At 42.0% G+C, this 55,535-nt stretch overlaps 2 protein-coding genes across 3 annotated transcripts; one reads left to right on the forward strand and one right to left on the reverse strand.

The window, feature by feature from the left end:
• The first annotated feature begins 1,895 nt into the window (after positions 1-1,895).
• On the forward strand, positions 1,896-43,219 carry PPP3R1 (protein phosphatase 3 regulatory subunit B, alpha). Of its 2 annotated transcripts, XM_028722051.2 has the most exons (7): positions 1,896-2,292; positions 16,778-16,846; positions 30,230-30,269; positions 33,862-34,038; positions 37,784-37,843; positions 39,599-39,783; positions 41,081-43,219. In XM_028722051.2, the coding sequence occupies exons 1-7, from the start codon at positions 2,290-2,292 to the stop codon at positions 41,126-41,128; spliced, it is 582 nt and encodes a 193-aa protein (XP_028577884.1). In that variant the 5' UTR covers positions 1,896-2,289; the 3' UTR covers positions 41,129-43,219. The 2 variants fall into 2 exon arrangements, with proteins under 2 accessions (XP_028577884.1, XP_028577885.1); XM_028722052.2 differs by lacking the exon at positions 16,778-16,846 and having other exon boundaries at positions 1,899-2,292.
• Positions 43,220-44,766: 1,547 nt separating this feature from the next.
• Positions 44,767-53,696, reverse strand: PNO1 (partner of NOB1 homolog). Its single transcript, XM_028722050.2, has 7 exons — positions 53,427-53,696; positions 50,009-50,158; positions 48,792-48,875; positions 47,224-47,284; positions 46,593-46,710; positions 45,889-45,959; positions 44,767-45,047 (listed from the first exon to the last, which is right to left on the reverse strand). The coding sequence occupies exons 1-7, from the start codon at positions 53,679-53,681 to the stop codon at positions 44,980-44,982; spliced, it is 807 nt and encodes a 268-aa protein (XP_028577883.2). The 5' UTR covers positions 53,682-53,696; the 3' UTR covers positions 44,767-44,979.
• Between the last annotated feature and the right edge of the window lie 1,839 nt (positions 53,697-55,535).

Consider the following 55,535-nt stretch of genomic DNA (forward strand, 5'->3'; position numbering starts at 1 on the left):
GCAACATAAAATTGCTGGGATGCTTTTCTGTGTATGTGGCCTTGGTTTGCTGCATTTGTAGCACCGAAGTGACCTCTCCAGGGCGATAGCCTGGGCAGTGTGTATGGAGGACCTTGGCTGCCCAGGCAACAAGACTCTAGTGACCTTGGTGCTCTGTGCCCTTAACAGCATTTTGCGTAGAACAGGCCCATGTCTGGACATACTCCTGATAAAAAGAAAGAGATACTCTAAAAATTAAATTAATCAGGCGACTCTTTTCCTATCAGTTTACCCTATGTAGAAGCCATATTAATGAAGCTTATTCTCTAGGTAAGTTTGGAAACTTCCATGAAATGCAGCAATCTATTTTCTGTGATGGATGTTTTAAAGCAGAGGTTGGGTGGCAATCTGCTCATAGCTGTCAACCTTCCCTTTTTTGGTGGGAAATCCCCTTATTCCAGAACCATTTCCTGCGGCTTCCCAGATTGTTAGATATCCCGTAGACCAGGGGTCTGCAACCCGCGGCTCCGGAGCCGCATGTGGCTCTTTTACATCTTTGCCGCAGCTCTGGGGCGGATACTAGCGAGGGGAGGAGGTGCATTGTGCGCCCCAACACTCCCCACTGTGGCGGGCGCTGTACTGGCTGTGACGTTGCATGGGGGCGGTGCGTGCGTTAGTCACGCACCGTTCCAACGTCACCTTCCCGCCCGCTGTCAGATCGCGGCTCCGGAGATATATTTGTTTTAATTGTCGCAGTGGTTTTGCGGCTCCCAGTTGTTGTTTTTTCTTCGGAAACGGGTCCAAGTGGCTCTTTTTGTCTTAAAGGTTGCAGACCCCTGCCGTAGACTGTCCCCGGGACAGGTGAGGCTGCTGATCCCTTCTTTTCGAGGCTGCTGATCCCTTATTTTCAAATCTGAAAGTTGACAGCTATGAATCTGCTGTGGGTGCTTTAGTTGAGACTCCCCCATTCAGGGGCATACCTATGGGTTGTCCAGGTTGGTGCGGGCCCAGGGAGGCGCAAAAAATGGTCTCTCCACTTTGGCTTGGAGAGGAGGAGGAGGAGTCCCTGGCGGAGCATGAAAGGCGACGAAGAGAAGTCACCGGCACAGCCTGGAAGGTGGTGAAGAGCAGTCCCTGGCAGAGCGTGAAACACAAAGAAAAACAGAATTTTTGGGAGGTGATGCTACACAGCTCCCTGCCAAGGGTGCGAGACACCCTAGGGACACTCCTGCCTGCATTGCAGGGGGCTGGACTGCATCACCCTCGGGGTCCCTTCCAACTTTCACGGCCTTATGGATTCTAATGCTGGTTTACAGGCCACGCCATGCCTGTTTTGGCGTGTTGTTTCTGACAGACGCCCCTATTCCCTCAGGGGCGTTTAATGGCGCAGAGAAGCACCAGAAGCCTGTTTACATCTGCACCTGCCCTCCAGGGGCAAGGCCGTTTAGCTCCAGGCACACCAATTCAGCGGGGTGGCGGCTGCCCTCTCCAGCGCAGCGGCCATTGGGATTTTTATTTTTTGTGATTTTTGTGATTTTTATTTTTGTGTGTGTTTGTGGGGGGAGCTTTTAATTTCAAGACTTATCCTCACGCGGTGAAACCAGAGCACGAGCTGGGGCTAATAATATTTTATTTATATCCCGCCCTGCCCAGCCGAAGCCGGGCTGAGAGCGGCTAACAGCACCTCTCGCTTGCCCCATTTCCAACGCCCCTCACAGCAAAAGCCGCCATTTTACAGCTTCACTCTTCTCCCCCTTCTAACACCTCCCCCCCCACGGCGCGGGTGACGTCACGCGCACGTCCGTCCTCCCTCCCTCCCACGTATGCAAATGAAGCCCGTGGTTGAAGCGGCGGCGGCGGCGGCGTAGTTGCCCGGATGTTGGAAGCTCCTCCCCTTTGCTGTCGACCGTTCGTGCTTCGGTTCCCCTGTCTCTCTCTCTCTCTCTCTCTCTCTCTCTCTCTCTCCCTCCCTATCTCTATCTTTCTCTCTCTCTCTTTCCTCCTCCTCCTCCTCCTCCCCCTCCCCTTCCGCGAGGCTGCGGGTCAGCGCGAGCCCACTGCGGCGAAACCGTCGTCGGCAACCACCACAGTAATAATAATAATAAAAAGGAGGGGCGGCGGCGGCGGCGGCTCTTGAGGCAGCGCTTGCGAAGGGACCGAGGAGCGTGAGGGAAAAGAGGCGGAGGAGGAGGAGGAGGAAGGAGAAGAGGAGAGGAGGAGGAGGAAGACGACGACGAGGAGGAGGAGGAGAAGAAGGCCGGCACTCGGCGGTGGATTCGGCTGCGGGGAGGCTCTCGACGACCCGCCACCATGGTAAGGACCTTCGCCGGCCGCCGCCGCCCCCCGCCACCTGCAGGCCCTGAGGGGAGCCCGTTGTCAACCGACCGCGGAGGGGGGAGGGGAAGGGAGCGAAGGCGGCGGCGGCGGCGAGGAGCTCTTCCTCTCCCCCCCCCCGCCGCGAAAGGAAGGAAATGAAGCGCCCCCCCCGTCCCCGGTGTGTGTGTGTGTGTGTGTGTGTGTGTGTGTGCGCGTATATATATATATATATATATATATATATATATATATATGAGAGAAGAGGCGTAATCCGCTCTCTCGCTTCCTCCATGTCAGGCCTTCTCTGAGCCCCCCCCCCCTTCTGGCAGAAGGCTCACCCGCCCCCTCACCCACCCGCCAGAAGCCCCCGTATTTCCCCACCGGCTTAGCGACCTCCTTTCCGCATCTCATCGAGAGGCGCCTTCGGTGTCGTCCCCCCCAAAAAAAAACAACACCCCACCCCGACACCGCACCCCAAACCCTCCCCGCAAAAGGGAAAAAACGACACCCCCGCACGCAAAAAAAACAACCAGGACCTCGTGTGTGTGTGTTTCTCTCCTATCTCTCTCCCTCTCCCCCCCCCCCCCTTTACTAACAGTGGCTTTCCTGCTTTTCCGGTCGTTGCCTTCACCCAGCAGTGACCTCTCTTTCCCTGCAGTGCCCCACCCCTGGCAAAGAATTCGTCTCCTCAATATGTGCTGTATTGCTTTAACCTCCCCCCCCCCTCCCCACGCACACACTTTTCACGCGTTCGTTTTCTCCCCTCCCCTCCTGCGATTGCTTTCTTGAAAGCGCCCCTCTTTTCTCTTCCGAACTCCTCCTCATCTCCCTGTAAAAGGAAAAAAATCCTGCACATTTTCTTCATCCCACGCAGCTCCTCTTGCGTATTCGCATTGCTTGCTTCGCAGTAGCAGCGGCAACCCCCCCCTCCTCTGCAACCTTTTCTACCTTGTATAGCTAGCTGTCACCTACTAGGCGCCCTTTCTTCTTTCTTCCCACCTCACATGTGTGTATATATGCCTGTATGTATGGTCACACAGCCATAGGAAATCTGGCACACGGCATAGCATGATCCTGCCTCTGTGCCCCGAATAACAGCCACGGTTATGGGTGCTTGGTGAAAACAGATGGCGGGACTCTGTATTTCACCCACAAGCATGCTTTGAAGCAACTGGAAGAATTTGCTTTTGTTTTAAGTGTGCGTGTCTCTTTTTAATCACTCCAACTGGTAGTGAAGAGGGTGGTTAATGGGTAACTAGTTTCAGGTGGTTAGCTATGCTAGTCCGTTGCAGCAAAAATGGTTATTGCAGCATCTCGTAGATTTACATATTTACTATGGCATAAGCTTTCATGGACTAGAGGCCACTTCATCAGATGTGGCTGCAATCCTGTGCATGTTTAGTTGGGGATAAGTCCCGTAGAGCACAGTGAGACTTGCTTCTGAAAAAGATTGCTTTTATAAATCAGTATTAAATCATCTTGACTATGTGTATATTCAGCTTTATGCTATACATGCCTGCTTGTTAGTATCACTGTGTTCCATGAAATTTACAGCCAGGTAAATGTGTCTAGGATCTTGCCTAGGATCCTGCCTTTCTCAGTAGCTGTCTTAACTGTTTTGCCCTGTAGCATTCACAGACTTCACAATATTCCTTTATCCAGTTTTAACTCCATTACTCTGCCTGAACTTCCACATAGTGAAAACTCCTGGATTTGTGTTGTGCTGTAATGAAATGTGTTCATAATTTTTCGTTTCCTGGTCAGATTTATATTAATTTCTTCTTGCAGTTGCCTCTACCTGTCATATTGCTTTCCCTTTACTGTCCACAAGCAACCATAGAGAAAGGTCATTCTAATTTCATTTGAAGCCTTGAATCCATCTCCAAAATAATTACTAAGGTGTCATATTATTCAGTTGCCTTTCAAGCATAACCTGCACAGCAATTTTTATTACACTTTTTATGTAGCCTTCATTAATCTAGACCACACTTTACCTCAGTATCCTCATTATAATTGTCCCAACACCATAATTTCCTCATACAGTATACACCACCACAAAAAATAATCCCCATTCCCTGATCTTTCTCAGTGGTCCCTGAACTATACAGATAAACCCCCTCTTTACTAACCTTCTGCTAGGTGCTAATAAACAGGCATGTTCTCACCATTTAATACATTAGCCACCCTTTCTTCACCATAGGAATGTGTCCTCCACTTGTACACATCCTCTTTCTACAAACAAATTTTTATTTTATTTTTTAAAATTGTGACTTAAATTTTTCCAGGGGTCTTGTGCACCAAAACATAAAGGCAGGATTTTAAAAATTAATCTTTTTCTAGTGTGCTAGTTGGGGTTTTTTGTGCTTTTTTTCTGTGGTACAGCATTGTTTGATCTTCATATTTGAACTGAGATGCTACAGTGCACATAGCCTTTGCACAAAGCATGCCTGATAATATGTATTTCAGATTAATTAAGTAATGTTAACTCCAGAATATAGGAGTTGATACGTCCATGACCATTCAGGTTTCAGTGGATAAGAAAAATGAGGTAGAAAGGAACTGCCTACCTAAAAATCATGGCGATCAAAATTTGCTGTTCACTGCTATAAAATTAATCTAGTAATACTACTGCTGTAGTATTTTATGTCAACACTAGGGGTGTCTCCTGCTTGCTGCCAGTGCCAAGAATCAACGCCCTTTTCTACAAACATTTGTTAGCTTAAATTATCTATTGCCTTTTCTTTTGTAACAAAATATTTTTTTGGGGGGGGGTTAGACTTGGAAAACATTTATGCCATAGCTTGATTTTTGTAATATGTCAGTTGCTTAAAATCTTTCTTATTTGTAACGTGTGTACTATATCTTCAAGGCTGAAATGGTTGTATATTATGAATTAGAAATGTGTGTCAGAAAAACGCAGTATTAAGGTTAACTGTTTTAAAAAGTGACTTAAAATGTGAGCCATTTGTGAGCCATTCAAAATAGTTGCAAGCTACACTCTTTAACAAGGTTCAGCAACATGTACTATTTTTTATTACCTAAACAAACAAACAAAAACCCAAGGCTTCAATCCTCAGTATGTATGCTTGAAAGTGTTTGCAATAAGTGATTTCAACTAAGTGGTACTCATAATAGATCCATTGACATCAATAGACATGTTACTTTAATACATTGATTTCAGTAGGTCTACTTTGAGTATGGCTAATTTTGGATACCATCCAATTAAAGTTAATCAGATTTTGTTGTTAGTAAACCTGGTTTGGATAGGTTGTTAAAAAGAACTCCTTAAGAATAAATAGTTTTGAGGGGTTTCATTATAACAGTTGCATTTCATCTTCAAGTAAACTCAGAGCAGTTCATAATCATTTTAAGAATATTCTGGTGTGCAGATTTCTCTATGTTATGAAATCTGCATCATTATGTTACAAGATTGTTTTGGAATGTTAATTGCTATTCATAGTTAGCTAAGTTTCAGGTATTTCTAGACAAGTAGTGATAAATCTGGTTAAGAGATGAATAGATGAAGCCTTTAGTTTTCATGGGGTCTACCAGAAGAATTCCACTTTTAAATCCTGATTGTTGCCTGTTAGATTATTCAAGCATATGAGTCTTAATCCAGGGATTAAGCACACCCAGGAGTTGTGCATGCCCAACAGGTTTTTGGTCTTAAAACAGCAGACTTCCTTGCCCTATCGCAAACTTATTGTCCCTTGAAAAGTGCTGCACTACATTTATACATAATTTTATTTGTATGCTGACTTTTCAGAGTTGAAACCTGCTCAAGGCAGTTTACAACATGTAAAAATTACATAATTGCAAACATAAAAATAAGTAATAATAAGCAATAAATAAAACAGCAAAAAGTATACAACCAAATTGAACAATTTCCACCTAAATAATAAGAACAAAAATAAAGACCCCAAAATTTTTACCAATAGAATTCTCTAAATAATATCCCAGCTCAAGAGTCTGTTTAGCTGCTTCTGCAACTAGAGTGAGGTGGAAAAAGACCTACAAGGCAGGGAGCAGATCTTCAGATCTCACAGCCATGATGATACAAAAATTACAAAGCATTTTCTTTATATATTTTGTAGGCGTATATACTGTACACTTGCTAATTTTGGGCCTCTATGCACTTTTGCTGCATTCATTTTTTATTTGTAGAGAAAATGTGCATTTATTATGCAATCTTCTCTTACTAAGTTTCTGTTGCTAGGATACCATATGTTACCATCGTTCAGGTTGCAATATTTTGTATTTCGCCAAACTTTTGTCTGAGATTAAAATCTGTGACCGAGATTATGACTCCCATATTCATGTGCTGGATGTGGAGGGGATTCTCTCCAAGGACTGTGAACAAGAACATCTCCCTGCAGAGGACTTGTCTCGACAGGCATTTCCCAGCCTGAGCCTCACCAAAATGTCCCCGGGACCAAGATGAGAGTGACTCTGAGGCCCACAACACATTGCTCAGGATGGACAGTCAGGCCCACAAGATGGCTGCTGAATTTATTGAAACTGACACTGACTTCCTCAGGCCTTGCCAAAGCTTTGACTTGGCTGAGAACAGGAACTCCGTCTTCCTTCTGGAAGGTAGAGAGGAGGCATAGTCAATCCTGTGCAATGCTTTCCCCACAGGTCAATCAAAGACCCTGTTCTGTAGTAGCCTCTATAGTATAATCAGTTCGTCCTCAGTATTTGAGATTGTGGCCTGCATCCACCTTCTTTGAAGAGAGCATTGACTATGAACCCTTGACCAGAGTAGAGTTTAGAAGTAATGTAATACCAATTAAATAAGGCTTAGTCCTTGATAGTACTAAATAGCCTCAGAGTTCATGGTTTGGAGGAGGAGAGTACTCCTAGAAAACCACCACTACCAGTCAGAGTGGACAATAATGAGCTAGATTGACCAAGAGTGACTCATAAGATAGCTTTTTGTGCTTCTCCTTGATAGCAGACTTTGCTAGTGCATTGTGTGGCTGGAGTGTTGCCTTCTGGATCTTTTGTGCGATGTCACCAACAACGAGGGACAAGCTCTTCCCTTGTTCCCCTTCTCTGGAGCTTTTGAATTCCATCTTTTAATCAAGCAAGCAATACTCAAGAGACTCTGTACAGTACTGCTTCATTTCAGTATGGATAATTTTAAGCACCTAACTTTTAGAGCAAGCATCCTGGAGAGGGAAGTGGTGGAGATAATGTGCTGTGAAGCTACTACAGGCACACATCCACACCCTGGCCCTGCAATACAGAGATGTTTTCGGAGAAGAAGAAGAAAATATTGAAGGGGATTGTGAACTTCCACGTTTGGATTAACCACAGTTTAGTGTTGCATCTGACCCTAAACTACTGTATTTTTTCTTGTATAAGACAATGTTTTTTGCTAAAAAAAAATTATCAAAAATTCAGGGTTGTCTCATGCATGGATGGTGAATGCACAGGTGTCTTCTTTTTTTTAAAAAAACTACTTACCTTCCCACGGCTGCTGTGAAAAAGCTGCTGGGACTGCCATCCCTTTCACTTACCACTTCTGCCAACCAGGCGCTGGTGGGGGTTGCTAAGCTGGGCTTTGAATATTTAATAAAATATCAAAGTATTTCTGTTTGACATTTAGAATACTGATTTCTTAATTTGGGGTTCAAAAAAATAGAGGTCACCTTATACATGTGGGCATCTTATACACATAAAAATATGGTAGCTAATGTTGATTGTAGTTAGTCAAAACCAGCCAGCTTTGTAAATTGTGGTTTGTTTTTCCTACCCAGCGTTAAGCATTATTTGCAGTTTATCCTTATTCAAACATTATCATAAATAACAATAATAAATAATAAACAACAAATTTATTTACCCCACCTTTTCCCCTGATGGGACTCAAGGCGGCTTACTGGTTAAAGCAAAAACTGCTTAAAACATAGCAAAATCAATAATAAAAATGCAATTAAACAAAATCATTAAAATACAATTAAGCATCACAACAATTTGAGTTTAGTAAAAATGAAATCAAACAATTCAGAGCTTCTCATGGCTACACCAGAGGAGAAAACAAACTGTGCAAGAGCCAGAGTCCTACTGCAGTTTGTCCTCATTTACCCTGAAGCACCACATTAGTCCATGTGTGCAATTAAGCACAAAATATGTGTAAAGTAAAACCTTGCACAAATTTACTGGCATATGCCAGTTGTCAGCTTATTTAGCCCCCCCCCCCCAATGTTATTACTTCATATTTTAATCAATATATTTCTAATCAAGAAGCTTCCAAGAAATATTAATTGGACAGCTGTAAGGGCAGTTCAAATACCTTTAGATAAAGAAATACAGTGGTACCTCAGGTTACATATGCTTCAGGTTACAGACTCTGCTAACCCAGAAATAATACCTTGGGTTAACTTTGCTTCAGGATGAGAACAGAAATTGTGTGGCGGCAGCGCAGCAGCAGCAGGAAGCCCCATTAGATAAAGTGGTGCTTCAGGTTAAGAACGGACCTCTGGAACGAATAAAGTATGTAACCAGAGGTACCACTGTAATTAAGAACAGGAGAATAAGCTGTATCTTTCATAGTGTTTCCTATGGCCTATCATTTTGAATTTCAGTTTATCAGTAAACGTTAAAAACCTCAAAGATGCATATCTTTTAGAATGTGAGCAACGTGGGATTAGTGTTTCTAAGCTGAGTTGTTGTTTGGATCAGATGTACATGCATAAATAACTTTAATAGGGGTATATGTTCACTTTTCTGTTACTTCCCTTGTTGGCAGATTTGCAAGTAAGTAATCAGTACTGACCGGCTTTTGAAATTCCTCCATTTCAAGTATGCCGCGAGGCATCGTGGATTGAATTAAATCAAGGCAATTTAAATCAACAGGGGGAAAATGCCAATTTAAATAAGTGATTTTAATCATGTTTCCTGTTGATTACTTCATATATTTCCTAAACAGTGGTGCAAATTGAATATTAAGCCATACTAATTTACAGTTAAATAGGGTATTACTTATATTGTTTCTTTCACCAGAGTCTTGTGTGTCACACTATATATATTTTGCAGGTTTTCCTCCCCCCCCCCTTTTTTTTTTTTACAATAGAAGGAATGGGCAGAAACAAGTGTGTGAATAGACTTCTGTTTGCACAACAGGAATTCACTTCTTCTCCCCAAAATCTGTTAGAGTAGATGTTTAGGGTTTACAGAGGACTGTGGGAGAGACGGGGGACTGCAAAGTTCCATTGAGCAAACAGAAGTCTGTTAAGCTCACTTGTAGACAGTGTTGTATGCAACCCAGTGTCTTTAATATATTTATTTTATAAAACTTTCTTAACACGAGTAGCCTTGACAGTTTGAAAGATGGGAAGTATGGGAATATAGGAACCTGAATCCTGGATGATGCTACATTCTTTTCAATATTTTTCATTTCTGCTTCACTTTGCCTTAGCCTAGCCTCATAAAAAGAGATAAAATGCCCATGACTGATAGTTCTTTGGCAGACAGGTTCATTTCATCTGGTGGAAATGAAATTCTTACGTTTAGTAAGTACGAGCATAAATATGCATATCTGAGAAATTGACAGACTGATTCAGCTTTTGCACACAAAAGCTTTCTGTGTAAGAGGCTAACATGCTTTTATAGATATGATTTGATAATTAAACAAATTATTATTTAAGATAAACTTGGTATTTATTTTTTATAAACTGATTTTTTATATAGAGAAAGTCTTGCTTCTTGTTCAATTTGTTTTGACGCAACAAGGGGATTTCTGGACAGGCAAAAGAAACCTAAAATCCATTTGGACTCTTGGAAGTAGTTTCATGCTTTTTTGGATCCGGATCTGTGTTCTATACTCTGTGTATAACTTTTTACTAATAGTCAGCAGTAGTAATTGTATATATGAACGAGCTGTTATTGTTCCTTAATTCTGACTGCATGTGATTATTCATAAATCTTATCCAAAGTCATTTTTGACAGTTTTTATAATACTAGAGGTTTACTACTAGTGACACTTAGGTTTGGGGGAAAATAAATGCTCAATAAAGTTCCCTAGTTAGTCAGTGGGCATCAATTTTAACTGCTATGGCTTCATGGAACACTGTTTCATGAACAAAGGCATAATAGGTGTGTAGCAAGTTATCACTAGTAATCTCTCTGGTTTTTCCAAGGTCTGGTTAACTAGTGACCAGAGGTAGATCAGATTTTGCTTCCTTTCTTCTCCCTTCTATATGATTTAGGTTTTCTTAATTGTCTGCTGAAGTGTATAGGTAAAGGGACCCCTGACCATTAGGTCCAGTCGTGGATGAATCTGGGGTTGCGGCGCTTATCTTGCTTTATTGGCTGAGGGAGCCGGCGTACAGCTTCCAGGTCATGTGGCCAGCATGGCGAACCAGAGCAGCACACGGAAAAACTGTTTACGCTCTCACTGGAGTGGTACCTATTTATCTATTTGTGCTTTCAAACTGCTAGGTTGGCAGGGCTGAAGTGAATACTGTACTGCTAAATAGGTCCATTTCTGCGCTGTACCTTTTCCTTTGGCATGCTGTTATCTGGATAGTGCACCTGAGTTGGATAGCTCTTGTGGAACAGAGATGACATTTGGATGATTCCAATTTATAAGCAAATATTTGTGCTCATTGCTTCCAATTTAATATTAGAGACACAACATCAGTAGCAAACCTACTACTTTATAGCAGTGTTAGTGGTCCCCTGATTTACCTACATGTTCATATATATATATATATATATATGCAGGTTTTGGTGTCCTCGGGACACCAACAGAGCTCTGTTCCAGTAACAAGAAGCCGAAAACACCAGCCTGAAGATGACGAGTGAGACCTCGTCGAAACGTCGCCTAGACACCCCAACTTTTACACGGGAAGACACCCGAGGACACCAAAACCTGCATTCCTGTACCCGTGAAAATCTACGAAAGCAAATATATATATATATATATACACAGAAGATTTTTTTAAAAAAAATTAGCCATTCCCCCCACATGACATCCAAAGCAATTTTAATAAAGAACAAGCACTACAGATCCTGAAGAGAAAATACTGTTGCTACATAACTTTAGTCTTTTGACTGGAAATGCTCGGAATCTATACTCTTCTTTATAGAAAATTATAAATTCTGCTTATGGCTGTGGTTTTGAAAGGGCACTTATTTCTCATCAAGTATTAAGTTAACAGTATAAGAGTTGAAAATGCTAATGTTCCTGTCCTTTTTTTTATAATGTGACTGTTTTGCCTTAAAAGGTTTCATATATTGGTAATCAACTTTTCATAATGCCTTTGCCCTGGAGATTGTTTTGTGTTTGTCTTAATTCCAGTTAAGATAAACCAAAGTTGGCCTTGGATTTTGGTTTCCATTTTCTATGCTATCAACTTTAAAATTTAGGTGAAGTGCTTCTTTGTTATTTGATAATAAGGAATCAAACTTGCGCTGATCTGTTGCAAATCATCTGGTGACCTTCAGATAGATTCCAACCCAACTTCTGCCCTTTAGAAGATGAATTGAGCTATGGCAATATCACAGTCCAAGCTGGTTTTTTAATAATAAAGGTAAGGTAAAGGTACCCCTGCCCGTACGGGCCAGTCATGTCCGACTCTGGGGTTGCGCGCCCAACTCGCTTAAGAGGCCGGGGGCCAGCGCTGTCCGAAGACACTTCCGGGTCACGTGGCCAGCGTGACAAGCTGCATCTGGCGAGCCAGCACAGCACACGGAAACGCCATTTACCTTCCCGCTAGTAAGCGGTCCCTATTTATCTACTTGCACCCGGGGGTGCTTTCGAACTGCTAGGTTGGCAGGTGCTGGGACCGAGCAACGGGAGCGCACCCCGCCGCGGGGATTCAAACCGCCGACCTTTCAATCGGCAAGTCCTAGGCACTGAGGTTTTACCCACAGCGCCACCCGCTACTTTTTAAATGTCTGTAGAGATGGTTAAGGCATTTTCCTCTCAACTACTAAGCAAATGAAATATTCCAGGTGTGTCTGCTCTATAAAAGTGGAGTTATTATATATTCTTTTTAGAGTTCATGTATAGGACCCAAAATTATGCTGCAGGCAGTGATGGGTTGTTGTTTCTTTAGTTTAGTACAAGTATTTTCTTTAATTGCTTGATTTCCAACATACTAGTATGCATCTGTGTTTTGTACTTTTTGATGTAACATCTGTAAAGGTAAGATATGCTTCTCTCTGCTATAATATGTGTGGACCTGACATGTTTTGGATCAAATCCTTATCATTCTCATGAAAAGCAAAGGATATTTTAGGGAATAAATCTCATTTCAAGTGACTGGAGTATATTCCTTTCGTCTAAGAGTCAGGCTGTATCTTTAAAGAGAAATTAGCATATGCATTTTTTATACAAACGTGTGTCATGGAGCTGTGCTGATGCCTCACAATGCCCCTGCAACTGACACACACTACTTAGCATTCTGTGTCTCAGCTGATGGTGGCTCTCTCCCATTTCCTCTGAATGCTACAAGATCTGTATTTCTATTAAAAAAAGGTAAAGGTACCCCTGCCCGTATGGGCCAGTCTTGACAGACTCTAGGGTTGTGCGCCCATCTCACTCAAGAGGCCGGGGGCCAGCGCTGTCCGGAGACACTTCCGGGTCACGTGGCCAGCGTGACATCGCTGCTCTGGCGAGCCAGCGCAGCACACGGAAACGCCGTTTACCTTCCCGCTAGTAAGCGGTCCCTATTTATCTACTTGCACTCGGAGGTGCTTTTGAACTGCTAGGTTGGCAGGCGCTGGGACCGAGCAACGGGAGCTCACCCCGCTGCGGGGATTCGAACCGCCGACCTTTCGATCGGCAAGCCCTAGGCGCTGAGGCTTTTACCCACAGCGCCACCCGCGTCCCCGTATTTCTATTACTCTGAACCATAAAACTTAATAGACTCTCACAGCCTATCTGACCTCTGGTTCCTTTTAGACCAAAGAAGAGAATCTCTGGCTCTGCTGGTGGTGTTGGACTACAGTGGTACCCCGCAAGACGAACGCCTAGCAAGACGGAAAACCCGCTAGACGAAAGGGTTTTCCGTTTGCGAGTTGCTTCGCAAGACGGTTTTCCCTATGGGCTTGCTTCGCAAGACGAAAGCCCATAGGGAAATCTCCGGGACAGCGGGGAAGCGCAGCGTGTCTTCCCCACTGTCCTCGGACCTCCTCCCGCCGCCCGCCATCGGAACGAAGCTCTGATGCCGGGCGGGGGGGGGGGCGGGAACGCGTTCTCCCGCCGCCCGCCATCAGAACGAAGCTCCGATGCCGGGCGGGGGGGCGGGAACGCGTTCTCCCGCCGCCCGCCATCAGAACGAAGCTCCGATGCCGGGCGGGGGGGCGGGAACGCGTTCTCCCGCCGCCCGCCATCAGAACGAAGCTCCGATGCCGGGCGGGGGGCGGGGACGCGTTCTCCCGCCGCCCGCCATCGGAACGAAGCTCCGATGCCGGGCGGGGGGGCGGGGACGCGTTCTGCCGCCGCCCGCCATCGGAACGAAGCTCCGATGCCGGACGGGGGGGCGGGAACGCGTTCTCCCGCCGCCCGCCATCGGAACGAAGCTCCGATGCCGGGCGGGGGGGCGGGGACACCTCCTCCCGCCGCCCGCCATCGGAACGAAGCTCCGATGCCGGGCGGGGGGGGGGCGGGGACACCTTCTCCCGCCGCCCGGCTTCGGATGGCTTTCCTGAAGACTTGGGGTGGGAGGAGGGTTTTCCTTCCCACCGCCAACATTCAGAATGCTGTTCTTAATGTTGGCGGTGGGGAGGAAAAACCCTCCTCCCACGCAAGCCCCGGGAACAGAGGGAAAGCGCTGCGCGCCTTCCCCTCTGTTCCCGTACCTGTCCTGAAGGCTTGCGGTGGGGAGAAAAGCCCTTCTCCGCACCGCCAGCCTGGCAAGCGGTTTCCCTAGGAACGCATTAATTGATTTTCAATGAATTCCTATGGGAAACCGTGCTTCGCAAGACGAAAAACTCGCAAGAAGAATAAACTTGCGGAACGAATTAATTTCGTCTTGCGAGGCACCACTGTACATGTTCTATTACTCCTCTCCTCTTCTGGCTGCAGCTATTGAGAGTTGAGGTTCTGATAATATCTGGAAGACCACAGATTCTTAACTCCTAATTTAGACCCCCAACCCACTTGGTGAAAGTGAGATCTGACCATAGAAAACTATGGAGAAATCCAGGAATTCAGTGTAATTATGAGAGGACAGCAGAGTCTTCCCACCCCACATTACCATACAGAAAGTAGCAGCAAACACAGACTGTCTCTGGCTTTCACTGTGAACCTGACAGTTCCCCCACTAGACTATTAGATAAGTTGTTTTCTTAACTCCAGTCCCTCAGCCTTGAAAACCTACAGATGATTGCTGCACTGTTTTGGAGAAACTCAAACATTATCTGTCTTTTTAATTTTCCATTCTGATAGCCATTCAGTCACCCACGTCTGCTACTAGAGCAGTGGTAGGGAACCTCTGGCCTGCAGGTTTAATTTTGTCAGGCAGGGGTCCTAATTTGGCCTGTGAGGCTGTTTTCCCCAAATCTGACCATTTGCCCCACACCTTACATGATACACTTCCAGTTGGTCCTTGGCAAGTTAGAATTGCAATGCATTTCCAATTGGTCCTTGGCACGCTGGAATTCTTGTAAGTGCCAGCTAGCTGCCGATGGGTCAATCTGTTCCCTGCCACTGATGCCCCTACCAGATTTATTGTCTATGCTCATGCAGCAACAAATTCAAAAGCACGATACTGTTATAAATTCCCATGGCATCTTAGCCACTATGTATCAATAATAATGATGTTCCTAATGATGTTACCTATGTATGAAAGCTGCCAATCAATACATGACCTATTGATTATTTGCTCATAGCGTTGTTGGAGCTACTTAGATCTGGACAAATCTGTGGGAAGGGTTTGGCTAAACACCTATAATGGTAATTTGAGATGCTTCACAGCTGTTTTGAACTAGCATGCACACAGATATGTTGCAGCATTCAGTGGGCACAGAATACTGGCTGTTGTGGTCAAGGGGAAGAGGAATGGAGTGAAGCAACTTAAACCCTAAACAGAATCACTCTACACTGCAACATTTTGTTACAGGACCCTACTTGTTTTTGTCTAATTAGGCTACTAATGGACAGAGTTGGTTTTGGAAGGAATCCCCTTGTGTGGTTACATTTTAAAGTGTTGTGCAGCTTAGCATTTTTTCCTCCATTTCTGCAACTTTCCACAATTCAGGCAATCATTTTGTTAAATACATTATAACTTTGGAATTTATTTATTCCTGAAGGAAACAGATTGGGTCTCTGGGTGCCCTTCCATGCATATAGCTAGTCCTTCAGTGAAAGGAAGAGCGTGTGATCCAATGGAAGCTTCCACTTAGATGAAGATTGGCTCCTCCATTCTATATCATACTACCTTTTTTAATCTGTGACACTATCTCACATGCTGTTCCTATGAGTCCCCAAAACCTTGGGAGCAGATTTTTTGGAGGATTCAAGTTGCTACATGAGGGAAGGGAAATGTGTGAAAATTACTTTTCTTCTGGTTATGTGTTGGAAGCACCCTTTCTGTTGCTGTGGATGGAAATTATTTCCTACCTTTGAAGAGCTTCTTAAGTTTCACCTGACTATGTTGTGTATATTGAGTGTTCCTGCCTCTCTGGTGCTTCTCTTCTGGTCACATGTGATCTTTTAAGGCAGTTGTTGTCCACAGTAGGCATGCATATAGCTGCTTGTAGCAAGCTCTGAAATAGGCATGCATATTGAAAAGTGCAACACTCTTAAGAAAACTGAGCTACATATTTGCCAGCAATTGTAGCAGATTTCAGAACTGAGTGGGATTAAGGCAGGCTCAATTTGTAAAAGAGGGTCTTTCTGTTTGCATTAATATTGATGGTCATTTCTCCAATGCAAAGGATTAATTTTAAATAGAGGCTGATTTAGAAAACAATGATGTCATTCTATCCCTGTTCTAAGGGGCATGACTTTATAATATTTCTAAAAATGCACAGGCTGGTCATTACTGCTCTATGGTGAAGAAAAGCTACTCTGTCATGCTTAGAGGCACATATCTTTTATGGCTAAGTTTTGACTCTAAATACAGGATTTGGAACTGAGCCCTCCAACCTTCCAGTTATTATGTGAATGATATAAGTAATTATTTCAAAATAATCACATTAACTAGCACAGGGCAACTACTTCCATTATAAGCAAGTGTTTAAGTCATGGAGTAGTATTTCTAAAGGTCTAGTAAATTGTGACATATTTGCTAGCCTACATGGAAAGGTAACTGTGATCTGATGAAGTATCCCTTAAGAAAGCTCATGCCACAGTAAATTATTAGTTAGTCTATATAATGGAAGGCCGGGTTTTTAAATCAAAGTAGTGGCGAATGGAAAACGGATCTGTATAAAAGGTTGGGGGAAAGACACTTTCTAAATGAACACATGGCTCATATTTTATATAGAGGAAAAGAAGTGTAAAATCTCTATTATGTTACATCTGCAGCAGCAACGCCAGGCAGGTCCAACACCAGTACCAGGCAGGTCCGGCACCAGCAAGCAGCCGCACCATTCTGTGAGTTTAATAGAATCAGAAGTAGCATATTCCTTTTAATTTACTACTATCATGTTTGTCCTTTCAAGAGTCCTATGAGGAGGTAGACTATTATTTCCATTTTTCAAACAGAACTGCTGCTAAGGGTCACATTTATAGGGAGTCTGTAGCTGAGATGGGACTTTATCTTCTAGATTAAAGTCGAGGCCTCTGTTCATTGACTCTCAAATTAGACCAACCTGAATAAAACTGGAATGAGGAATTAATACCAAACTGAAGTATACTTGAAGAGGAAAATAGATGTTGAGTGTGGATTTTTTCATATGGAACTGAATTTTAAAGCTGAGCAGGTTCGAGGCTACAGACCATGCTCACGGAGTGAAGTAACCTCAGATATGACATAATTTCATTAGCTTTTTCATATTTTTGAAGATTGAAATTTGGTCTTGCATTTATGTCTTAACTGTTTAAAACTGATCATTATGAAAGACAAAAAGTCAGGAAATTTTAGCTGCTAAGAGTACAGGGTAATGTCTAGATGGGAGCAAAGTTCAAAAATCTAGAAAAGCACAACTCCAAAAGTGTAGTTAACTTACTTTATATTTGATGCATGAGCACTGATCCAGGAATTCCAAGCCTTAGCCACGTTTTAATAGATTCAGAGCCTGGCGTGCTCTGGTCCATGGGGTCACGAAGAGTCGGACACGACTAAACGACTAAACAACAACAATAGATTCAAAACTGAAGAACCTAACAAGACATCACATGCATTAGAGTTTTCAGTGGGAGTTAAAATACTACATGATCCTTTTGCATCAAAGCAAATGCATTTTGTACCTTAAAGCCTTTTTTATTTTTGTAGAGCAATATTCTACCAAATTTTATGTCAATGTTTGGAGTTTAAATGTACTTTTTCTTGCCCTTTAGTGGCAGAAGACACTTGGTGTTATGGATATCTTTTGTTACTACCCTTTAGAATCTGTTTTATTTATTGGTTAAATTTCCAACCTACCCTTCCTCCCAAAGGAGCCTAGGGCAGCAATTTTCCTTGTTTTCACAGTTTGGGCTAGCTTTATAAGCACTATTGTTTTAGTTTTTAAGTCTGTAAGTAATACTAAATTAATTAAATACATGTCTGTAGTTAGTTATATGTTACTTGCCTTCTGACGGCTTACAGAAGAGCAGCAGCTCATTGCAGTTTCTGTACTAGGCACAGGGGAGGAATGAAGTGCTTCATGCCTTCTCCACCAGCCTGTTCATTTGCCATGCACTTGCCTGTGGTTGTCAGGATAGTGCCTAAATACAAGGCTGTTTCAAAAACACTTAGAAATACTGATAAATTATGTTAATTTACCTATCTGATTAAAAAAAATAATAATCGTGGAGTGTGGACCTCCAGCTTGAGCTCATTTCTCTTTAATTTGGTGTACCTTGCTCATTATGTTACTTACTCTTCTTTAAGAAACACCAGAGCAGCTTATATCCAACGGTGTTCCATCCAGGCACTTCAGTTTTGTTAAACAAAAATAAAGATGAATAGGAGAGTGGTAGGTTTTCTCCTGTTTACAGAGGTTTCTAGGTGGGCTTCAGAGATGATTCTGGCAGTGTTTGAAATTAACAAGGCGCCAGGTGCTTTTGCACCTGACTATTGGCCACTTGCAACCAAGTGAAGATGCCTGGGTGATAGCATGGCACCTGACATCTCCGTCATCTGGAGATTCATGCCTGGGGATCATTGGATCTTGACACACACTGATACCCCATCCTGTAGAATTCTATCAGTTATATTTTACATGCACAATCAGAATGAATTTCAGGAACCAAAATGCTTTTTCTGTGCTCCTGAGTAGGAGCAGTGAAAAATGTTATAGTTGATTGTTGTAGTTTGCCTTCACTTACCCCACCACACTGCCCTGCTCACACTTGTGAAGAATATTCCTTTAGAGCCATCTTGCCCCCAAATGGCAAGTATACATTCTGTTTTGGCGACTGCAACCTTAGTTTAAGAAGCCATTTGGCGCCTGGCTTATATATGAGTTTCTAACACTGGTTTCTAGGCTTTGTTGGAACCGCCATATCCCATAGCTCTACCACACATTTATTTAATCACATTACACCCTACCATTCCGCCAAGGAGCTTATATTAGCAAACGTGTGGTTATCCTATATTACCCTCAAAATCTGTTTGAGGCAGGTTATCTGAAAGAGAATAGCCTGGTTTGCATACAACACTCAGTGCAATCCTAACCATGTCTACTCAAAGTAGGTCCTATTGAATTCAGTGGGGCTTACTCTCAAGTAAGTGGAGTTAGGATTGCAGCTTAAGTAAAGGTTTATTAAACTACAGTGCTGCCCCGCAAGACGAATGCCTCGCAAGACGGAAAACCCGCTAGACGAAAGGGTTTTCCGTTTTGGAGGTGCTTCGCAAAACGAATTTCCTATGGGCTTGCTTCGCAAGACAAAAATGTCTTGCGAGTTCCTGCAGGGTTCCCCCCCCCAAGCCGCTAAGCCGCTTATCAGCTGATCTGCTAAACCGCTTAACGGCTGGTCCGCTAAGCCGCTTATCAGCTGATCCGCTAAGCAGCTAATAGCGCTAATCCGCTAAACCGCTAATGGGCTTGCTTCGCAAGACGAAAAAACCGCAAGACGAAGAGACTCGCGGAATGGATTCTTTTCGTCTTGCGAGGCACCACTGTACTGTGTGTTTAATCATTTGATTTTTTTCCTAGTGGCTTAACTAGGTTTGCTTACTGTCAAAAAACTTATTTGAACTCACTGTTTGTTGATTTAAAAACCTTGGTTTATTTTAACTACTGCTTGGCATTATGTGCAAAGCACTGTTCCTTTCTTAACTGTAGATTGTTTGGCCACCCATCCAGGATGCTCATTAAGGCACAAGGCTAGAGCACCTGGAAGACAATAACAAAAAGCATGCACGAAGCAAGCTGCAGTTTCTTTGGTCATTTATGAGTTAACTTGTGGTTAACCATGGCTTAGTGTTGCATGAACCTATCGTTTTCTGATTTAGAACCATGAGATAGTTTTGATGCAAGTACATCTTATTCCTTTGCTAATCAGAGCACTCTTGAAAATTGAAAATTTATGGGTAGATTGAAGAAAGCAGAGAAGGCTTTTTCTCCTTTTTAATTCTGATTTTGTTTTATGGGGTAAAAACCACTTCACAGCCTGAAATGTATTATTAAAAACATGTATGTGGTGATGGATGTATTCATGCATATTCACACAGGTTTGGAAGAATATACTTTTGGGGGGACAGTGCACTCACCTTTCCCCAGAAAATATGGAGAGTGCTAGGATAGACAGTTATCATTAGTATTGTATTGTTGATTTTTCAGTGCTAGTAGAACTACAGAGTCACTCTAGTTGAAAGAACTGCTACTAGGTTTTGGGAGGGGAGAAGTTAGCACTTGCATAGGACCACAGGAGAGGGTCCTGGTGTGCACTGGTGAAGGAAGAGGGGTGCGGGGGGAGTGCACTGCCCCCCCGGCAGCGTTATCACGGTGGGGTGCCATCATGGCTGCCCCCCACTCGCACTGGGCACCATGCCCCTGCAGGCGGCGCGCCCCTGGGATGCGCACCCACCACGCCCCCGCCTGCTCTCTGCCCACCCACCTCCGGTGCCAGAGCATGAAGCTCTGCCACTGCTGGTTTGTTTGCATTCATGGTGGCTAAATCCCTAGAGGTGTGTGATCCTAGTGGGCTTGGGGGTGGAGATCCACAATCTGTCAGAAGAAATCACTGTCTCCAACCCCTCAGATATGGCTGCCCAAGCATTGCAGGCCAAGCAGCTGCCTCTGGTACTTCCCCTGGTTGCACAAGAGCCATCTCCTGAGGAGGTAGCTGGGAGTCTCTCAGATGCTGAACTGGCCCTTAAAAAGGTAAAGGTACCCCTGCCTGTACGGGCCAGTCTTGACAGACTCTAGGGTTGTGCGCTCATCTCACTCTAGAGGCCAGGAGCCAGTGCTGTCCGCAGACACTTCCGGGTCACGTGGCCAGCGTGACGAAGCTGCTCTGGCGAGCCAGCGCAGCACACGGAAACGCCGTTTACCTTCCCGCTAGTAAGCGGTCCCTATTTATCTACTTGCACCCGGGGGTGCTTTCGAACTGCTAGGTTGGCAGGCGCTGGGACCGAGCAACGGGAGCGCACCCTGCCGCGGGGATTCGAACCGCCGACCATGCGATCGGCAAGTCCTAGGCGCTGAGGTTTAACCCACAGTGCCACCCGCGTCCCTGGTCCTTACCCCTTATCCTGAGCTGGTCCTTACCCCCTTATCCATTGCCTAGAACACAGAATCTCTGGCATGTTCAAACCTAACCCAGTAGAAGGACTGCTTGTCCAGTCTAGGAACTCACCTGTTTGCTGTGCTTGCACCACTCTTCAAAGGGGATGTGTAGCTTGTTGGTTCAACATCTTAGCTCATGCTTAGCCATGCCTTTTGGCTCTCTTATACCCACTGACTCTTGTAACCTGTGACTTGCCTTATGTACCAGTCTGGTCTGAAAAGAAAAACCTTCAGCAAAACTGCAGTTGTGAGTTTCAGTTCTTTTTCAGTCAGGGGGAGCTAGGACACTCTGTTACCCTGATGCTGTGGTTTTAAGCATACTGTGCTACACATAGCTGATCAGAGAAGTGAAGCATTGCCCATGTGGGTCTGGTCAGAGATAACCATGTGAAAAAAGCTTATAGAATATTAGAATTTTCACCCATGTTACTGAACTTGGCTCAACTCAAAAAGGATACATTCTTAATGCTAGTATATGAATTGGTTCCTCTTACCTTTGTCGCCCAGTGATGAGAGAAAGCACAGGTAAGCACCTCCATTTTAAATATAGGAGCATGCTGAATGCACGCTTTCTGGCTTCCTTTTCTGACCTAATCACTTTCTTGTCCAAAGGCTGCAGTAAGTGGCAGCTTTGTGGAAGCCTTCATTTTCTGTTACCAGAGCCTGCTATTAGAATATTTATCAATCTTGCTTAGTGCAAAAGATGGTGACTGTAAGCTCATGTTTTGGGGGAAGAACATTGTTGTAGTTGAAATCAGCTTAACTAGGTATTCAGCTAGTCACATGGTGAATTTGGAGGATTTGTTAGGATAAAAAAAAGTTAGTAAGCATCTTATACACAAGAAATTATTATAATACAATGAAAAATGTTATTCATTTTGCATTTTTGTATCTTTACTATTGCTATTTATTTTTATTGATAATGTTCAACTTGGTTTATGTAAAAAACAAATAAAATGTAAAAAAAACACCCCACAACTATACACCTGTGATTCAACATGGGGTAAACCAAACCTGATTCTGAAATCTAGTCAGGTAAGTTATCTTTTACTTTCACTTTCACTTTACCAGTGTTTTGCTTTACAGAATAGCATAAGCAAAAAAAGACAGATTCCTGCTCTTAGGTTCTTGCAATAGTAAATTAGAAGTGAGAGAAGCACAATCCTCTTCCACCCTCCTTGAGCCAAAATTCCTGGCAGTAGCCACTGTATTAAGTGTAGTTTGTACTTAACTAATGATAATAAAAGCAGGAGTTGCATTAGCTGGCCCAAAGTACTACATGGCAGAAACAGGGGTTCAGTGCTTCCTTTAAAATAGCTGCTAGTTGGTTTGAGCTAATCCTAGACAAAAATGAGCCACATACACAGTATGTCATAAGAGGATTGTAAAGAAGTGTTTTGAAAAGTAACTACAAAATAGCTACTCTTGTGTTTATCATACACTACTGTTAAGATTCTCAAACTACCCTGGGTGGGATCCAGACTCAACCTCAGTAACTGAATGGAGGTATGATTTTGGTGATTACTCCCTGTGCCCCCTCTAACCCCTCCCCAACCCCCCAACCCCCGCTCTGGAGCTGACACTGGGGAGGGTGGGATTACTGAATATAGTGTCTGCCTCTTCTCATCCTCCTCCTCATAAATGCTTGTTCTCTAGAGCTCCCACAAAACCCCTGTTGATCTTGGCATTGCCAGTTATTTTAGGAAAGTGGAAGAAGTAAAAAACTGTTCTAGTTCAATAAAGCATGCTATAATCACAACTAGACTAAAAATCATTGGTGCTGAAGCGTAACAGTGGCTGAATGCTGTAACAGCTTTAACCTGACCTGATCCTGGCTATAATCCTAAATCCTGCAATCCCCTTTGCCGTGGTTCATTATCTCTGATGTCTACATTTTTAAATGCTCTGTTCAAGAGGTATTAATCTTCATTTGAATTCCTTTAGTACTGAAGGTCACTTATAGAAGGTCACTTATTTTAACTTATTGGTGAAAATCATAACCATTAAAATTGGACTGACATGTGATTTTTTAATCTAAAATCTTTACCAGGAGGCTCTCTTTATATACAGTTTATCAGTTTTTTAAACCTCAGATCTTGCCTAAACATGGTATCTTAATTTAAATTATTCTCTGAATCAGAGGTTTTCAACCTTTTGAGTCCACTGCTCCTTTGACCAACTACATTCTTTCTGCGGCACCCTGCAGGGCTCAGGAGCCCAGTTATGTCACCCCTTGCTTGCAGGCTCTCACCCTTTTTCAAACACCCTCCATTTTGGAGTGTACCCTCAGCCTTCTCTCCTCCCCCCTCTACTCAGAAGTCCTCTGGGCATCTACTGTTGCCGTCCACTGCTCTACATCATTAACAAACACAACTTCCATCTCTTTTTCTGTTTAGTTTGCTGTGACACCTGAGTTTCAAAACTATAGATTACCCTTTGCTTTGTTCTCCAAACCATCAGCGGAAACCATAGTTCTGAAATAAATTTCCACTTTGGTAGAGAGGGCAAGTGATGCTCATGGTTTGGTGTTTAGCTGCCACAGCAAACTAGGGGTAGCCTTAAACAGGCAGTCATGGGGAAAGAGGGAGTGTGTGAGCTCACAACTTGTTTCCCAGTCCTTCAAACCATTGTACTGTTGTATCGAGTGTATAAATCAGGATTTTAAAGGGGATGCCTGGCTTCTGGGGTGGGGAGGAATAATTTAGGATGAGCTTTTGACAAAAAGAAGCTCTTGTAAGACTGAGAACAGACATTGAAATTAAGACTAGGAGTTGATCATAACTGTCTGGCCAAAATGTGCATTTTAAGAATTGTAGCAAGTTCAGAAAAGGGATGTCATTAATTTCTCTCCTCTTGGGAAAAATTATTTGCAGACTATCTGGCCAGCTCAGAACTATCCCCAGCTACCTTGCCATCTCTCCCTCCCTCCAGAGAGAACTTTCCCCCAAACAAACCCCATTTGCAGGTGAGGCAGTGAAGCAGGCAGAATCCAGACCCACCACTTCTTACCCCACATCCAAAGACAGATGCCCCATTTTCTTTCATTTTGTTTCCAACCCCATGAGCCAAAATCTTACTTTTTCAGTCACTAAATCCTCAACCCCTCCAAAAGCTTTGTTTTGTTGAGATGGAAATCTCCCTCTAAATTGCTGGCTGAAAACTTCTGTTCTGCCAGGCCTATGCAGACAATGAAGAGAGGTATCTCCCACAATGGGTTACTGATCTTTGTTTTTAACTTTGCTGTTTTTAACTTTTTAGCATTTTATGCTTTTATTGTATAGTTTTATTTTATTTTTACTGTTGTCGTTGTGAACTGATTTGATACATTTTGGTATATATTCTAATAAATAAATAAAGTATTAATTTATGCCATTAAATTTATATGCTGCTAGATTTCGGAAAAAACCTCAAAGTGCTTTAGAGAGACAGAGAGCAATAGAGACAAATGGCAAAGTTCAGATGGGGCGGGCTGAGGAAATTGGCAAAAGTTGCTTAACCCTCTTCAAGGGTGAGATTCCTTCATTAGCTCAAAAAGTCTTCTGTGGATAGAAGGAATGTCTCCATGAAAGGCATTAGATAATATCCATTCTGTGACGTCTGTAACTGAATTCTGTTGAATGTCCAAAAGCAGTAAAGACGTTTTCAGAAATTGGAATTTCTAGATTGCATGTCTGGACTGAGGGTAGTGTTGTTTTTTCCTATTAACCCATAAACAAGAGTTATTATTATCAGCAGACATCATGTATGGTGTTTACATGATGTACAAACTAAAATTTATTTTGAAGGTGAAATGCATATGAACACACTAAGTTTATAAGTTCTTTCTTGATTCAAGAATACTTAAATGTTGGGCAAAACTATCATCTTACATCCTTCCTTTGTTTTGTTTTTGGCAATAGCTTACCTTCCTTTCTCTCTGCCAAGTTTCAATTCTAAGAAGCGACAAAGTGTAATTTTACTGTAGCGCTTCTTGTGGGAGCAGAGGGAGAGTGATTCATGTTGACTGAGGTAATGTGTCAATACAATGTCCACTAAGATGGACACTGTCATTTTACTATGGTAACTCATCCATCAATTCTAGGGAACCAAGAGTCCAGTCTAATACCTAATCCACTGCTTCCTTGGCTGTAATTTGAGCAGGTGGAGCATTTCTTCCTAATTTCATTGACACAGTAAAATAGTAAAAATGAAAATTTCACATATATTATGACCTGTTTTTCAAAGCTGCCTGTTTCCATGCATCATGTTTTCCACATTCCTTTCCACATTCTCTGTTGGTTCATTGATCTCTCTCATACCTTCAACTTAATACTCCCTTCTAGAGAGAGAGAGAGAGAGAGAGAGAGAGAGAGAGAGAGAGAGAGAGAGAGGGAGAGTAGGAACAACATAATTATGCAATTCTCTTTTAAGCAATCATAGGAAAATAGTGAGTTCGCTTTTGAATGGTTCCTCGGGATCAGTGTTTTTTTAAAAGAGAAAAGATTGCTCCTGTTGCAGATGCTCCACTACACACAGGTCCTAATTTGCTTGAAAGTGGGGAGATATAACTTGCCTCTGGAACAAAATGTGATTCTCTTACCAACTGAATCCCATTTAATTTATGTCTAGTCATGCTGAGGTAACATGAAACTTTTTCTTTTGAGGCAGAAGACCGTAGGTGTCTTACTTGACTTATACAGTTTCATTCCTACCCCATGGGTTGTTGGTAACAGCACATTCCATCAAAGCAACATGGTTTGGTAGACCACATAGCCTCCAAATCAATGAAAAGTACGTTTGATATTTCTCTATATGCTTAGCATTGCTTTTCACTAAAGGGTTGGCCAAGCAGGTCATTGTGTTCATTAGCCATTCTGTCTAAACGTCTTTTCTCTGTTTTGTTTTGTTTTTATTGCACATAGGTTAGACTGCTGTGTAGTTTTCAAATTAAAATATTTGTGTTGCCTAACTTTTTTCTCTCTGTGTGCTTGCTCAGTAAAAGGACCACATTCTCTCTCTCTCCACTTTTCAAGAAGTGTCATGGCAATCAAACATCTCTTTGGACTACAGTGGCCTAGTGATGTGTAGGCCTCAGCATTCATTGTTTTTGATAATAGGGCAAAATAGCTCAGAGGAACTTTAAGTTTTTGTGTTGAAAGTAAATACTTTTTACTTTGACCAAATACTTTTAAATGGTCAAACATTTTAAGGGCCTGTGATTTAAACTCCGATGTCTCCATTCCTGAGATCTACTGCTGTGATAGATCTGTGCATTACAGCCAAGTCTTAAGTTGATTCCTCTCCATGACTATAAATAGTTAGTGAGTCATAGACAACTGCTCCCCAGGTTAAGTGTCCGTCAGCTGTAGACCTCTCTTTCTGTCCTCTGGTTTTCAGTGATCTTAATACTAACCTTTCAGTATCAGGTTAGAAAATCTTCACTGCTTGAAGTCTCCTTTTTCATCCTCCCTCAAAAGTTTGACCAGATTCCTCTGTTGTTAAGAAGAAAAATAAAAATATTGACGTTAGCTGTGCACTTTTCTGAGTTTGCTATATTACCAGTCTGGAGAGTTGAACATTATTATGCTTCTTATTTTCAGAAGACCTTGTTACAACCTGATACATGCATTGCACCTAAAGAACCCCATTTGAAGTCCGTAACTTCCTTTTCCATTCCCTCTTAATACTGTGACCGGATGCAGATTCTAGGGCTTCCATATCAATTAATTTCCCCCCTCCCCCCCCCCCACTTAATTGCTCTGTTTACCATTTCATCCAGAAGTGTGGAGCCTCAGACCTTGGGATCAAATGCAGACTGCCAGCCTCTCTTGTCTGGTTCTTTACCTTGACTGTACTGTGTGTTTGAACTGTAGTAATGTATTTTGCTTGCCTGGATAGAGGGATGTAAACTGCTGAGTTTATGTTGCTGAACTATAGCTTACCGCAGAAAGATAGAAGTCACATCTGTTGCTGCAGCCACTGCTGGCATGGGGCCCATGCAGGGTTGCCCATGAGGCAATGAGGTCCGCTGGCTGAAATGAATTCACAATCCCTAATCTAACATGATAAAGAGTTCCGGAGAATACAAAAGCTTGCACCCTATCTTGTAATATTTTGGTTGGCTTTATAAAAATATTTCCCTAATATGGATTTTTTGGAATAAACCTGCACAGTGTTTGAACATAGTCACTGGTCTACACTCTAGCTAAGCAATGTACAGCTATATGGTAGGCACACCTGCATTTGCTCAGTTTGGGGTGATGCATGAATTGTGTCCACCTAGAGAAAGCAGATCTGACCATAATGACACATGCTACTGCATAATCCTAACCATGTCTACTCAGAAGTCAGTTCTATTAAATCCATTGGGGCTTACTCCTGGTATATTATAAACTGTATAGATTTGATAGTGTCTGTACTTTTCTCTCTCAGTACTTATTTACTTGGTTATGCCAGAATAACTGAGTTGTTCTATGGTGTTTGTAGAAATAGGTGTGTTTTATCCTTGAGTGACTTTTAACGTTCTTGGTGCCATCTTTTGCAGTTTCTCTGTGAGTGAAAAAAACCCAAACTCTGTTGTGACAAAGTGATAAGCAGGTGCTTGGGACTAATGCTAGATTTGATTTGGTTTTATTTGAGTTTTTACTCCAGTTACTGTGTGTTTAATTGGTTTTATGTTTTGGTTGTTCCATTATTGGTATGTCAGCTTAGTTGCTAAACAATTCGGCTCCCAAATGCCACAAACCTGGAAGTAAGTGTTCTGGTTTGCGAATGTTTTTTGGAAGCTGAATGTCCAAAGCGGCTTCTGCTTGAGTGCAGGAAGCTACGCCAATCGGAAGCTGCACCAACAGTTTCAGGAGTCAAACGGACTCCCAGAACGAATTAAGTTTGAGAACCAAGATACCACTCTAATTTGTTAGTGAGTGTGTGTGTGTGTGTGTGTGTGTGTGTGTGTGAGAGAGAGAGAGAGAGAGAGAGAGAGAGTGAGAGTGAGTGAGAGTGAGAGTGAGAGTGAGTGAGTGTAAGGGGTGCTAGGTGAAAATCACCACCCTTCCTCCAGTGAGAGCCTCTGCTAGAGACCCTTCCACCAATCAAAGGAGCTCTGATATTTGCAGGAAGGGTATATTTGGATCCAAATCACTGACCAGGCTCTCACTTTGACCAGTTACTGTGCTAAAAGCCTCAAAGATGACTTAAGGGTGGCACATGCTCATGGTAGCTTTGTATACCCAGGTTCAGCACATAATTAGGCTTTGGGAACTGTACTGTGAAAAAGCAGTGTTTTTCTTCTGATCCACCTCCATGTTCTTTGCAATTAGCAGCTATGTTGGCTGCCAGCCACATAGAAATGTTGAGGATGTGTGCCGATTTGATAAAATAGCATAGCTTGTTGTGCAATTTCAAGTTGCTTGTACACCTTTAAGTCTAAGAGCAAAGCTATAGGATTTGGAGGCCCAGGTGGTATTGCCTTCACACCTTAGAGGTAATTGGGAGGATTTATGGTAGATAAAGTGATTTGAGCTGTGAATTAGGTTGTGAATTTTGTATACGAAGACTTGTTAGCTGATGGAAAAATGTATCACCACCAAAGGGTCAGTTCTTTGGATAGGTATTTGGGGTGGGAAGACGGGAGAGAGACATCATCAAAATGGTGACAAAAAAGGAAAGAGGCATACCTTTTATGTGCTGATAGTTTATTTACAGAATTGTTTGTTTAATTCACCTGCTTGAGGTGTTTCAAGCTTGCACTCTTTTTCAAAGGCAGCACTGTTAGTTGAGATTATTTCCATTCTCCAAGTGACCCCAAATAGCCAGGAGCTCAGAAGTAATTTGAACCTTTAGAACCACAAGCATTGTACCCCAGAAGTGGTTTAGTCATGCTGGCCACATAACCCAGAAAGCTGTCTGTGGACAAATGCCGGCTCCTTCGGCATGAAAGGGAGATGAGCGCCACAACCCCATAGTCGCCCTTGGCTGGGCTTAACCGTCTAGGGGTGTTTTACCTTTACCTTTTTACCCCTGGAAAAAGAGCACATCTGAGGATTCAGTTAAATCAAATGACTACCTAAATAGAATTCTTTTCAGGAGCCAAGAGCTCTTGTCTTTTTCTTTTTTTGTTACAATACTACCGTGAACTCTGTGCATTCTGCTCTGACTCAGCTGAAAGGCTACTGTACAAATGTTCAATAAAGGTTATTGAACATTTATTTTTCTAGAAAAAGAGGTGCTGGAACTCATCATGAACACCTCCCTTGTTATCTTATAATGACAATGGCACCCACCTGAGAGGTGCTGGAACTCAGAAATCAGCTCTGGAAATGTCATAATACAATAACATCAATCTAAGTCATTCTCACAGTGCACACATTGAAATAAACAGGCTTGTTACTACAATCCATTGATCTTAGTGAGTGTACTTTGAGTAATACCTGGTTGGCTAGTACTCATAGTGTTTCAGGGTGTTTTTTCCATATATAGCATGTAAAATCTTGAGATGTATTTAGACTTGGACCTGTTCTGTTCTTACATATTTTATATGTAAATTGATTTACTCTTTCATTAGGATTTTTATTAGCTGCTGATGTTTTTCCTGGGAATAAATTCAGTATATCAGGAATTATTATTTATTATATTTCTGTCCCACTTTTCCTCCCAAAGCAGCCCATGGTGACAAACATCAAAATGTTAGAGCAATGCAATTTTAAATAAAAAAATAAACATGTTAAAAATAATCATTTAGAGCATCTAAAAACATTTAAATAATAATGTACCTCACAGTTATTAATTTCAAGGTTACCATATCCAGTAACTTTCAGGCATCAAATGCTTAAGTAAACAGGATGTTTTTGAATAGTTAATAGTGAGGGATACAGCTTAGCAGGAAGGAGATTCCACAAACAGAGAATCCCCTCCGAGGAGGCCTTGTTGCAGGTCTGTGCCAAGAAGGCAGCAACCAGAGGTGGCACCACTACCTATTAATGATTTAGAATGAAATTTCTGGTGTATGTGGTTTTGGAAATAAGAACAGGAAACAAAAATAGGTATATAAAAGGTTATTACTTAACTTCACAAACTGTCTATAAAGGTGCATTTGTAACTTTGTTTCCCCCCTTTTTTTCAGGGAAATGAGGCAAGCTACCCACTGGAAATGTGCTCACATTGTAAGTTCAAACCTACGTTAACACTTTTTTCTACTAAGCTGTGACTTTGAAGGCTCTGTATAATGTAATTGTAACATCTTTATAGCTTATTTCGAAATTGTATGAAGTATGTCTTAGTGCAGTTTTTAGTTATTGCTTTCTTATAATGTATGCTTCTTCAGTGAATGCTTGAGGTTGAATCCAACAAAGTTTGTGCACAAGCAGAATGGAATTCCACTTGCACAGTGAGACGTCCTCACACTTCACAATCAATTTCAAAGGTTAGGGGATTGAACAGATTTTGGTGGTATGGTGGGAGCGGGGCTGTGTGTGTGTGAGAGAGAGGGGAGAGGGAGATGAAATCCCATTGTGTAAGTGGAAGTACACTTGCACAACATTGAATTGCACCCTTACGTATTTATGGTAGAGTCTAAACCAGCAATTAAAAACCCATGCTGATGTGCAGAATGTGCATCTATTCCAGTACATCATGTGTCATGCTAGCTGTTCAGAAACCTCCTATATAGCCTGAGACCTGTGAATGTATCTGCTCTCCACATAGAATCATCTTGCCAGACAGGACTTCCACCTCACACGAAGACACACTTTTCTCCCCAAGGACATGACCCTCCCCCTGCTCATGTTGACACTGTATGTTTCAACACACGCACAACAGTGTTAGTAGGGCTGTTCATGCGCGCCCCCCCCCCCATTTCAAAATGGATTTGGTAATCCGGATTGGCCCTGGGGTGATCTTGACTTGATTCCAGAATTGAGATGGTGATCAGGAAAAACTAATATTTGCAAATCTAAACAAAAAAGAGAGACAAGACAATAAACTAACCACTGCTAATAGAATGAGGGCCTGGTAGTATAGGAAATAATTACATGCACCAAGAGAACGCTGTGCTTTCAAAAATAGGGCCAAAATTGGAGGAATGTGTGACACTGCCCTAAATAAGATAAGACAGACAAGAATTATTATTTTTAAAATAAGAGGATGGGACTGCTGGCTTTCTTCCATCCTTTCTTTCCCCAATCAAACATGGGTATAAGGCTGGAATGGACTAGAGGAAATTCAGACAAGCTGAAATATTAACAAAACCACCAAACTAACTGATCACCAACTTTTTCAAACATTCTTATATTGTGTCTATTCAGCATTTAGGAGACAGTGAATTTGGGCTTTTGAATAATATCTCCTTTTACTCTAGATCTCGGAGGCTACCGTTACCCCATGCACAGCACAAACTGATTTCACAGCCCCGGTTGTTAGGCTAAGACACGCTTCTGGGTTTCTTGAATATGACATGATTCTATGACATAAGAATGTAACTAAAGAACAGAACAGTTTTATGGGGTACCCTTTCAGTCTTTAGCCAGCAGGACCAGCTCCTTTGAGTTCTCTCCCACTTCCCAATTTATCAAAGATCCATTTTTAAATTGTAAACCTTTACAAAAAGGTTACATCTTGCCTTTTGTCATTTATAATCACAAAGTTGCCCTATCTAGGTTTCAAGCATCTGCACTGGTTTCTTGTAGTCTTCTGGCCTTGATTCAAGAAGTTCTACATACTGAGGGGGATCACTTTCTTTTCCTGTATCCTGACACAGTCATTGAAATCAAGCAGTTTAGAAGCGAAATGGTGTGCAGGAATGCATCTTTCACAGCAATTCCTACAATATTCCTATAGGCATGGCTTATCTTCTTTTCACAAATGGTGGTCTCCATAAAATCACCAGTGAATTCATTATTATGTTTTGATTTGAAACAAGAATTAATAAGTTGTATCTTCATCATAGTGGTTACTCCTGCACATGAATTTCATAAATTTTGAACAGCATAAATATACAAAGAGGTGGGCGGTTTCCTAGCTCCAAATTACACTTCAACTTTAGACACCTAAAGCTGGGTGTCTTCTGAAGGCAGTATGAGGTTTTCTTTATTACAGCAGAATTGACTGACTGCATTTGACAGCCCTTTTAATTATTTGCATGATACATTTAACCTTTTTAAAAATGTTATGTAACTCCTATGTGAAAATTCCAGAATAAAGTTCTGCTAGAATTAATACTGTGACCATATTCAGACAGAACAATCTTAACCCTTATCTAGGGAATGATTGGAACAGCTGAGCCACACCACCATCACTTTCAAATTTCTGGGTAAAAAATGGGGGGATGTTTTGAGGAGTGGTGCCAAGGTGCAGTGGTGCCAAGGGACCCAGATCAGACCCATTTTGACGGTGAAGCATCTCCCCCATCATTAGTGAGCTTGGGCTTCATTTTACCCCCCAGAAACAAACACCAGAGGGTTAGAATTGCTCTCTCAAACTACCTTCAATATGAGAATTCCTTGTTTTCTCACAGACACATTTGAATTCTGTTCAAAGGAGAAGTAAAACTGCAAATATAAAGCATTTTCTGCAGCCATCGTTGTTTATACAGTGGTGCCTTGCAAGACGAAAAGAATCCGTTCCGCGATTCTCTTCGTCTAGCGGTTTTTTCGTCTTGCGAAGCAACCCCATTGGCGGCTAAGCGGATTAGCACTATTAGCGATTTAGCGCTATTAGCGGCTTAGCGGGCTTAGCGGCTAAGCTGTTAAAAGCCTATTAGCGGCTTAGCGGCTTTGAAAAAGGGGGGGGGGAAGCAAAAATAAATAAATGGCGAGACTCGCAAGACGTTTTCGTCTTGCGAAGCAAGCCCATAGGGAAATTCGTCTTGCGAAGCGCCTCTGCGACGGAAAACCCTTTCATCTTGCGGGTTTTTCGTCTTGCAAGGCATTCGTCTTGCGGGGCACCACTGTAAACTGCTATATGGCAGGTTTGGGTTTGTTTCCCTGTTAGATGCATGGCAAGTAAAGATAAACTGTTTTACTCTGCCTTTCATTGTGACCGCAACTTTTCAGGTGTTGATTTCTTGTAACAGTTGTAGTTTGAACAAACTTTTAAAAATCGATTGTGTTCCACCTTTTGAGGGAAAATTTTTAGCCAGACTTAGAAGTTTTTCAGTACTCGTGCAGAAACGAGGTCCTGGAATGAGACCATGCCCATCCCATCCATCAAGAAAACAGATTTGATTTTCTTTTCTCTTACAGAAGAGATAGCTGTGGTGAATTCAGAATGCAATCTAAGCTAGTATCTGAATAGCACCTTTTTTATTTCTACCTAATCACAAGAAATTGAAATTGATACGAGATTTAAATGATTGAATTTCTTTTTGAATGAATATTAGCTGACTCCTTTTTGAAGATCCTTGATGATGTTATATACGGTTTAACAGAGCGAGTCTGTGATAAAGCAGGATGGATGTTTATATAGTTGAGCAGCCATGTGACTAGAATTAGCTAGTATTATCACTCCTTTGAACATTTGAGTCAGCATACAGTAGTTTATAGTGAGCTGTAAGGTTAAATGTGTCATGGCATGCCCTGTGAAGAAAGGTAAGCAATTTGAATTGGTAATGTTTAAAGCTAACCCTTTTGTATAGAAGTATGTAGAGTTACTATATACTTTTAAAGAAATACCACTGCATTACAGTGTCATTGCTTCATATAAAATAGTACAGTGAACTGTTTCTAACAATATACTTTTTTCTCTTTCCTTCCACCCCAGTTGATGCAGATGAGATTAAACGATTGGGAAAGAGGTTTAAAAAGCTTGATTTAGACAATTCTGGTTCTCTGAGTGTGGAAGAGTTCATGTCTTTGCCTGAGTTACAACAGAATCCACTGGTACAACGAGTAATAGATATATTCGATACAGATGGGAATGGAGAGGTAGACTTCAAAGGTAAGAAGCCATTCTCTCTGGATATATTAAATTTAATATGTGAAAGCAGTGTGTTCACACTTGGACTCTAGTTAGAACATTCTGCTGAAACTTGGCTTTTTGGTTTTTTTCCAGCGCAGTCCTATACATGTCTGCTTTTTCAGTCCCATTGAGTTCAGTGAGACTTACTCCCAGCTAAATGTGTGTAGGATTGCAGGCATTGTTTGAATTACTACATCCCATAGAATATGCGTGATAATTTGGTTCTTTGCTTGGGAAATTGTTCATGAAGTAAGGAGGAGGAAATGGAATATTCACCATTTTGGGGTACTATTTTGTGAAATTTATGTTACTGCTCAGTTGTGTTTGGTGAAGGACCTCTAATTTTCCAAGTGCACAGAAAGTTGTCTTTCCTATAGCATTATAGGGAATGTACCAATTTAAATAATGGTATTATGTAAGATCATTTCCCTTAAGATCTAACTTGTGACTAAGGCTGCAGTTTTATCACATACTTATGAGTAGTCCCTTGAACCCAGAGGGGTTTGCTTCTGAGTAGGCATGCATACGATTGTGAATGCTGATAACTTGTGAGGCTGTTAACTGCCAGAATATATTTAAAAACATATTTTGGCTTCCATTTACTTAGGCTTGTTAGAAGAAAGTCATAATCCAGCAAAAGTTCAGCAATTTTTTTCCTGTTTCAATGGGAGGTATTTTAAACATATTCTTAATTTTCCCATTAATTCAATATTACTTAAAGGAGCTTTACAGAGTCATAATTTGGGTGATATATTACATGACAGAAACTTAGCTCACATATTTGTAGTAATCTTCACTGGTTATTGCTTGTCACTACAGGGTTTGACACACAAAATTTAGAATGTGAGCTCTTATTTTAAATTCTAAAATTGGTCACTATCTGACCTTAACTAGGATGTGAATTTCAAAAACATAAATAGCTGCTCCACTGAAATAATACAATTTTTCTGCAAACGATGGCTGGATCTCGTGCAGGTATACAGATAGTGGCTTAGGTCTGTGAGTTGATAATATGCAATTCATAATCTCATCGTAGTAATCATCATTTTATGCCCTTGTTTCCTTTGTCAAATCTTAACTCTAATTTTTCTGTTTGCAGCATAGGTCCCAAGGGGGCAGGGTCTAGGAATGAGCAGCTTTCCTTCATACTAGTACTGGCTCAAGTTATTACCCAGAGTACCTGGGTAATGTGGAAATCTGGGGCCTTAATAGGATTATCCTTTCACCCATATGCACATCTGAACAGTATTATCCATACATTTCCCCCCTCCTCTAAACAAGGGAAGAGAAATAATAATAACCTGGGGTATATTTTATTTTAAGCATTTATATTCCACTTATTTGCACTACCAAGACACTTTGGCCTCCTGAGATAGGGTTGTATCTAATAGCACCTTCAAGCAATGAACTTGATCCTTCAGGAGGAATGCAACACTATCCAGAACAGAGCACACAACCATTCCCAAATGAGTCAAACAGTTCAAATAAAACTATGGAAGCAATACAAAGCAAGGAGTTCAGGATGTTTTCTCCCTTCAGTTTTAAAGGGAAAGCATGCCAGGTATGGTAAACAATAGCCTCACATTTGAAGATGGGTCTGTCTGTCCTAATACTCTACAACTAGATATTCCAGTGAGCACAACCCAGCTATACTGATTTGCTCTGCCTGAAGATATTCTTCCACCCAAGAAAGTATCAAAGATGTGCATAACCATGGAAGCCCTTTAGTTGTTATGTTCTTATATTGCTGGACACTTACATTTGTATATTTTAAGTCACCACCTACTTTTAATTCAGCCTTGACATAGTTTCAAGCTTTTGGATAAGGTTAGGATTTGCATTTAAAGTGTCATTTGTGTGCAGCTTTTTAATGAAAAGCCACAATATGACAAATTAGAAGGATGACTTCAGCACTTAAAAACTACATTATTTATGTTTAATAGTTACGAGGCCTGCTGCTCACATGCAGTTTTTCTACATATTTTTTACTGAATTTGACTGGTGCCAAACTATAGTGACTATAAATATATGCTTGTCTGCCTCCCTTGTTAAAATGTAGAATGTTTTTTACCTTGGAGGGAGTAGGTGGGGGACTTAGAAGTCATAGCATCGGAAATGCAGTCAACTTTGGTTGGCTTCATTCTTTATTGTCACCTCTTTTAGTTGTCATAATATCAAGCCTCTAACTGTGAGTTGGAAACTATGGGTGCTTTTAGTTGGGGGGGCGTTACCTCAAAAACTTCTTATTCAGATCCAGTTTTTGAGTGTATAATGGGCACACAATTATTATCCACACACTCTCATTCTTTCAGTCATGATGTTCCTTGCTTTTACACCACCTGCCGTCCCCATGAGTGGGCAGAGCTTGATGAAACCATATGTAGACTGCTTTTCTGTCATTTCCTTCAGTCATTTCCCTGCCCTTTGCTAACTTTTTTTGTTCTGGTCATGCCTGCAGATATTTCTATCCCTGTGCACACACACCTTAAAATGAAACTCAAGAAGTGCAAAAGAGCACAATTGTGAACATTATAAGCGTTAGCATGTTCCACAATGGGCAAAATGAAAGCAGGGGTGTGGGGGGGGGTAATGATTTCCATTTGGTTTTTCTTCATAAATTGATACCAAGGTCTTGTCCAAGACTATTAATTTACCTAACTAAGGCTTTTAGAGGGACACGGGTGGCGCTGTGGTCTAAACCACTGAGCCTTGGGCTTGCCGATCAAAAGGTTGGCGGTTCGAATCCCTGCGATGGGGTGAGCTCCCGTTCCTCAGCCCCTGCTCCTGCCAACCTAGCAGTTCGAAAGCACACCAAAAAGTGCAAGTAGATTAATAGGTACCGCTCCGGTGGGAAGGTAAATGGCATTTCCGTGCTCTGCTGTGGTGTCGGTGTTCCATTGCGCCAGAAGCGGCTTAGTCATGCTGGCCATATGACCCGGAAAAAACTAACTGTGGAGCGGAGAAACGCCGGCTCCCTCAGCCTGTAAAGCGAGATGAACGCCGCAACCCCAGAGTCGTTCGTGACTGGACTTAACTGTCAGGAGTCCCTTTATCCTTTACCTTTTTAAGGATTTAAGAAGAGTGATTAAGAGGTCTTTCACAACACTCCACTATATTGTTTTGAAAAATAAAAATGAGATTAGTCTCTGAAGAGTAATCGCTTTGTAGAGCTCATGAGAGAACAGTTGCTTTGAAATTTGCCCTCTGCAGGTGGTAGTTGGTGGAAATAGTTAGGCGCATCAAAACAGAATGGCTAGGTTATGCTCACGTGAGGAGCAAACAGAAGTAAGGGTATGGTGATAAGGGGCCACTGAGCAAAACATTACCAGCATTTGGTGAAATAGGCCACCAGCCTGAAAGGAGCTATCACACTAGCAGTGACTGTGTATATATTCTCTGCAGAATGGATAAATGGAAATCAAACCAAGAAAAACGATGGACTGGCATTTTAAATTACTTTGCGTGGACACTGCAAAAAGTCTATGGCAGTATCAATTCCATCTGGAAGTACCCTATATATCTGAAATGAAAGCTGAGATTTTTATGAGTATTGTGAAGCCCATAGGACGCTGTAGCACACAAAAACATTGACCAGCCTAGGCACCCCACATTCAGGATTGACTTCGAGAGAATGCTAGACATGCATTACTGAAGTCCACAGGGGGATAATTGTATGTTATGTAATATGTAAAATATTTTATAAATGTTCTTCTTGCCTTTATAGAATTTATAGAAGGAGTCTCTCAGTTCAGTGTCAAAGGTGACAAGGAACAGAAGTTGAGGTGTAAGTATCAGATATTTTCTTAGCTGGCAAATAAAGTTTGAAATTGGGCAGTTGGGGAGGGGGTGGAGAAGAAAATCATCATTGAGATGTCTGTTCTGTCATAAAACAGTAAGTACTTTGAAATAACTTGAATATCAATTGAAAATCCTTAATTATGTGGAGAATGGAAAATTAAAACACATTTCATCTTCAAGGTGAAATACACAGGCTTTGTGTTAGGAGCTTTTTTTTTTTTTTTTTTTTGTAATTGAAAGTACCTTAGTGGGTGTTTTAGATTTGTAGGTGCATCGCTAAAGCTTTTCTGGCCCTGTTTGTTTTTTACATAATGAAATACTGTGCCTGCAAATATTGTGTCATTTGCCAATAATAAAGCATAGAATGATTTCTCCACCCCGCAGCCACCCATATAGATATACACCCCACTAGAGAATTCAAACTTAAAGCTGTCCTAGCAGAGAAGGCTTTATCAGTTTCTCCTTCCCTCTGAAAAGCTCCTTTGTAGGGTTGGGGAACCCTCTGGAACAGTGTGGGAGGTTGTATAGGGGCCTTCGGAAACACGTCAAAGTGCAAGTAGATAAATAGGTACTGCTCCAGCGGGAAGGTAAACGTTTCCGTGCGCTGCTCTGGTTCGCCAGAAGCGGCTTAGTCATGCTGGCCACATGACCCGGAAACTGTATGCAGACTCCCTCGGCCAGTAAACCGAGATGAGCGCCGCAACCCTAGAGTCGTCCACGACTGGACTTGAACGGTCAGAGGTACCTTTACTTTTACCTTTAACAGGTAAAAATTGTTTTCCCAGACCCTGCCGAGGAGCAGGCGGGGCACTCTAGATGAGGGGTCAGCAAACTTTTTCATCAGGGGGCCGGTCCACTGTCCCTCAGACCTTGTGGGGGGCCGGACTATATTTTGAAGGGGGGGAAAATGAATGAATTCCTATGCCCCACAAATAACCCAGAGATGCATTTTAAATAAAAGGACACATTCTACTCATGTAAAAAGATCCTGATTCCGGGACCACTCACGGGCCGGATTTAGAAGGCGATTGGGCCGGATCCGGCCCCTGGGCCTTATGTTGCCTACTCATGCTCTAGATCCATCTCAACATGTTTAGTTAGAACTAAGACCCACTAATATAAGTGAAACATATTTCCAGCTAATTGGGTTTAGGGTTTCAACCAATGTAACCAACTCTGAAAGGGAGTACGCCAATCACTTTGTAGCCAGACAATTACGGTGACATTGAAGGCAAATTATACCAGTGTTTAGGATTGAAATGGCACAGCTGATCCTAATAGAAACAATTTTTTCATATATCTCCGATACCCGATATGACTGTAAAAAAACAAGATGTCTAGATGAAGTAACACCGATCTGCAGTAAAATGTTCCTGCCAAGTCTCCTCTTCACTCTTCCAAAGAAAATATAAATTTTAAAATATAAATTTTAAAAAATACCTGAAAGGAAGTTGATCTTCTGTCTTTGGAACTTCACTAAGTGGTGGAAGTAAGAGCCTTGGCTTCAATTAGGAAACTGAATGAATGGTATAAATAAATGCTATAAATAAATACTCATTGACGTAGCTGCTAAGATAAAGAATTCTTTATGAACATTCAACTGCTCAGAAGTTATTAAGCAGAATAAGTCTGTTGTGTTAATAGAAAAAAGTACAGAAAAGGAGAAAGGTATCACCAGCGTGTGAGAGAAAGAAAACATTGAATGGGCCATATTTGCTACTGGGCTTTTCTTATCTTGCAGTTGCTTTCCGTATCTATGACATGGACAAAGATGGCTATATCTCCAATGGGGAGCTCTTCCAGGTTCTGAAGATGATGGTTGGGAACAATCTCAAAGATACCCAGTTGCAGCAAATTGTAGACAAAACCATAATAAATGCAGATAAAGATGGTGATGGAAGAATATCCTTTGAGGAATTCTGTGCTGTAAGTTCATTTTTAGTAAAGTATGTTTATATACACATTTTTCATTTTCAACTTTGCCCTTGCAGATGATGTCGTTATTTCCTAGAAAATAACCCATTTAACTTATTCCGTTGTTTTCTTCGACATTCGTCTTCAATTCTTTAGAGGATAACGTATTAATTTTGCTTTAAGCCCTTCCCATTTTAAGACTCCTTATTGACTCAACTGTCCTCTGGCAGTTCTTTTCATTCACATCATATGGGCATTCTGGAGACTTGACATAATTATCCTCCTGCTACTAATTTGATTATCATAGATTAAAGCTTCCCCACCTTCAAATGTTTTAGGTCTTCAGAGATGAGAAAAATTAGGTTGGCTACAAGAATCCGTTGCGAAACTAAGTTCTAATTTCATTCTGTGCTAATTATACCCACTTGGTAATTCAGGGGTGGGCAGGCCACTTAGACTGCCCACCTGTCAATTGCCTGATGTCATTATGACACGAGGTGAGCAATTTTTCCTCTGCAGCGTGCAAATCATACTACAAAAGGAAACACAAGCCAATCGCTGCTTGAAGTTGATGCTCCACAGCTTGATAGGCTGTGACTCCAAGCCAGTTTCCTGTACCATGTTCCCATGGAGAACTCGAGTCGTACAGCCAGTTCGATGGGCTTGAAGTCTCAACCTGTCAGCTGATAGGCAGTGGCTTTAAAGTTCCTCTTGCCCCACTATGCACACAGTCAGCTGCCTGTGGGGAACTCTGTAGCCTAGCTGTCCCCAGGCTTTCTCTCACTGCCGATCAGCAAGCCTCCATTGTCAATGTGCAACTGAGAACACACTTTTAAGGCTCCCAGTTGTACACTGGCAACAATATCTCTACCTGCCCAGCACTTGATTCTGTGCTTATTATACCCACTTGGATTAATATGTTGGCAGGTGGCCATAACTGTCTTGCATACTGTTTTTGACTCATTACTTGTAGCCAAGGAAGCCATTGCTTCGACGGAAAGATTTCTGCTCATGCACGGAACTTTGCCTCCCTTTCCTTCTGCCCACACAAGCCCTGAAGGGTTGGGGGGAAACCCCAGAGCAGATTTGGGGGTGTGCACACTGAAGGCATGTGGGAGGAAGAGGGAGGTATCTTTGCATGAACAGAAGTTGTTCCACAACTACAACCCTGAACTTATGGAAACGGACCTTTCTTGAGGTGAGAGTCTATTTCTGTGAAGAGCAGATCAGACTCAGTTGATTTAAATTACCAGCCGATACTCTACTGTCTTGCGAATTCTCATATAATATTCTTATATCAACATTTCAGGTTGTAGGAGGCCTAGATATCCACAAAAAGATGGTGGTAGATGTGTGACTCTTTAGGACACCACCCAACACTTTTGCTTTCTTCTCCATCTCTGAAGATCTGCTCAAGACGTCCAGCAACGCTCTCTGTGTATTTAAATGGAAGTATTTTTCTCTGTGAAGCCACATTTTCCAACATGAGCCTCATGAAGCCAACTAAGTGTTATTGAACTTTTATTCTCTCAATAACTCAAGTGTAGCACTTTAAAGTCTGAAGGACAGCAAGATGGAAAGAGCATATCAGTGTGGTGGAGAAAGGGAAGGGGGTTGGCTTTTTAATTTATTTTTCTCATCTTTTATAACAAGAAAATATCTATCTATATATATGTGTGTATTTATATATAGATATATATGTAGCTTTCTATATGTAGTAGTTAAGTGGGCTTTAATTTAATATACTTGATTCAGAAACAAAAATAGAGTACAAAGTGCCAAGCAGAATATTAACAGTTCGATATATGGATATACATCTTTACTTTTATGTCACACAGTTTTATATATATATAGTAGAAGAATGTAAAGTTTTAAATGGTTGTTAGGTCAACTCTTTCCTTTTTCCTGTGACTATTTCAAATATTTATATATTGACTGGCAGAGAAAGCATTGTTTCCTGTTAATCTCCCTAATTACATTTTTTTGTAAGACAGGAAACTGAAGTTTGTTTATATACCTGTTGATATATTACCAGGGACTGCATCTTTGCTTGATAGCTCTCAGTACAATTCTACTTATTAGGATGAGAAAATGTAATTTAATGTTAATGCCAAGAACTAGTCCTTGTGTGCAAATAGGATTTAAAAGATGCTTATGACCATTTCATCCCTTCACTTACTAAATGGATGCAGTTGCACATAATATACCCTTAGTAAGCATCAGCTGTGACCCATTAAGTCTAGATAGAACAGTTGAAAGCATTTGCATTTGTTTCTCAGCACTTAGCTTAATTAAGAATTTAGGATTAACAAGACAATTGTATAGAGTTCCCATTGCACAGTGAGACTATAAAACCTTTCTTGCCATTAAGTTATGTCCCAACCATATAGATTCTTTTATGCATTTAATGTAGTAGTTCCAAGTTGCATAAATAAACTGGTAATATTTTATATATGTGTATATAGGATTATTACGGATATTACGGGGAAAACGTTAACCAATGCCATAGGGAAGGAGGAAAGCTTCACTTTATCTAAATTTATACCTCTTCTTCTTCTCCAGCATTTGGAGAGGGTTTTTTTTTTTCTAGATTTGTCCATATCATGACTTGTAATGGATAGTAACTTTATATGTGTGATATAAAAGTAGCGAGCCATGTTCTACAACTTTATATCATCCCTTTCCTTTTCTGCAATGGTACTATTGGCTAGAAGAAAAAAAAAACATTCATTAGACTTTTAGGATAGCGCACCCTTTCCTGTGTAGCAGTTTTTCCTATTTAAAAGGTTTTATAATTGGCAATGGAAAGGGCAGGCTGTATGGACTTCAATCAGCTGCCTGCCTGCCTGCCTGCCATAGCTGTTCCTTCAACTGAGTGCTGCACATCATGGGCTCTGTCTGTGAGAGAGAAATCCAGGTGCTTGGTGTCCTTGCATGACATGAAGTTTTGCATGTAGATCGATTTGAAACGTTCCTCTTGTTTACATGATTTGCATAATTTAAAACCATAATGTTGCCAAACTTTGGTAAATGTTAAAAACAGAGAATCTCCACTACATGTAACTTTCTTCCTCTGGATCAGGCCGTGGCTTAGAATCCCAGCCAGTGGTGGTATCTGTTCCAGTGTCAACAGCCATGCGCTCTGCTTCAAGGGGGAACTAGTCTTTTGTGAATTTTTTGTACATAAGTATTTGTTACAAACATTTTAGCAAATGCTTTCTATTTCTTAATTGCTTGTGCATATCCTGGCTGGCGTTATAGAAAAATAGTGCTAACATTACTTTCTTATTGGGGGATGAGCCCCTTTTTTTTTTTTTTTTTTTAGTTTGTGTGTGGAAAATGCGTTATGTTGAATGTTTAGATTTTCCTCTGCATGCTACATCATACACTGTTGGAACTATAGGAACCTTCATACTGTATGAATAAAAAATAAAATATTTGAACTTTACCATAGAATTGTTGAAGCTTCTATAGAACAGGCAAGTAAACGCAAAACTAAAACATTTCCCCTGATTTCAGGTATAATATGCCAGTTATGTGTTTATGCATAAATCCCAAGCAGTATTTCACCAAATAATCAGTGACAGATATTCAGCTGCCTCTGACTTACCGTATTTTTTGCTCTATAAGACTCACTTTTTCCCTCCTAAAAAGTAAGGGGGAATGTGTGTGCGTCTTATGGAGCGAATGCAGGCTGTGCAGCTATCCCAGAAGCCAGAACAGCAAGAGGGATTGCTGCTTTCACTGCGCAGCGATCCCTCTTGCTGTTCTGGCTTCTGAGATTCAGAATATTTTTTTTCTTGTTTTCCTCCTCCAAAAACTAGCTGCGTCTTGTGGTCTGGTGCGTCTTACAGAGTGAAAAATACGGTACCTTGGGATACTACTGTGTTAGTCAAAACTTCCTGAACAAAACTAACTTGTAGCAAGCTGGTGGAGATATATAAATAGTCTTAGTAATAAGACAATGGGATGTAAAACCTTAATCATAGCTTCAAGTGTAATTTGGTCTACAATTTAATGTACACACACACCGGCCATCAATACTGGCTTGGATGCAATGACATTCATGCATGAGTAGAAAGCACTTCCTAAATGCAGAATAGGACACATTTCTCCTGAGTTACATTATATAGTAGAGTTCCAACACTCTTGACTGGGCTTTTGAGTAAGCAGGCCTAAAGACCAATTGCAGCACCCATGGAAAAGCACTGTTTGCACCCCAGGGGGAACACCAATACAGGAGTGAGATCTGTACCCCTCAGCATGGTAACCAATCCCTGTTAGAACTACTTAAACTGTGTTCAGTATTTTACATAAAGCTTTTAGGGGAGTGGGAGTTTAACTGCTCCATCAACAAATTAGTTGAGGTATTCACTGTCTTGTCATTTAAAGCCCAGTATCTTTAGTATTAGGATGAGCTCCCGTTGCTCAGTCCCTGCTCCTGCCAACCTAGCAGTTCGAAAGCATGTCAAAGTGCAAGTAGATAAATAGGTACCGCTCCGGCAGGAAGGTAAACGGCGTTTCCGTGCGCTGCTGTGGTTCGCCAGAAGCGGCTTAGTCATGCTGGCCACATGACCTGGAAGCTGTACGCCGGCTCCCTCGGCCAATAAAGCGAGATGAGCGCCGCAACCCCAGAGTCGGTCACGACTGGAGCTAATGGTCGGGGGTCCCTTTACCATTATCTTTAGTATTCACAATACTTAAACTGGGGTGTGAAGAATTATTTTAGGGTAGCTTATCGGGTGCATTGTGTCCTATTAAGAAGAGATGTAAATTAGCCATCTAAGGCAGTGTTTAAAACGGTCATAGTCCGAATACAGTAAACAGACTATAGCTAGTTTCTAATTTGAGGGGTATCAGTGGTGGAGGTGAGTTTCCATGTCAACACACATCTCACTGGTCCAACATCTGCTACCGAACATCGCTAGAATACAAGTACTATTGTGGGATCACTGCATAGAATTATTAAATTGGACATTCACGTTGAAACACTGGTGTTAGGCAAGTTGGCTATAGCAAAACTTTTGCTTGCCATCTTTATTACATATGCTAATCAGACAATATGTCTGCTGGAAAACAGTTACACTCTTTCCTACACCCATGTTGGAGCGAAGAGTTGCCACAGGCTTTTTTCTCCAGTCCCACTGTTTCTGTATACGAGTAATCGTACAGAAAATCCATTTAGCTTCAAATCCAGCATTGTCCATCTTAAAACCTTTCTGCTGCTCTGCTGGCCACAGCTCTAATATTGCCATAAACCTTTGATGGAGGACTTCCTGTAGAAGAAAGCAAAGTATTAGTACTGCTGATAATGAAATTCAGCACTTAAAATGAAAATATAATTGATACCAATATTGATCTTACTAGACATAATCCTAAAACATAAGATGAACATGCACACAAAAGTCATGCTGCTAAGGAATAGGAAAAATGATAAATGATTAAAAATAGATAAAACCCTGAGTAAAATATATAATAATAATAATAATAAATTTTATTTATATCCCGCCCTCCCCAGCCTTAGCCGGGCTCAGGGCGGCCAACAACAATAAAACAGTACAAAAGTACAGCATAAACAACATTCTAAAATCATTCATTATAAAAATTAATTAATTCAAGCCACTGGCAACCATTGGGCCAGAGCTCCGCGAAGATTGCCGAGGGAGGGAGTCAGGCTGTGCCCTGGCCAAAGGCCTGGTGGAACAGCTCTGTCTTGCAGGCCCTGCGGAAAGATGTCAAGTCCCGCAGGGCCCTGGTCTCTTGTGACAGTGTTCCACACTATCTTTATCCTAAATCAATGCAATTTCTGTATATGAAAGTTGGTTCGTAGTGTCACTCTTTAGCATTCAAAAGAAGCAGCTTTCAAACAAGTATTTAGAGATGCGTAGCCCTGTAGATAGTAGTACAAAAGCCACCTCTGAACCTAATTTCCTTCTGTATGGGTACTAATGGTTATACCTAGCTCTTACTACCATTTTGGATTATTAAAGTCATAAGTAATTATTTCTGCTCAGAAATGTACTGTCTCGGCCATCAGTAGAAGCAAAGCCAGTTAAAAGTCCTAGCCCAAAGCAGGGCTCTTTAAATCCAGATTTCCTTTTGTTAAAAGAGGCTTACCTAAGATGAGGTTGCAGATTGCTGTTCGTGCCATTTTAATATTCTGGAAAGACCCTAAAATATGAACTTTCCTGTAATGAAAATAAGAAGTTTTACTTTACATGTGGAATGTACAGTATTTAGGAATATTAGACTCATACTTGAAAAAAATCCTTTTAGTGACCCCAAAGGACCAAACAGTCTCACATTGGTAGAATCAGCACCTGACTGAACTGTGCCTCCATAAGAAGAGATTTCAGTCATCTATCAAGATGATCAGCTCTTTCTAAATCCTAAGCATTAAAAGTAGCCATGGCATCGTACTGTCCTCATCTACTTCATTTCAGATCCACTTTGCTGCACTGCATGATAACCACCATACCATCTACCGTAGCACACCGAGGGAGGCGGCAGCGACGGCTGAAGAATCCATCTTAATTGAGGCTAATCCATTCTTTACTTAGTGCTGTATAATACAGCTGTTTCATGAGGAATAAATGCCACAAGAAAACATACGTAGCTATTTGAAATTGTTGAGAAAATATACCTAGAGGTTTCATCAGCTGCCTAGTAAATGACGTAGCCAGATAGCATCTTACTGCCTATTCAGGGTCCCCTACAATCACTTTTAAAAAGTCTTGTGCAGACAGAACGTTGCATGGAAAGTACACCAATTCATATTCATACCACAAAAAAAATGTTATAGGCTACTGGATTATACTTACGAGTCTGCAAGAACTATTCGTGTTCTGGTCACATTTTCAATAGTGAATTTTGTTTTTCCACCTTTCCCAGCAATTCTTCCTATTGCTCTAGAAAGATGATCTCCTTTTAACGGCTTGACTAAAGAGAAAAGGTCAATGTTACTTCATCGTATAATTTTTTCCAACTAGTCCTAAATAAATTTGTTCTGGGCTTGATGAATGATATGCGTGAATGCGATGTTGCACAACTAATGCTCAGTAGCTGTGAACCAAGTTAATCTCTTGAATAGGAGATCACTGAGAACCACATGAGAATGAAATACTTTTAAATGTTTATTCCAAAATGAATAATCAAATTGAAGCAAGCTGTTTGAAATTAATAACACTTAAAACTATTAACTGTTAAAACTAAGGCTGCAAGCTTTAACAGGCAGATCAGACAACTAAAGTTAAGGACACACAGGCTCTGCTATCATTTTATGTGTTGTTATAAGAGTGAAGGAAAATGATATTTAAAACAGCCTTTCATTTTAATAGTGAGCAGTAGCGTTTGTTACTTAAGTGTAAGTGTTTACACATCCCTCAGTTAACTGAAAAAATGCACCTATACTGAGGTTTTGAAAACACAAGACCTTAAAAATGGAAGACTCACCATCTGTTACTTCAAAGGATTCCAGAAAAAGGTCATCTAATCTGATGAGAGCAAGTGCATCCTGGAAGAGAGTTGTGGAATTTGAAACTTCGTATAAGAAACAAAAAAATACTTTTCAAAAAAACAGTAATCTTACAGGGCAGGCACAGGACCCAATTAGGGACAGTATGAAAATTAGAACAGAAAAATAGAACTGACTGGCAGCGGTTTCTAAATTTTCCTTTGTGGCATGGCTAAAATGGGTCACCTGACATGGGTGACATCCAGTGATTGACAGTCCTGTGAAAATGGCTCATAGGGGGTTGAAGAACCCAGGATATAAAGGGCAAGGCAATGTCACAACAGCAGGTGTGATGAGGACTTCTTCCTTTGCTCCCCCAATCTGTCCTATGGGGTTCCTCTGTAGTCTTCTTAGACTTTACCGACTGGTTGGGTCTGCGTTGCTCCCGGACGGGAGGAAGGAAGTCAAATGACACCGAGGTTGATTCAGAGAAAGAGTTTATTCTGCTCTCCGGATAGCAGAAGGCACTTGCGTGGTCAGTCCACAGCAAGTCCAAAGAAATGAGAAATTTCATGCAGAATATATATCCTCCAGGCACCCTCTCCTCCCTTCCCCAGGAATCCAAGCACGTCAGCTTATACACGTAAGTTGACATCCATGACCATAAACAGCTGTTCCTGTTCCGGCACCCTTGACCATAAAAGATTGTTCCTGTTCCTATACTCTTATCTTGGGGCAGGAGGTCACCAACTCCTGGCGCCGTTCCCGGGCCTCTTGTCAGACTTGACAAGGTCTGTGCGTCTTTGTGGTCAGGATGTAAGATAAGACCCAGTTGTGCCATCCCTGCTCTACTCGGAACTGGCAAGGCCACTCATTGCCATCCCGGACTGATAAGGGAGAGGGCTTTGAGCACTGTTTATACAGCTGGGTTTTCTGTTTATACATTGACTCAAGAGCTCAAGTTAATGCATTTTAGAAATGCTCCCTTGGAGAAGGAAAAATGTGGAGTTTGGGTCCCGTTTCAGACTGACTGCACAGAAACCCATTCCTTCACCTCAACCCTTAAGCGGATTTTTTTGGGGGGTTGGTGGGCATGGAGAATGCAGGAGGAAGAAGGGATGTCTCACTACCCAAAGCCCAGTGCATGGAGGACACCACAGTTGGCTATCATTTGTAGCTTTTAAAAATACAAGTTCCACAACAGGATTAAGGTATATTAGCAAATATTAAGGAAAACTTTCCAAAGTCAATATTAATCTGGTACTTTTGCTTCTATTTTTAAACCATCACCTTTACATCTTTGTTTTAAAAACCTGGAAACATCCACTCTGTCAAAACATATTCCCCTTTTGACTACAAAGCATCCCCAAGAAAACACCTTTAATAAATTCTAAAACAGAAATTATACATGAAAGTCAAGCATGCAGGGATGGCTGGAACACAGCACAACAATACAAAGTCAATTTCTTCATTTGGATAAGATTGTTAAATCTCCATTGTTCAAAAGACAAAAGAAATCCTTTACCCTATGCATGCCAGAGAATCTGTTTAAAAACAAGTAACTCACCTCAACTTGAAATCCAAGTAGAAAAGCTTTCACAAAATCAACTGCTTTTGTCAAAGCACCTACGTCTTTTGTTTCTTTACAAGTCTAGAAGAGAAAATAAGTTGTCAAGGTTTGGGCAATGGAGCCCTGGGAGATTTAGTATACAAGCTGCTCTTCTCTACATCATTCAACTTAAAAACCAAGCTCTGTGCTTCCATTAACACAAACCTGTTCCTTCCTCTTACAGATGCATATGCTGAGAACTCCCAATGGTCAACTTCACCTTAATTTTACCCAGTCCTAAATCTGTATTGTATTCACCCTTACAAAAACACTCTGCAACAATACATAATGATTTTGTAAGGTCATTTCAAACTGTTTTATTCCGCATTGAAAGTTAACTCTCCACGATGAATGGCTCAGATCTAAGTTGTTGTATCTTTGTGTTACTAAGAAATAAGTGAGGTTCTCCTGAGATTAATGGAACTTCCAGAGCACTGATTTATCCACTAACCTCAATGACTCTGCCCCAATGGCCTCATTATTTAATTTAGCTAGTTAAACGGGAGAATACATTCTGTCTGGATTCGGCTTTATCTGAGATCCCCTGCAACTGCTCCAATGCTAGCCACCAAATGACACTGCTGAGACTACAGTGCTTAAATCCAGACCACTACAACCTGCTGAACTTTTTCACTAGGAACTAGGGCATGACCCTGTCTCCCACCCTGCTTTCACGTCATGTCTTTTTAGCCTGTAACTGCTGTGTGAGCCCTTTTCAGCTAAAGGGGAGGGGGGACATGCTTTCATTAAATAGCAAATACTAGGTCCTCCTACTTTACAAAGCACCAGGTGACATGACATGGGAAGAGAGGCTGCTCGATTGCAGGCAGTTCTCCTCATCCCAGGGCCAAAGACCTCATACAGTAACTAGCACCTCCCTCTCTGCTACCATCAATTCTGCTCAACACATTCTGGGCAGCAAAGGGCGTGCTGAATTTGGGACAGTCAATTGTCTTCTTGTGACTAAATTTGCCCCTTAACTCACAGTTTAATTAGAATGGACATGGGATTAGTTCAGCAGTCAGGTTTTCAAGTCTTTCCTATCTATCAGTTATTCCTCCAGGCATGAGGAGAAATTAGAGGGGTAGCCACAAATGAGCATTGTGCCACTGTACACTCTTTGGTCACGATGGCTTACCACTATACATTCCAGGAAAATACATCCTACAGCTCACCTTTATCTCCACATTCCTTGTTTTTAAATTAAACCTAATTTGAAGCTGTAAGTGTTCTACAATAGGCGTAAAAATTTTCATCCAGTTTTCTTTCAGAGGTGTGTATCTGTTTGGTGGTACAGAAATTTTCCTCACTTCACCTTTTCCACCCTATAATAAAAGACCAAAAAAGAAAGAAAGAAAGAAATGTTGGTTTTAAGCATTTTTATTATATCAACTGTACACTTCACTGAGAAAGCTTTTTTTTAATGCAGTATATAAATTCCTATGTGTGCAAATAAATAAGATCCCTTTGCACCAGAATCTAAATTGCATGACAAGTAAAATTACTCTAAGTATTCAATTCAATGATTATCTTAAATGTTTTGCTTTCAATAACCTTAGGAAAACTGGTACTAGTAAGCCCAGTTGACTTATTTTTGCTAGAAACTTTTACTTTTAAGTCTGAGAGGTGTTGTTATTGTTCAGAATTGTTAACCAAGTTTATACTGACCTAACAAGCAGTACAGAAACATATAAGGAAAATCATCCCATAACAGTATATTCTAGTGAAGACAGAACTTAATTCAGAATGATCAGACAGAGTTGAGAAACTAGGCTGTACAGCACAAGTTTAGAGTAAAAATAGTACATGCTACCATTTCCCCTACCTCTAACCAAGATTCAGGTTTGGGGAATATTCACATACTGAATGCTGAATCCTTCCAAAATGACAATTTTCAACCATAATTTGTCTCCCTGCAACACCCATGAATTCAGAAATGGGGAGGCAGAATAACAGCAAAAACCTAGCCAAGAATTTAAGTTTTGATCATAATCCACTAAGTGACCTGCATTGGCCAAAGCAGGATTTGCATCAATGCAGAACCAAACCAGTGTCAGAAACTAAGAAATATAAGTTAATCACCAGGTTACAGTTGCCACAACATACTGTTTAGTCGCCATTCCCCCCCCCCCACAATAAGGTTATTGTTATTATTATTATTAATTTCATTTCTATTCTGCTTTATATTTTAAAGAGAGAAAAATCAAAGTGGTTTAAAACACATTAAAGCATCAAATAAAACAATCAAGAATAAAATAAGGACAAAATGTCCAAAGATCAGGCAGCTGGCAGCAGTGTCTCCTGATCATGGGGCATGTGGGGGGCATGTCTGAAGCAGAAAACCCACCAGCCAGATGGAGATGTCCACTGCCAAAACTGGCGACAAGACATCTTCACTTGTTGGTAGCAAATGGACCCACACCAGTCACAAAACGCAACTGGAGCCTGAAGAATTTCGAGCACAGAACCAAATCAAGGTCTAATCACAGTACCCCGTGTCAAGTAATTCACTATGACAGAAGTGCCCGTTACATCTCAAAACACAGAATCATAGAATTATAGAGTTGGGAGGTACCCATAATTAAATCTATTTTAATTATTGAATTATTGAATTTATATACTGTCCTTTACCTGCATGTTGCAGGGCAGTGCACAGAATAAAATCAAAATATAAAACCACAAAATACATAATCAGAATAAAAGCAGCAACAACCTAATACGCTCCCCATCAACCAAAGGCCTGGTTAAAAAGGAACGTTTTTGCCTGGTGCCTAAAGATGTGCAATGAAGGTGCCAGGCGAACGTCCCTGGAGAGAGCATTCCACAGATGCGGAGCCTGTTCTTGTGTTGCCACCCTCCAGACCTGTATGACTCCTGGCACAAGGTGGGGTGGGAAAAAACGACTGTACTTCACTTGAAAATGATAGCTGCACCCAGGACTTGCAATACCCAAAGATTTCCCATAACGTGATGTAAGATCTTCTCGTATGATCATCGTGCAGAAAGTGTAGTGCAGTGACGATTGTTTTCAACTCTTCGAAAGATTCCATCAATGGTGTCTCTGAAAATTTTTACACATCACTTGGGAAGACAGGCAAACTAATGCCAGTGTACTGGAAGAAGCTCAGAGTACCTGTGTCGAAGCAATGATTCTTCAACATCAACTTCGTTGGACTGGTCATGTTGTGTGGATGCCTGATTGTCGTTTTCCAAAGCAACTACTCTAACTTAAAAATGAACTGAAAGGGTCTGGTGGTCAACAAAAAACGTTTAAAGACTCTCTCAAGGCAAATCTAAAAAAAATGTAGTATAAACACTGCCTGTGAACGCTCCAATTGGAGAACAGCCTTTACCAAAGGTGTCATGGGCTTTGAAGACACTCGAACTCAGGACGCAAGGGAGAAACGTGCTAAGACGAAGGCAAATTTGGCACAGCCTCACTGTGATCAACTTCCGCCCGGAAAACTATGTCCCTGCCAACAAAGGTCTGTATAGTTAAAGCTATGGTTTTCCCAGTAGTGATGTATAGAAGTGAGAGCTGGACCATAAAGATGGATGATCGCCGAAGAATTGATGCTTTTGAATTATGGTGCTGGAGGAGACTCTTGAGAGTCCCATGGACTGCAAGAAGATCAAACCTTTCCATTCTGAAGGAAATCAGCCCTGAGTGCTCACTGGAAGGACAGATCCTGAGGCTGAGGCTCCAGTACTTTGGCCACCTCATGAGAAGAGAAGACTCCCTGGAAAAGACCCTGATGTGGGAAAGATGGAGGGCACAAGGAGAAGGGGACGACAGAGGACGAGATGGTTGGACAGTGTTCTCGAAGCTACCAGCATGAGTCTGACCAAACTGCGGGAGGCAGTGGAAGACAGAAGTGCCTGGCGTGCTCTGGTCCATGGGGTCACGAAGAGTCGGACACGACTAAACGACTAAACAACAACAACAATAAGAAGAAGAATATTGCATTTCAAACAAGTTCCATGCCTCATTCAAATTAAGTGTCTTGGAAAGGATGAGAAAACAATGGTTAACTTCACTTGAGGATTGCAATAAAATGCAGTTGCCAACGCCTTTACCTGACTTCTGCTTTCAAAGAGAATTTCTTAGAGCTAAATTAAAGTACCTAGGTGTGGCCTCTTTAAGTGAGCTATTTGAAATCAGCTGTGGAAGGACATGTGGGTCCAGAACTGGCCTCCGCAGTCACTTACGGACTCGCTGTTAAGACCGTGTTCACGGAAGACAATCTTTCTCCGCTACAAGCGATTGCCAAAGAAGAAGAAGACGCGTGTCGGATTAGGGAGAGCAGGGTTCGAAGCTCTCTGGGTGACGTAGGGCCCATCGCCACGAAGCTCCCTGGGTGACGTAGGGCCCATCGCTACCTCTGAGCCTGACCTACCTCACAGGGTGGTTGTGGGGATTTGCATGAGGAGGAAAACCACGCGAAGCACCTGGGAAGGAGCGCAGCTCTATAAGCGTAGCAAGTCAATACGTCACAGAAATAAAAACGAAGCCGGAGGCTTGGCGTGGCCCCTGAGCCGCCCACGCAGGGCCTGGAGGGCCCGACTCGCCCCACGAGCCTCTCCCAGACTCACCCCGAGAGCCTCCCCGCGGAGAGGGGGGAAATCCGGCCGCTTGAGGGGCGGAGGGCCCTCGGCCGTCTCCATGGCGCCTTCCTGGCGCTCGCACGCGCGCCGCTTCCGCTTGCGGACCCGCGTGAAGCCTTCGCCGGCAGCCTGCGCCTCCATGGCCGCCACCCCGCTCTCGCCGGCAGAGCCCTCCATGCCTAGTCTAGCCCGAGGGACACGCCGAAAGGAAGGGGCGGGGCCGGCGGCCTCGGGAAACGTCATTACGCCCGCGACGTCATTTCCGCCGCTCTAGTGAACCCCCCTTTCGCGCTCTCTATCGTCTTGCGGCCTCCCGCCCCTCCCCCCCATTGAATAGTAGTAGCAATAATTAATAACAACAAAAGTAGAATCATGCATTTCGAAGGGAGCATGAGGGTCATCTGGTGTAACCCCCTGCAATGCAGGAATCCGAAGTAGGCCTCAAAAACCCTGAGTCTCTTGCTGAGCTTATTAACCAGGCATAGGCAAACTCGGCCCTCTAAATGTTTTGGGACTACAACTCCCATCATCCCTGACCACTGGTCCTGTTAGCTAGGGATGATGGGAGCTGTAGTCCCAAACATCTGGAGGGACGAGTTTGCCTATGCCTGTTATTAACTAACAACAACAACAACAAGCAGTACAGTACATCCAATTTCTACGCCGATCTAAAAGGGGGCATATATACTGAATGAAGGGACGCAGGTGGCGCTGTGGGTTAAACCACAGAGCCTAGGACTTGCCGATCAGAAGGTCGGCGGTTCGAATCCCCGTAACGGGGTGGGCTCCCATTGCTCGGTCCCTGCTCCTGCCAATCTAGGAGTTCGAAAGCATGTCAAAGTGCAAGTAGATAAATAGGTACCGCTCCGGCAGGAAGGTAAATGGCGTTTCCATGCGCTGCTCTGGTTTGCCAGAAGCGGCTTAGTCATGCTGGCCACATGACCCGGAAGCTGTACACTGGCTCCCTCGGCCAGTAAAGCGAGATGAGCGCCGCAACCCCAGAGTCGGCTACGACTGGACCTAATGGTCAGGGGTCCCTTTACCTTTACCTATACTGAATGAGGTAACTGTTAGGTGGATTTGTAGCTGGTTGACTGACTGAACCCAAAGAATGGTCAGTAATGGTGTGTCATAATCCTGTGGGGGGGGGGGGAGTGACAAGCTCATCCAATTTGAAGATGACACTAAACTGGGAGAGGTAGCTAATGCTGCAGAAAACAGAATCTGGATTAAAAATGAACTTTACAGATTAGAGAGCTGGGCTCAAACTAACAAAATTAATTGCAAGAATTGTTCTGCACTTAGGGTGGAAGAACCAGACGCACAAATATCAATCAATCAATCAATCAATCAATCTTTATTACGGTCCAGAGACCCGACAAAACAAATACAGTGGTACCTCGGGTTAAGAACTTAATTCGTTCTGGAGGTCTGTTCTTAACCTGAAACTGTTCTTAACCTGAAGCACCACTTTAGCTAATGGGGCCTCCTGCCGCCGCTGCGCCACCGCTGCACGATTTTTGTTCTCATCCTGAAGCAAAGTTCTTAACCCAAGGTACTATTTCTGGGTTAGCGGAGTCTGTAACCTGAAGCGTATGTAACCCGAGGTACCACTGTATAAGATAGGGACACCTGGCTTAATGGTGGCACATGTGAAAAGTATATGGGGTTTTAGCAGACCACAAGTTCAACAGGAGTCAACAGTGTGATGCAGCAGCAGCAAAAAAGCTAATGCTATTCTAGGCTGCATCAACAGAAGCATAGTGTCCAGGTTAAGGGACGTAATAGTACCACACTATTCTGTCTTGGTCAGACCCCACCTGGAATATTGTGACCAGTTCTGAGCACCACTGTTTAAGAAGGATGTTCACAAGCTGGAACATGTGCGCAGGAGGGCAACCAAGGTGATCAAGGGTCTGGAAACCAAGCTTTATGAGGAGCGCTTGAAGGAGCTGGGTATGTTTAACCTGGAAAAGAGGAGGCTGAGAGGAGATATGATAGCCATCTTCAAATATCTCTAGAGCTGTCACATGGAGGCTAGGACTCTAACCAATGGCTTCAAATTACAAGAAAGGAGATTCCAACTTCACATCAGAA

This window comes from Podarcis muralis, chromosome 3 (assembly GCF_964188315.1).
Source record: "Podarcis muralis chromosome 3, rPodMur119.hap1.1, whole genome shotgun sequence".
Taxonomy (NCBI): domain Eukaryota; kingdom Metazoa; phylum Chordata; class Lepidosauria; order Squamata; family Lacertidae; genus Podarcis; species Podarcis muralis.

Coding starts and splice junctions, on each gene's coding strand:
- PPP3R1 (XM_028722051.2), top strand. Junction 16,847..30,229: donor GCAAGCAGCCGCACCATTCT/GTGAGTTTAATA, acceptor CCTTTTTTTCAG/GGAAATGAGGCAAGCTACCC. Junction 39,784..41,080: donor CCTTTGAGGAATTCTGTGCT/GTAAGTTCATTT, acceptor TCAACATTTCAG/GTTGTAGGAGGCCTAGATAT.
- PNO1 (XM_028722050.2), bottom strand. CDS start 53,681: ATGACGTTTCCCGAGGCCGCCGGCCCCGCCCCTTCCTTTCGGCGTGTC. Junction 50,159..53,426: donor TCCGCGGGGAGGCTCTCGGG/GTGAGTCTGGGA, acceptor CTTTTATTATAG/GGTGGAAAAGGTGAAGTGAG. Junction 45,960..46,592: donor CGAATAGTTCTTGCAGACTC/GTAAGTATAATC, acceptor TTTTCATTACAG/GAAAGTTCATATTTTAGGGT.